The sequence below is a fragment of the Mus musculus genome, chromosome 11 (assembly GCF_000001635.26).
Source record: "Mus musculus strain C57BL/6J chromosome 11, GRCm38.p6 C57BL/6J".
NCBI classification, from domain to species: domain Eukaryota; kingdom Metazoa; phylum Chordata; class Mammalia; order Rodentia; family Muridae; genus Mus; species Mus musculus.
Genome location: NC_000077.6, coordinates 20137229 through 20199432, shown reverse-complemented (window position 1 = coordinate 20199432; position 62204 = coordinate 20137229). Strand labels below are relative to the sequence as shown.

Here is a 62204-nt window from a genome sequence, read left to right as displayed (position 1 = left end):
TCCTCAGCAAGAACAAAAAGTGTCCTTACCAGAGAAGCCATCTCTCCAGCCCTAGCTGGGGTTTTATTACTGATATTTTAATATAGACTTAAACATAAAGATTAAGGAAGAAAGCAGACACTCAGAAAGAAAAACACTATGGAGTGCACTACCCCCATACATACAGATACTACCACCAAAACTCCATTTTTTAAATCTCTGTCTCTTTGGAGATAAATTTGCTCCACTTTCATTGACTATTTCATTTCCCAACAAATTATCTTCTAGTAACCTTTAACCTAGCTGACAAACAGAACAATGTGAAGTATATGTAACAGTTCTTCCTTGACACCCCAAAGCCTGACTGTACCTGTGTATGTGGAGGACAGAAAAATTCATATCTTAGTTACTGTGCTACAGTAAGAAAATAAATGAGCGGCTGTCGTGACTGTGGAGTAATGAGTGCCCGCTTCCTACACCCCTACTGCATCAAGGGTGTTATTGAGATTAAGATTCCTTCTCGGGCTGGTGAGATGGCTCAGTGGTTAAGAGCGCCGACTGCTCTTCCAAAGGTCCTGAGTTCAAATCCCAGCAACCACATGGTGGCTCACAACCATCCATAACAAAAATCTGATGCCCTCTTCTGGAGTGTCTGAAGACAGCTACAGTGTGCTTACATATAATAAATAAATATTTAAAAAAAAAAAAAAAAAAAGATTCCTTCTCATGGGCAGTACATGTCAAGGGACACATTCCAGGGCAGAGATGTGTAGGTGTTGGGGGGTACGTGTCAGAGCATACATGTGAGGACAGAGAACAAGTTCCAGGACTTGATTGTCTCAGCAAATGGATCCTGAGATTTAGCTCAGAATACCAGGCAACAAGCACCTCTACCTTCTGATCTCTCTGCAGCCCTTCTGGGTTTTCCCTTCTTTTTTCTCTTTTTTCTCCCTCATTCCCACTCTTTTTCAGATATACATGACACAGTACTTAGTAACTGTATGTGGACCTTGATCTGGGTTTTCGGGGAGCAGGGTGGGTTTGTTTTGCTATTTTGAGATAGGTTCTCATGGAATGGAACTCAGGCTGGCCTCAAATTCACTGTGTAGTTGAGGATGGCTTTGAACTCCCCTCAGCTCCCTGTTCTGTGATTCCAAGCACACCCTACCATGCCTGGCTGCACTTGAAATGTATGCTTAAATAATATTAAATTGAAGATTGCAGCTCTTTGTCTTTAAGGAGATTACAATTCAGTTAGAAAGTCCTGAGAATACAGGTGAGGCCCTTAGGGGAAAGTGCAAAAAGACACTTAAAGGGTGTGGCCTTTAGAGACTGCTAGGAATGAAGGATAGGAGGGATTCTCTGAAAAGAGACACAAAGGATGCATGCTTTTGATTTGATGGAAATAGCCTGTATCTTCATTGTAATGATGGCTAGTTATATAACTATACACACTTGTCAAAGCCCAGGTCACTTGGGTTTGAGTCCCAACATCGCCAAAAGAACTCACAGTCCTATACATTTAAAAAAATAAATAAATAAATTAGGACCAGCAAGATGGCTCATGGCACTTGGCATGAAAGCCTGGCAAACTGAGTTTGTTCCCCAAACCATCTAAACGTGGAAAGAGAGATTTGGCTCCTCAGAGTTGACCTCTGGCTGCCACAGGTGTGCTGTGATATATACATATGCACACACACACCACCACAACAATAACCACAACAAGATTTCATTAAAAACTAAAGTTGTAATTTACTTATATATAAATTGTATGCTACTGCATAGCACTACCCTCAGAGCAAACCAGCAGCCATCTCTATGCTTCAGCTATGCCTGTTTGCAAAAGGTCATCCCAACTGGACTTCTCCATTGTCTGACCTTCCTTCATGAATGGAAGGGGTGGAAGGGCCATGGGACTCCAGCCTAAGTGTCCAGTATCCAGACACTCTCCACCTACTTGTATGAAATTTTGCCCTAATTGCATGTTGCCTGGTGATCTCAGGGAGGGCCTAAAGTGTATGTGAAGACTAAGGTAGGGGGCTCCATCCATGTGGCTAGTGGGGAGTCACCATCCCTGCTAGGTAAAGACTTTGCAGTGCAGCTTTGTATCTACCTTCCTGTCAGTAACCACCCCTATGCTCAGTGTGTACGTCCAGTATAGGATTGAGCTCCTTGTCCTTGGGATCTTAGCAAGGGAGCGGGGTGGACATTTCCCAACAGGAGAAAATTCTTGTAATATAGCTCAGTTGTCAATTATAAATCAGGCATTTAGAAAATGGTAAGAACTACGTGAAGTTATAGAGGAAAATGGTTTTGGTATTTTCAGCTAGATCACTGGTATGAACAAGGTCAGAAGAAAGAAAAAAGAGTGAAATTTTGATCAGCAGAAATTGGAGAGAAGAAGCCACTTAACTTGGAACGTGCCCATTGAGTTAAAGATTACTAGTCCAAGTTCTTGAGGAGCTAAGATAAGAGATGCCTGGGCTTAGGTGAGGTCATGAGGAGCCCCTGCCTACTGCGAAGCTTAGACTAGTCAGCGACAAGCAGAGCAGCACTCAGAGGAGTGTGAGGTGCAGAGCTAACTGTGGAACTGTTAAAGAGACGCCTATGGTAAGAGCATGTCTGTCCAGTCCAGAGGAATCTACCAGGAACAGAGAGGAGGAAAGATTCCTAAAGGAGATGAAATCTGCCAGTTTGCAGGGAAGGGTAGAGCTAAAAATAACAAAAATATCCAGCTCACCTGCCAACAGGGTGCAAGGCCCCAGCAAAGTGAGAGAACAGAACGAAATGGAGTAGAGAAGGAAGGCTCTGTGCTGTGAGGACAGACCGAGCTGGCTGCTGTGGATTCCACACATGCACACATGCACACACGCACACCCTGGGTGCTAGAGATGAGACTCAATGGGAGAGAAAGCTCTTACTAGCTTGTGCAAGGCCCTGCTCAATGCCCCTCACATACCCCCCAGAGAAAGCCTGCCAAAATAGAAATCTGTCAAAGGGGAACAAAGCTAGACTTGGGCTTTGGAACTCACCTTCCAGGCAACATGAGGCAGGAAATGCTTTAAAGCTAAGCGATGGTCTTGGGAAAGACTGTGGAACTAGAGTTGGCCCATTTAACTGGGCCAAATGAGTTTGTTCATCCAGCTTTATTTAGAGGAAAAACAAACACTACTACTACTACTACTACTACTACTACTACTACTACTACTACTGATAAATTATTTCTCTGTCAGTGAAATGAGCCAATACAAGCCAGATTAGATTATATTAAATGCAGGTTTATTGGAAAGCTGCTCTCAGGTGAGTTCTCAGCCCACCAAGGAAGCGGGCCAGGTAAGTCACCATGGGAAGAGAGAGAGGAAAGGGGAAAAAGAAAGAAAGAAAGAACACATGTGCAAAGAGAGAAGGAGGGATAGAGAAAGAGGAAGAGAGAAGAGACCAAAATATCTGTGTTATATAGGGATAGGGAGGAGCCTCTGAGGGAAGGGCAGCCCAGCCCTGGGCTGGAAAGTTCAAGGTTGAGGGCAGGTATGCTAGGTAGGGACTCAGGGATGCTGAGAGAACCTAGAGGCCAGGTCTGCTTTGGTATGTAAAAATATGTACCTCAGCCCCTTGTCCTGGGGTCTGAAACCAAGCAATTATTAATGTTTTTCTTTTTAATTTTCTGAATGTGTTTGTGAGTATATGATTCATGTGTGCAGGTGCTGCTGAGGCCAGAAGAGGGTGATGGCTCCCTGGAGCTAGAGTTATAAGCTGCCAACAATAGGTGTAGGGTAAAAGAACCAGGGTAGGGCTGGAGAGACACTCAGCGGTCAAGAGCACTGCTCTTCCAGAAGGCCCGAGTTCAAATCCCAGCAACCACATGGTGGCTCACAACCATCTGTAATGAGATCTGATGCCCTCTTCTGGAGTGTCTGAAGACAGCTACAGTGTAATAAATAAATATATCTTTTAAAAAAAAAAAAAAAAAAAAAAAAAAAGGACCAGGGTAATAGGAAAAACACCTTAACCCTGACTTGACACCAAGCCCAAGCCAGGGTCAAGACCCAGAATCTCACCAATCCCTGAGCACAAAAATCCCACCAATCCCTAAGCTTGATCCTAAAACCACAAAACTGTCCCCAGTTGCACACACAGCCCTCCCAAGGAGCCCTAGTGAGGCCCTGTCTTCTGCTCAGCTCCCTGCTGCTGCTTTTCTCCTCCCCTTCCCCAACAGAGGCAGCCACACTCCAGGGTTTGTCCCTCTCAACAAATGCATTATGTGAGCTTTGCTGTATGTTGTGACTTTGTAGTATTCCTTGGCTCCTGACTGCCAGGATACCTCTTGGAACAAAGCTGTCACCGTTACAATTGGTGCTAGGAATCTCTAGAAGAGCACCAAGAGCTCTTAACTGCTGTGCCACTTCTCCAGCCCCATAACAAACTCTTTGAATCTCCATGACCAAAGCCAGTGATAGAAGTTAAAAGCAAGGCACACACTGGGCTGGGAGTGAGAGCAAGAGTTAACTCCCTAAATGTCTCCTTGTGTTTTAGAGAGAAGCTTTCAAGCTGGGGGTGTAGCTCTGCAGAGGGCTGGCCTAGCTTGTCAGAGGCCCTTTAGTTCAGTCCTCAGCTTGGTAGGATTGATAGTTCAGTGAAAGGAGTTGAGAGTCTCCTCTTAAGCCTGTAAATCTCCCAACCTGAGAGGTGAGGCAGGAGGATCGGAAATTTAATGTCCTCTGCTTGCTTTGGCAGCACATAAATTAAAATTGGGAAGATACAGAGATTAGCAAGGCCCCTCAGAAGGACGGCATGCAAATCTGTAAAACATTCCATATATTTTTATCCGTTCAGTTTTGTTCACATAACTTTAGAACCTGGAAAAGCTGTTGCTGATCCTAGTTCAGAACATACTGTTGTTACTAGTCCAACATATATTTATATATACATACATAAATACATACATACAATTATATATTACATATATAATTTGAGATTTTGGAAACTTCTGCTATGCTGTCAATTTTGGTGGCTGGAGCCTACAGTGGCAGTAGTGGCCAACAGCAGGACTGGAGAGGCACAACAGTACACAGCCCCACCAGCTAAGTTATTTCTGCCATCCACAGACTGTGTATCCATGGGCTGGAGAGATGGCTCATTGGGTAAGAACACATGTTGGTCTTTGAGAGGACCTGGCTTGATTCCCAGCACCCACAAGGTAGTTCACAACCATCCAAAACTCCAGTTCTAGAGGATCTATGTCCTCTTCTAACACCCATGGGCATTAGGCACACACATGGTACACAGACATACATGCAGACAAAACCTTCTCACATAAAATATAAAAATCTAATTTAAAAAAAATTAACTATCTGTCTAGAAAAAAATTCTGTCTGTCTCTGTCTCTGTGTGTGTGTGTGTGTGTGTGTGTGTGTGTCTGTCTGTCTGTCTCTCTCTCTCTTTTCCATTTGTCTCCATCCCACCCCCACCCCCAAATAAATCTCTGCCACATGGGAAAAAAATCTTTGAGGAAGAGGCAGGCCCTTCTTTTTCTAGCTCACAATGATTGCATAGCCGGGCGTGGTGGCGCACGCCTTTAATCCCAGCACTCAGGAGGCAGAGGCAGGCGGATTTCTGAGTTCGAGGCCAGCCTGGTCAACAAAGTGAGCTCCAGGACAGCCAGGGCTACACAGAGAAACACTGTCTCGAAAAACCAAACCAAACCAAAACAAAACAATGATTGCATAATGAAGTCATTTTATTTCAGTAACTCTAAGATACAATGTTTGATTTGTGAATAGTAAATAATAGGGATGGAAAGTTTCAGGGCTATGAAGTCAAAAGATGTCCTCAGGACTCAAATGTCCTAGTCACCACCACCCAGTTTCTTCAGATAGCCCTCCCCATCCTCAGCCCTGCCTCAACCACCTTTAACTATGGCCCACTTCCTTTTCCGGTGCTTTCCACCACGGTGCAGCCTTTATCTCCTCTCCAAACTTGCGGACACTCTCCTATTGCCCTTCACCTCTGCTTCCTCCAGGATGGGAAGGTAGAACCCTTGTGGCTCTGGCATTCCTGTATTCCTTCAGCTGAGACCTTTTCTCAGGGAGCAGGGTGGGCTGCACCAGCCTGTATCCTTAAGTTCTCATGAGAGGACAGCACACTGGTGCAGCACAGGAACTTGGAGAGCATCCAGTTCAGAACCACTGATTCTTTTTAGACAGGAAGCCAAGCCCAGAGGGAAGTTAATGGTCTTGTCTCCTGACTCTCCCAAGCTCTTCCTACTGCTTTATAAAGGAAGTATCAGAGACCACTAAGGAGAGAGAATTTGGTAGATGTGGTGGCATGTGCCTGAAACCAATAACTGAGAGACCGAGGCAGGTGTACCACTGCAAGTTTGAGGCCAGCATGGACGATGTAGAGTTCTAGCCAGTGAAGGCTACTTCTTGAGACTTTGCCTCAAACAAAAGGCAATCAGGGGCTGAGTAGATATGTCAGTGGTTAAAAGAATGTGCTGAGCAAGTGTGAGTACTAAATGTACCAAAACCCATGTAAGGATGCGTGTAGTGGCTATTCCTGATTGTCAGATTGACTGTATTTGGAATGAACTACAATCCAGAATTGGAGGCTCACAAGTGATCCTAATCTGGAGGCTGGGAGATACAAGTTTCTGATCTGGATCTTGGCATGGAGATCTTGAGGCATAGCGGCTATGAATTCCATAAGATTAAGACACGGAGACCTCTGAGTTCAAGGTCATCTGGGACTAAAGTCATGGTGGCATATAACTTTAATCTAGGCTACACCTTCTGCTGGAGACCTACATAAGGACATTGAAATAAGGAAGATTGACACCCTTTCTCTCCTTCACCTGCTTGCCTTGGACTGGTAGATCCTTGGACTTCCATTCACAGCTGCTGCTGACCATTGTTGTTGGGAGTTGGACTGCAGACTGTAAGTCATCAACAAATTCCTTTACTATATAGAGACTACTGATAAGTTCTGTGACTCTAGAGAACCTTGACTAATACGCTGGGATCACATACCTGTAATCTCAGCACTGCTATGGGCAGTTGGGAGGCAGCAGGAAACTCTCGGAGCTTGTGGGTCAGATATCCTGGCATAATCAACAGCAACAACAGTCTGTCTCAAGGTAGAAGATAGGGACCAAGACCCAAGGTGGTTCTCCAAATTCCTCATGTGTGCCACAGCACATACATGCATTGCATCTCCCCAGCTCCAAGGCAGCTAAGAGCAACATTTAATTGGGGTTGGCTTACAGATTCAGAGGTTCAGTCCATTATCACCAAGGTGGGAGCATGGCAGCATCCAGGCAGGCATGATGCTAGAGGAGCTGAGAGTTCTACATCTTGTTCTAAAGGCAAACAGGAGAAGACTGTCTCATGGGCAGCGAGGAGGAGGGTCCCAAAGCCCACCCACCCAGTGACACACTTTCTCCAACAAGACCACAACTACTCCAACAAGGCCACACCTCCAAGTAGTACCACTCCCTGGGCCAAGCATATTCAAACCACCACGTCATCCTATAGAAACTCCTATAGTAAGTACCCTGGTGTGGTAGCTTATATAATTCTAGAATTTGGGGGATGGGGTGGGGGGGAAGGAAGAGAGTCAGGAGTTCCAGGTGAGCCTGAGCTATATCAAATTCTGTCTTCAAAAAAAAGAAAGAAAAAGGTAACTCTATAGAGGAATGGGAAGATGCAGCTTAGTGGTAGAAGTTTCTTAGCAAGCAGAAGCCTCAAGTTTGGTCCCCAGAATCACAAAAGGAAAACAAGGTAAAATAATTTTTTTTAATTTATTTTATTTTTATTTTTTATTTTTTGGTTTTTTCAAGACAGGGTTTCTCTGTCTCGCCCTGACTGTCCTGGAACTCACTCTGTAGATCAGGCTGGCCTCGAACTCAGAAATCCACCTGCCTCTGCCTCCCGAGTGCTGGCAAGGTAAAAATTTTGAAAACCCAGAACATCTTACACTGTTGTATCACGAGTGATTGACATCTAGACTGAATATTTCCAGGTTGTTGATCTTTTAGTCAAAGAATTGTAATAAAGGTGCAAAGAGACTGCTACATAGCAAGAAAATGTTACCAAGACTGGTGAGATGGCTCAGCGGGTAAGAGCACTGACTGCTCTTCTGAAGGTCCTGAGTTCAAATCCCAGCAACCACATGGTGGCTCACAACCACCCATAATGAGAGATCTGATGCCCTCTTCTGGTGCATCTGAAGACAGCTACAGTGTACTTATGTATAATAATAAATAAATCTTTGGGCCTGAGCTGAGCAGTGTTGACCAAAGGGAGCAGGGCTGACCAGATCTAGCAGAAGTTGTAAAAATTCAATTCCCAACAACCAAATGAAGGCTCACAACCATCTGTATAGCTACAGTGTACTCATATACATAAAATAATTTAAATAAAAAAAGAAAATATTACCAAAAACAAAGCCCTAATACCAATTATAATTATGCTATCAAAAGTGACAGCAGTCTACATGAACAAGAGTGTATGCTAGGCCCCAGGTTATTACATGGGGCTTCTTTTATGGGCTCTAAAGGAAGTGGGGGTTTGCTTGGGCAGGGCCACTGTTTTGGTTGACAGATGGGTTATATAACCTTTCTTTACCGTGCTTGTCCCATCCTGTGATGTCTCTAATTTTAATCATATGCATACCTAATTATATAGGCATAAGACAGCAAATCAGGATTTTTTTTTTCTTAAAAGTTCACTCAGGGGACACAGTCTGCTCTATTTTACATGTGCCCAAAACTAGTTCAGAACAGATCTGCCCCTCACTCCCCAAAGATTGAATGGAAACCATCTACAAATAAGGGTTGTCTTGAGAAGAGAAAACTCTGTGTTTGAAGTGTGTGTGTGTGTGTGTGTGTGTGTGTGTGTGTGTGTGGTGTGTGTGTGTGTGTGTGTGTCTGTGTGTCTGTGTGTGGTGTGTGTGTGTGTGTGTGTGTGTGTGTGTGTGTGTCTGTGTGTGTGTCTGTGTGTATGTGTGTGGTGTGTGTGTGTGTGTGTGTGTGTGTGTGTGTCTGTGTGTGTGTGTCTGTGTGTGTGTCTGTGTGTATGTGTGTGGTGTGTGTGTGTGTGTGTCTGTGTGTGTGTGTGTGTGTCTGTGTGTGTCTGTGTGTATGTGTGGTGTGTGTGTGTCTGTGTGTGTCTGTGTGTGTGTGTAGCTCCCTGAAGACTGAGTAACAGATTTCTAGGTACAGTGTGAGGAGGTGGGTATGTATATAGACCAAACAGGTTGCTAAGCGTATGTTTACCTGTCTCAGTGAGGAGGTATTCCTGGAACTGGGTCAAAGTAGAAGGGTAAGAAGGTGGGTTTGGTAGTGCTTGTCAGTAATTCTAACACTTGAGACACAGAGACAGGAGGATCAGAGTTCAGGGCCATTCTTTGCTACACGGTGTGTTCAAGGCCAGGCTCCACTGCATGAGAACTAACCAAAACAGACTGACAAAGTAGAATTTTTATCCACATGGGGTTTCTCTGTTTAACAGTTCTGGCTATCCTGGAACTTGCTCTGTAGATCAGGCTGGGCTCAAACTCACAGAGATCCACTTACCTCTGCCTCCAAGTGCTGGGATTAAAGGTATGTGCCACCATGACAAACTGGCCACAAGGTGAAAATTTTTTTTCTTGCTTTTATTTCCTTCTTAAGACAGGATCTTAGTATGGAGACCAAGCTACCCTCAAATTCACAGAGATCTACTTGCCTCTGGCTTTGTCTCTGCCTCCCAAACCCTGGGATTAATGATTTCCCCCACCCCCACCCCATCCCCACTTTGTTTTCATCAAGAGGCTCAACCTGAAAGTCTTATCTGGAAAAGTTGCTTCTGCACTCCTCAGGGACTTGGTTTTTATCTGTTCATTGAGCCATCCTACCCCATCAATTATAATCTAAGCATCTATTCTTTACAGCATTGTGATCAAAGCTGACCAGGTCTATGTTCTCATGGAGAACATAAATTGATGAGAGAGAACTGTCTATCAGTTTCAATTATTTCCTCAAATTTGTAGTATCACTGATAAATTCACCATGGCTTTAATTACAGCTTCCTACAAAGGGCAAAGAAGTAGAAGAGGGAGGAGAAGAAGAAAGTGGAAGAGGAGGAGGAGGAGGAAGAGGAAGAGGAAGAGGAGGAACAAACACTAATTATACATATTTGTTAGATGTTAATATTAAAATATCTCTCCATATGAGCTGGATGTGATAGTGCATTCCCTAATCCCAGCACTTGGGAAACAGGGGCAGGTTAATGTATGAGTTCAAGGTCAGCCTGGTGTACCTAGTGAGTTCCAGGCCTGTCAGGGCAACAAAGTAAGATCCTGCATCAAAATAGAAAGGAGAGAGAGAGAGAGAGAGAGAGAGAGAGAGAGAGAAGAGAAGAGAAGAGAAGAGAAGAGAAGAGAAGAGAAGAGAAGAGAAGAGAAGAGAAGAGAAGAGAAGAGAAGAGAAGAGAGGAGAGAAGGGGGAGGAGGAGGGGGAGGAGAAGAAATTTTCCTAGACTTCACCAAAGCAGCTTGTTGAATAGAATTCAGTTTATTGCTTATGTGGCAAGACAGAACATTTGTCTAGACAGTCTTTGCAGCAGCTCAGAGCAGGTAAGGGCAAGATTGAGCTCTGCTTCAGAACTAGACTTTAAGGTGAGTGTCATAATGAGGGTAGCAAAGACAGGCTTGTAGTCATGCTTCTAATCTCAGCACTTGGAGAGAGGGGGTATAGGAACTGTGGTGAGTTAGAGATCAGCCTGGCTTTACAGTCAGCATAAGGCTGGCCGGTGCTACAAGGGAAAGCATATGTCAAAAAACAAAACACACACACATACACACACACACACACACACACACACACACAAGAGGAGCCAGAGAACAGAGACGCCTCCGTTAGCATTGTATGAGGGTTGCTTATGGACTGGTAGGACTGTGCAGAAACTGAGTGAGAAGATTCCAAGAATCTTGGTAAATAAATTGTCATCCTGATGTTTTATTTTGAAGAGTTAGTCTTCCTGTAAGTCCCTGGAATCAACAATATAGTTATTCACAACTTTTATCTTTCTGGGTCAGAGTTTCCTAGAACAGTTTTATCTTGATAAAAGCATCAGATAATAGATCAACTCTGAAGATGGCCCTTGAGTGAGCATATAAAAAATGTTCTCCTTGAGAGAAACTGCCCAACTCAAGATATGTAGCTATGATTACAAAACAAGCTATGAAAAAAGAAAGTGCTATGGAAATATACAACGGGGGCATCTCATGTCCTCCCCTGAGGTCAACAAGAACAACCTGTGTTAGAACAGAGGCAAAAACAATGCTTGCTTAGATGAAGGAATGGAGAAGTGGGAGTGGGAGGAGCAGAGAGCATGGGCAAAGGTCCTGTGGCAGAAAAGAATCTTGTTAGTGTTTGAGAACTTGTTGACAGATAAGCAAGATAGGAAAGGGAACAGATACACTGTGAGGGTGAATGAAGGGGAGAGCCTATTGCTGGCTACCACTGTGCTTTCCAGTGACCGACTTCCCACCTGCCTTCCCTCCCTCCCTGTTTTTAATTTTTGTGTCAGGCTCTCATGTGGCTTAGACTGGCCTTGAACTCCTGACCCTCCTGACTCTGCCTCTGGAATGTCCACATTACAAGTGTGTATCACCTGCCTAAGGCAGGAGAAGCACTACAGGCTCAAGGCAAGCCAAGACTACAAAGCAAAACTTTGCCTCAAAACAAACAAAAACACCACACACACACACAGAGGCACATGTGCACACACAAAACCCTCTATGTTCTGCCCTGATATCTGAATATTTTATTCCCAGAAACATGACCAAAGCTCTAAAAACTGATAATAGTATTCTTGTATAAGCCTATTTTATTCTTAAATAAATACATTTTTAAAAAGCAGGACAAATGAACATCCATGCCCAGCTACCTTAACATCAGATTAAAATTCTTGCCCAACAACGGTAAAACCAGTTCCAGAATACCCTCCCATCTGAGCTCAGCTGTGGTCGAACGGGCTGTCTGGATTCTGGTTTGGAGAGGTGTCTGTGCCCAAGAGGAAACAAGGAAGCCACAGCAACTACGGAGTTTGAAAGAGCGAGGCAGGGTTTTAACTTTGGGTTGAAGGTGTGCTTTGCGGTGATTAGTTTGACAGACAGTCATTCTTTAGCTTCTACAAGGCCTTCCTCATGCCTCTGAGGTTCAAGTTGCCCTAATAAAACTGAGTAAAACTGTGTCAAAGGCCTTAATGACAACTGAGTTTAATCTTTGTTGGCTTTATGTTCTTTGGGAACAGGCACCCCTTCTTCCCATAAACTGTAAGAAGCAACCTGTCCTCTCGTAAGCAGACAGTTTGGTTTTTATGGACAGGAAGGGGTGAAGAAGACAGAAACAGGAGACAAAGAGCTGACTTTACCTGCATGCCAAGGGCAGGGGCAAAGGGCTGACTTCACTTCTTTTCAGGTGAGAGGTTTAGAGAGAGTTAGAGAGGAGGGTGTGATTCATTATCATGCCAATTAGAGTGAGTTTGGGAGATTCACTCCTGTGGTTGATTTCTCACAGAGCTTCAGCTGGCAGCAGGCTCTGCAGCTTGAAGGACACTATGATTTTCTGAATCAGTTTAGACAAACCTGTGGGTCGAATGGGGTTGCCTAAGACCAGAAAGCACAGATATTTACATTACCATTCATAATAGTAGCAAAATTACAGTTATGATGTACCAACAAAAATAATTTCATAATTGGGAGTCATTAAATCGTGAGTTACTGTGTTAAAGGTCACAGCTCTAGAAAGGCTGAGATCCTGGTGCATACAGGACTCAGCCATAACAGTAGCCTCCTGTAATCCTTTCCCAATATTCTCATTGATTCCTTGAGTATTTCACAACATACATCCCTATCACATTCAATTCCCAATCCTGTCCTGTCCACCACCACCCCACACCTTTCCCCAGAAAAATAATCACTGGGGCTTGGTCAAACTCTCAGTGGCCTGTCCCCTTAGATAGAGCTGGATCCTTCCCCTCTCCCATCCCGGCTGGAAGTAATCTGTTGGGGAGGGCTACATCCCAACATTCTATCACAGTTTTTAAGATTCCTCTCCAATGGCTTCCTGTCTAGGCCGTTCGTAATTGGGGGAGTGGAAAGGTAAAGGAAGAGGTTGTCACAGAAGTCTTCCATGTCCCTCTTTCTCAACAGTGCATCTGATGTCATTGATATCACTGCCAAAATAGTAATTTGCTCTTTATAGACCTTGGGGTATATATAGTTCATGGGCTTCCACAGGGTTTCTGTCATCAGCACAGACCACAAACAGGGCTCCCGATGGCAGCACTGCCTACAGACATCAGCATGGCTACAGGATGTGGCACAGTCACCCATGTGGTCTTCAGTAGAATAACAGTCCATAGACATCAACAAAGACCAGGCCACAGAGCCTCCTGTAACGTTTATTTAACATTTGTTTCCTGCCTTGAAATATCCTGGCTGTCCTGGATGGAACTCTATATATAGACAGACCAGGCTGGCTGGCCTTGAACTCAGAGATCTGCCTACCTCTGCTTTCTGAACAAAAATTAAGACATGACAGTTCCTAATCACCCTTAGCCCCTATGTCTCCCGTATTCCTATTAGGATGGTACATTAAGCCCCAGTTAAAGCATCCCACTGGCTCCCATAACCAAAGTCCCAAAATCTGCATTCCTCCAAACAAAAGCATAGTCAGTCCTATCCCAGCAATACCCAAGTCCCTGGTAACAACTTCTGTCTTAGTTAGGGTTTCCCAACTTCTGTCTTAGTTAGGGTTTCCATTGCTGTGAAGAAACACCATGATCAAGGCAACTCTTGGTTTTTTGAGACAGGGTTTTTCTGTATAGCCCTGGCTGTCCTGGAACTCACTCTGTAGACCAGGCTAGCCTTGAACTCAGAAATCTACCTGCCTCTGCCTCCCAAGTGCTGGGATTAAAGGCGTGTGCTACCAAAGGCAACTCTTTTTTTTTTTTTTTAAAGGCTTACAATTCTTTTTTTTTTAAAGATTTATTTATTATTTATTATATGTAAGTACACTGTAGCTGTCTTCTGACATTCCAGAAGAGGGAGTCAGATCTCGGTACGGATGGTTGTGAGCCACCATGTGGTTGCTGTGATTTGAACTCTGGACCTTCGGAAGAGCAGTCAGGTGCTCTTACCTGCTGAGCCATCTCACCGGCCCCCAAAGGCAACTCTTATAAGGACAACACTTAATTGGGGCTGGCTTAAAGTTTAGAGGTTCAGTCTAATAACATCAAGGCAAGAAGCAAGTGTGACAGCATCCAGGCAGGTATGGCCCTGGAGAAGGTGAGAGTTCTATGTCTTGTTTCAAAGGCAAACAGGAAAAGATTATCTCATGGGCAGCTAGGAGAAGGACCCCCACAGTGACACACTTCCTCCAACAAGGCCACACCTCCCTGGGCCAAGCATATTCAAACCACCACATTAGGTATGTGATAATTTATTTCTCCACCGGTGAAATGAGCTAATTCAAGGCAAATTTAAAAACATATACACGTGGTTTTATTAGGAAAGTGTTCTTTGGTGAGTTTACTTGCCCGAAGGACCAAGGTGAGGGAAGTCACCATGGAAAGGAGGAAGGGGTGTGGGGAGGGAAAGAGAGAAAGAACATGTGAGCACAGAAGAGGAGAGAGATGACAGACCAAAATGTCTGCATTGTATTCGGAGGAGCCTCTGTGGGAAGGACAGCCTACCCTCAGGGCTAGAAAAGTCAGGGTTGGGGACAGGGAATGCAGGTAGGGACTGAGGGATGCTGGGAGAACCTGGAGACCAGGTCTGCTTTGGTATGTGAAATATGCACCTCAGCCCTTGTTCTAAGTGGGGCATGAAACCAAACAGTATGGTTGAGGAGAAGGTTTTTATTGTGGATATGAGAATTCAGCCACAGGCATCTGTAGGAGTCCAGAGCAAAGAGAGAAAGGAGTGAATTGAACAAGGCCAAAAAGACCCGGCATGAGAAGAGGCAGGGCCATGAGAAGGGGCAGAGCCGGGAGAAAAGGCAGGGAGGGATTGGGGAAGCAAGGGAGGAAGAGAAGAGTGCAAGAGAGTACAAGGGGAAAAGTGCAGGATTAAATAGGAATGAGAAACTGGGGGAAGGGAAGCTGAGCCCGTGGGTTGAAGAGATTTAGTTGTAAGAGGCAAGTGTGAAAAGCCAGGACTGACCGAGTGAGCCTGGAGACAAAGCATGTGCTTTGGCATGCTTATAGACACCACGGTTGGCTTATAGACACCACGGTTGGCTTATAGACACCACGGTTGGCTTATAGACACCACGGTTGGCTTATAGACACCACGGTTGGCTTATAGACACCACGGTTGGCTTATAGACACCACGGTTGGCTTATAGACACCACGGTTGGCTTATAGACACCACGGTTGGCTTATAGACACCACGGTTGGCTTATAGACACCACGGTTGGCTTATAGACACCACGGTTGGCTTATAGACACCACGGTTGGCTTATAGACACCACGGTTAGCTAGTTGTCCTGGGTTTGAGACCTGACATTCCCTCCTTTCTGTTGATAAGGGATGACAGAATCTCTTCTGTAACTGCTTACAGAGGATGTGATCAAAGGCTAGGAAGGGAGAGAGGAGTGCCGGGTGGGGGACATGTTTCACTCGCTGCCCAGTTGTGTGGGACCAATTCAAACAGATTAGATTATATTAAAAAGTGGGCTTGTAGCCGGGTGTGGTGGCGCACACCTTTAATCCCAGCACTCGGGAGGCAGAGGCAGGCGGATTTCTGAGTTCGAGGCCACCCTGGTCTACAAAGTGAGTTCCAGGATAGCCAGGGCTGTACAGAGAAACCCTGTCTCGAAAAACAAAAACAAAAACAAAAAACAAAAAACAAACAACAAACAAAAAACAAAAACCAACAACAGCAAAAAAAGTGGGCTTGTTACTGGGAAGTCGTGGGCAAGTTCACTAGCCCCAAAGATTGAAGCCAGGGGAGTCACCATGGGGAGAGATGGAGAGAGGGATGGGGAGAGGGGGAAGACACAGAGAAGAGAACGGGAGCACTCACAGAGAGAGACAGAGACTGAGGCAGAGCACACAAAATGTAAGGATTATATAGGGAGGGGCCTCTGGGGGAAGGGCAGTCTAGCTCTTGGGCAGGAAGATTGGGGGCAGGGTATTCCAGGTAGGGACTGAGGGATGCTGAGAGAACCTGGGGACCAGGTCTGCTTTGGTATGTGAAATATGCGCCCCAGTCCCTTGTCCTCACTCTGAAATCAAACACTGGAGCATCTGGGAGCGTCTGAAAGAACACCTGAGGTTTGGAGAATTTGCACTCTTCAGTTGACTGAAAATCTGTTAGCATTCTGTCTAAGCTCCACCCCACAGTTACCTGGCAACAGCCAGGTAGTCCTGATCCCCTATAAAAGGGACCGCTTGCCCCCTCCTCTCTCTCTTGCTCCTCTCTTTTCTCTCTTTCTCTTGCTCTGCTTCCCTTCCCCTCTCTCTCCCCATTCCCTTCCCCGTGCTCTCTCTATGAGTTCATGGCTGGCCACTACTCTCATACTCTGATACTTCTCTTCTCCTCCTCCTCCTCTTCCTCCTCCTCCTCCTCCTCCTCCTCCTCCTCCTCCTCTTCTTCTTCTTCTTCTTCTTCTTCTTCTCTCTCTCTCTCTCTCTCTCTCTCTCTCTCCTATCCCCTTAACTCCCCTCCTCATGACTGGAGTTACAAGACCAGAGGGTCATGACTGGAGTTACAAGACCAGAGGGAGGTGGAGTCCAGCCTGAGGAGTAGGCAATAGTAGTAGGCTTGGGATATATATATGTGTGTGTGTGTGTGTGTGTGTGTGTGTGTGTGTGTATTCACAAAAATAGATAAGAGCTTTAGATATGTTAGCATCACCACTGTCTGGATTCTGCACTGAAATCCACACTGTAAAAGAGAAAAAAAAAAGCTGTAGGTTCCTGCAGTTGAGTCATAGCAAAAGTTATGGTCTGGGGTTTAAAGCATAAACACTCCTCTCTGTTCAGAGGACTGCATCAGAGATTGGACAGAGATGGTTTTGGCATTGCTAAGAAGCACTTTTAAGTCTGTACTTAGAAGACAACCAAAGGAAGTTTATACTTTTGAGTTTGTGACTATGATAGCAGCTGTCTGTTATCAGAAGTCCTTTGATTGATGGTCCAACTTAGACTTTTGAAATCTTAAAATTTTAAGAAGAGAGAAGGAAATCTGCAACATTTTTATTTTCACATACCTTACATCACTTTTAAGATCTTTACAACACACCTTAAATCACGTTTTAGACCCTCATAACTTACTTAAACTTTCACATCCTTAGACATTTACAACTTGTATTTACATACCTAAATTATTTTCTTAGACCCTCCCAACTTACATAAACTTCAACTTTTTCTTTTTCTATCTAATCTTTTACCATGAGACACTCTTACACGCGTTCTCGCGACCGGCCAGGAAGAACACAACAAACCGGAATGTTCTGCGGCAAAAGCTTTATTGCTTACATCTTCAGGAGCCAGAGAGCAAGAGAGCAAGAGTGCAAGAGTGCAAGAGCTCTATTGCTTACATCTTTAGGAGCCAGAGCGCAAGAGAGCAAGAGAGCAAGCAAGAGCGCAAGAGAGAGAATGGTGAAACCCCATCCCTTTTTAAGGAGAATTATCCTTCGCCTAGGACGTGTCACTCCCTGATTGGCTGCAGCCCATCGGCCGAGTTGTCGTCACGGGGAAGGCAGAGCACATGGAGTGGAGAACTACCCTTGGCACATGCGCAGATTATTTGTTTACCACTTAGAACACAGGATGTCAGCGCCATCTTGTAACGGCGAATGTGAGGGTGGCTCCCCACAAGACACAAGTGGTTGATTATTGAGAGCAGTCACTGCAAAACAAAACAAAACAACAACAACAACAACAACAACAAACAAACAAAAAAGTTCTTTTAAATAGAGGAATAGTAAAAAGTTAAATTGAAACCTCTTTTGTAAGTTTATCTGTTGGTGTGAAGTCTGTCAGCAAAATAAACTGTCTGTACCTGCATTTCTCAGCAGGAGACCTCCTCACTCTAGAAAAGTGAGGCCTAATTTAATACAGAAAAAGAACAGACCAGAAAGCTGCAGCCAGGGGAAGATTTTAAGCTGAATATGGTAGTGTACACCTTTAATCCCAGCACTCGGAAGACAGAGGCAGACCCCTCTGAGTTCAAGGGCAGGTCTACCAAGCAAGTCCTGGAGAGCCAGGGCTACACAGAGAAATGCTGTCTTGAAAAACAAACAACAAACAAACAGAAGTTTGGGATTTTACAGTTTAATCCCTGCTGAATTTGAGTTTTAAATTTTTGAATTGATTTAATTGAAGATTCTTTGCCATCAAAACAAAACATTAAACCATAAATATAGTCCATAGGGAGACTGGCACCTTCCCTTTCCTGATCCTTTCATAGCACACAATCACCAGATATCATATATATATATATAATTTGTTGAATATATGTTGTATTTTTAAAGAAAAGTCTGGTGTTGAATACAATTTGCAAAAAACATAACCAGTTAACATACAGCTTTAAGTCAGTTTCTGTTAAACTGAGTACACGTTTACAACCTTAGGAATTTTTTTTTTTAAAGATTTATTTATTTTTATTATATGTAAGTACACTGTAGCTGTCTTCAGACACTCCAGAAGAGGGAGTAAGATCTCGTTACAGATGGTTGTGAGCCACCATGTGGTTGCTGGGATTTGAACTTCAGACCTTCGGAAGAGCAGTCGGGTGCTCTTACCCACTGAGCCATCTCACCAGCCCCCACCTTAGGAATTTATAAACCTTTTTTATTGAACATACCTTATTTATCAAACATAAGTTGTTCCTTATTTAAGATTTCTAAAAGCCTTGTGTTGATCACATTTGGCAAAAGAAGGAAGCAATAGACAAAGTTCTAAATCAGTTTCTGTTACGCTGAGTATATTTTATAATCTTGGGGATTTATCATCATACAAAAATCCATTCTAATCCAACATACTTTGAAGACTGTTGTTGCCTCCTTAGTCTAAAAGGAACAAATAAGGATAAACCCAGGGCTCAGAGTGACTGAGAAGTCTTACAGGTCCTGCCTTAGTTCCTGTATGCCATATGGTCATCTTAACCAAGAAGGAGGTATAGTTACAAGGCATGCACCCTTTAACATAAATAAAATGGCTGCCAGCCATGTGGCTGCTTCCATCCTGATGAGGTCATCATCCAGGATAGAGGTAAGTCACATGGTTGCTGTTTTAAAACATCTATTTTTCTAAATAAGAGTTGAATCCAAGTTACATATACAGTAAAAAGATCTATTTTTAAACAAGAATTGAATCCAAGTAACATATATATGTATGTGTATATATACATACATATATATATATTATGATGTAGCAGATTAAAATTACCTATGAATAGATTTTAACTATAAGCCTTTTGTTATACATTTTAAGCTAAATTTTTGTTACAGATTTTCAAGCATTCTCAAAGAATTTACAGATCCTGAGACAGTTTACAGCAGTCTTAAGAGATTGGGGGTGGGAGCAGAGAGCAAAGAAATTATAGAGATAAAGGATTCTTTTTTATTTGTTTGTATGTTTGTTTTCTTTTTTCTGAGACAGGGTTTCTCTGTATAGCCCTGGCTGTCCTGGAACTCACTATGTAGACCAGGCTGGCCTCGAACTCAGAAATCTACTTGCCTCTGCCTCCCAAGTGCTGAGATTCAAGGCGTGCGCCACCACATCTGGCAAGATAAAGGATTCTTAAGAGTGAAAATAGCAGTGCTGGAGAGATGGCTCAGTGCTTAAGAGCACTGACTGCTCTTCCAGAGGTCTTGAGTTCAATTCCCAGTAACCACATAGTGGCTCATAATCATCTGAAATGAGAACTGATTCCCTCTTCTGGTGTGTTTGACGACAGGTACAGTGTATTTATTTACATAAAATAAATAAATCTTTAAAAATAGAAAGAGTGGAAAGTGACAAAATCTTAGGGTTAAGAGACTTTTGGAAGTGAGCAGAGAAACTTTAGAAATGATAGATTTGGGGATCATTTGTGCAGTGGCAGAAGTTGTTACCGTAGGAGAGTTGGAAATTGAGTGTGCATCTTTTGCCATTGATCTATACCGAGGCCACGCCTTTTGCAGTAAGACAGCAAGACTTAAATGAAATCTCTGAGTCCAGACAGAAAAGAGGAAGATCATATGCAATCTAGGAGGGCATGAGGAGGCAGTGAGACTTCCAGGAGAGAGCTGAGGGACAGAAGGGACATGGTCACAGATAAGAATTCCATCTTAGGAAGATGCCCAGGAGGAAGGAAGCTGTGGGATGTAGGAAGCAGCTACTAGGGAGAGTCCAGGAGGGAGAAGAGAACATGTGGAGAGGGAGAGAGAGAGAAGGGTAAATGTCCTGGTGACCAGAATTCCATCTAAGTGAATTGAGACATCTGTCAGAGAGAAATGTCCCAAATTACAGAGGAAAGGCATCCCTTTCCACATGATAAGAGCCCAGTGGGGGAAAAGGAGCTTTCTGACGCACCAGTGTGGTGTAGCTGTAACTATTACTTTTGTAATGTTAAAGCAGCTAGTTCTAGGCAAGAGCCTTATGGCTGAGCTGCACCCTAGCTCTAAGTATTCTTAACATAAAAACAAAGACAGGAAGAACTTCTGCTGCCAATTACAGGCAAGTAAAAGCACATGAGAAGTCTGACAGTGAAGACTGTTAAAGATGGTTTGGTTTGGTTTGGCTTTGGTACTGAAGATTGAACTTAGGGCCTCAAACATAATAGGCCCTTACTGCTGAGTTAAATTTTTAGCCTAAATGTCAACTCTTTACATTTTCACAGCTATCTGAGAAACAAGATAAAGCCAGCATTTGTAGATTTTGGCCTTGATGTTTTGTTTTTAGACAGGTTTTCAAGTTGTAGCCCAGGTTGACCTTGAACTCCTTATGTAGTCCAGGCTGGCCTCAGATGCTCTGCAGTCAATCTCCAGTCAATCTCCAAAGAGGTAGGATTAAAGGCCATAGGTATCATGTCTGGCCTGGGCTTGAAATTTTGAAAATATAACCCCAAAATAAACAAATATCTTTAAACAAAAGGACTCTATGCCAGTCATGGACTGTAGGGCAATCAGTGGTTCAGATCTACGCCTTTGGCAGGAGGAGCCCTAGACTAGCAAGAGGCACTCAAAGGTGCTGGTAGGGCCTAAGGGTGTCATCTGAGCGGTCAGGACAGCTCCTAGTTTAGTGCTGTGCCTTCCAGTGGAACAGGATGGTCAGCTCCTATCATATCTCAACCAACCTGACTCACCTCTGATGCAAGAATGATGATAATATAGCATATCCTGAAATGGGAGACAGGAATAGGAGACCAGAGAAGGAAGATGCTCTGTAGTCCCCTTCTAAATGCAGAGACCAGCATGAGCATGGCTGACACCTCACACAGTGCATAAGATACAAATGGAGGGCTGGCCAGATGACTCAGCGGGTAAGAGCACTGACTGCTCTTCCAAAGGTCCTGAGTTCAAATCCCAGCAACCACATGGTGGCTCACAACCATCCATAATGAAGTCTGATGCCCTCTTCTGGTGTGGCTGAAGATGGCTATAGTATATTTATTTATTTATTTTTACTTTGTATATTTTTTATTAGATATTTTATTTATTTATATTTCAAATGCTATTCGCTTTCCTAGTTTCCCCTCCAAAAACCCCTCCCCCTGCTCACCAACCCACCCACTCCTGCTTCCTGGCCCTGGCATTCCCCTATACTATATACAGGGGCATATAATCTTCACAGGACCAAGGGCCTCTCCTCACATTGATGACCGACTAGGCCATCCACTGCTACATATACAGCTAGAGCCATGAGTCCCATCAAGTGTTTTCTTTGATTGTCGATTTAGTCCCAGGGAGCTCTGGAGATACTGGTTAGCTCACATTGTTGTTCCTCCTATGGGGTTGCAGACCCCTTCAGTATCTTGGATACTTTCTCTAGCTCCTTCATTGGGGACTCTGTGTTCTATCCAATGGATGACTGTGAACATCCACTTCTGTATTTATTTATAATAATAAATAAATCTTTGGGTCTGAGTGAGCGGAGTTGACTGGAGCAAGCAGAGGTCCTAAATTCAATTCCCAACAACCACATGAAGGTGCACAACGATCTGTACAGCTAAGTGTACTCATATACATAAAATAAATAAATAAATCTTAAAAAAAAAGAGAGAGAGAGAGGTCCAAATGGAAAAGAGTCCTGTCTGAAACTAGCTGAGAACACTAGCAATGCAGAAGGAAATTGGGTCTAAAGGCAGAGGCCCTGGAACAGAACAGCATCACCATCTACTGCTAAAAAGAATTCACGTGGATCCCTTCGAAGGTGATCCATTTATTTAGATATTTTTCTTTTGAGTCATAATCTGCTCTTCATTGACTACAAAAATATTTAACTGCTCAAAGATAAAGATTCAAGGACATAATGGTCTTTGTTCCGAACCTTTCCTCCTCTCTGATTACCTGGGAACACAAAGATTTGGCTGTAGATTTAGAGCCAGGCATGGTGGTGCACAGGAAAGCAGAGGCACACAGACATCGGTGAGTTTGAGGTAGCCAGGCAGGGCTACAGAGTGAGACACTTTCAAAAAACAAAACAAAATGAATTTGACTTGGGCGCTAGCCAGTCCAAATGCAACAATCAGTAGTGAACTCCCAGTGAAGCCTGGGCAGTCAACAGAGAAAACTGCCCCTGTGGGGAAGAGGCCCGTGGTCAATACTCTCTACTCTCAAGATGGTAGAACTGGTTCCTGACTGCCTTACTTTTGCACACTTTAAAATATGGTGTAAAACAAACAAACAAACAAATAAATAAATTAAATTAAATATGGTGTATCTCCAGCCAAGCAGTGGTGGTAACACACTTGAGGGGCAGAGGCAGGCAGATCCCTGAGTTTGAGGCCAGCCTGGTCTACACAGTGAGTTCCAGGACAGCCAGGGTTATACAGAGAAACCCTGTCTGAAAAACAAACAAATGAACCAACAAACAAAAACCCAAACAAACAATAGGAATAACAACAACAACAAACCAAGCTGGGAAAAAAAGGAAGCTGTAACTCCAAAATGAGTGAAGAAGTTCCTTTTATATCAAAAGAAAAGGAGAAATGTAAGGAACAAAGAATAGGAGCAAGGCCCTTTGTCAGCATCTATGACATCAAACTTCCGGTTCTGGTTAGTCGGTGTTTATTTGCTCCAGGCAGGTTCTCAGTCTGTAGCCCAAGTTGGCCTTGAACTCATGATAATACTACCTTAGCCTCCTGCAGGATGGAATTAAAGGCATGTACCACCACCATACCTAGCCTTTTCTTTACAGAAAATTCAATGAATACAAATTTGATATTGTGAAGTTGACTGTTTATATTAGTACTAGTAAATAAAATCAAACATTTGCCTCTTTTAAAGTATATTGGATAAAAATGTAGTCTATACTATGCAACTAAATTCAAAGTTGACAAAGAGGGACTGGAGAGACCGCTCAGCAGTTAAGAGCGTTGACTTCTTGCTCTTCCAGAGGTCAAGTTTAATTCCCAGCAACCACATGATGACTGACAACCATCTGTAATGGGATCCAGTGCCCTCTTCTGGTGTGTCTGAAGAGAGCAACAGTGTACTCACATACATAAAATAAATAAATCTTTTTTTTTTTTAAAGTTGAAAAAGAATTGTTCTGTTTGAGATAAAATACAAGCTGTACAAATGACCAAGAGCATTTGCTGTCTGCTTTGGACAGTTCAGAAACCCTTCTGGCTCCATACAGGCTAAAACCAGATCAGAATGAACCCACAGAGACCTATCTATACATAAAGCAGCTTTTACATTACAAGATGGGAGAAAGAACATCTGGGGAAAGAAGTAGTTGGGATTGATGACTTGAAAAGCAGAAGAGGACAGAGGGAACTCAGCACTCTTCTTCACTGAACTCTTCAGAGCTCAGCAGCAGGACTTGGAAGCAGAACTGGTTGGATTGATGGAGCAAAGCTTTGAGAGACCCACAACCACAGCGCAGGAACCGAAGGCGCCTCTCTCCTGTTTTTGTTCTTCTAAGACCTGCAGTCGATGGGAGTACTCAGAGACCACAGCAGGACAGCTGGTGTGGGGGAAGGTTCAGCCACAGACAGCAGTTATGTTCCACGCGGAGTCAGTCTGGAGAAGATGCAGGTGGGGCATCATGATGGGCACTTGGGACACCTTGATGGCACTAGGGTCACAGGTCTGTTTGCTCCCAATAGTGAAGGGAGTGAGGGACTTTTCTTATGACTATAGTGGTTGACAAGACACAATCCACTAGCCGGGCATGGTGGCGCACGCCTTGAATCCCAGCACTCAGGAGTTAAAGGCAGGCGGATTTCTGAGTTCAAGGCCAGCCTGGTCTACACAGTGAGTTCCAGGACAGCCAGGGCTACACAGAGAAACCCTGTCTCGACACCTGACACCCTCCCCCCCCCCCAAAAAAAAAACCCACTATCCACATTGTATGCATGTACTGGCTGGTTTTGTGTCAACTTGACACAAGCTGGAGTTATCACAGAGAAAGGATCTTCAGTTGGGGAAATGCCTCCATGAGATCCAGCTGTAAGGCATTTTTTCAATAAGTGATCAAGTGGGAATGGCCCCTTGTGGGTGGTACCATATCTAGGCTGATAGTCTTGGGTTTTAGAAGAAAGCAAGCTGAGCAAGTCAGGGGAAGCAAGCCAGTAAGGAACATCCCACCATGGCCTCTGCATCAGCTCCTGCTTCCTGACCTGCTTGAGTTCCAGTCCTGGCTTCCTTTGGTGATGAACAGCAACATGGAAGTGTAAGCTGAATAAACCCTTTCCTCCCCAACTTGCTTCTTGGTCATGATGTTTATGCAGGAATAGAAACCCTGACTAAGACAATGCATTCCTTGATATGTTTTGTAAAACACCATATGATGCAGTGAGAGGGGGGTGCCTTAGCGGGTCCATAGTGCGGCACCCACCACCACCAAGGTATCAGCCACACGGAGGGCCTAGTATAAAATGAAGTTTATTTGGGGCATAGGAAGGGGGGTTGAGAAGGAAGGAGAGGCAGAGAAAAAGAGGGGACAGAGAAGGACAGTGAGACACACACGGGGGTCGGGGACAGAGAGAGAGAGAGAGAGAGAGAGAGAGAGAGAGAGAGAGAAGAGGCCATCCAGGAACACTTTGGGGAGTGGCCAGAGAAAAGTGTGTGTGTGTGTGTGTGTGTGTGTGTGTGTGTGTGTGTGTGTGTGTGAGAGAGAGAGAGAGAGAGAGAGAGAGAGAGAGAGAGAGAGATCAGAGAAAGCCTGAGAAAGGCCAAACAGTTCATACCTGGCTGTTGCTAGGTAACTATTGGGCAGAGCCTAGAAGAAAGGCTAACATGCTAACATTACTTATTTGTGGTTGACACCAAAAAACACAATATAAATAACTTGGGGAAGAAAACGCTTGTTTTGGCCCTGGTTTCAAAGGCTACTGGCAGCATGGAGTAAATTAATGGGGTGGGGGTGGGGCCAGGATGCAGAGGAGGAAACCTGCTCTCCAGTTCCTTTTATTGCCTTTCATTCCACCTAGACTGGTGCCACCAAGGCTCAGGGTCAGTCCTTCCAACGATGCCGAACCTCCTCCAATTTGTCCTTTGGTAAGTTCCACAGATACACCCAGAGACGTTTCCTTGGTCTCCTAGGTGATTCTAAATCTGGTCAAGTTAATAATAAAGATAAACCCTTGTGTGGGTTCCCAAGTCAGACAAAGGACTATAGAGCGCTGCCTATACCAGACAGCTCTCCGAACAGCCCTCAGAGAGCACCACAGGAGTGGGGTTGCTCCTACCCAAATCAGGCTTCGGCTTACTCGAGTCCATAGAGAAAAAGGCCACATTAAGGTAAGTCACCTTAGGCTTCTGTTTTCCCTTGCTAGAGAACTGGCTTCTCGGGCCTCACGTAACCGGCAGTCTGCTAATCTAGCTGATTGGCTTCTAAACTTCTAAGGCCTCTGCCTCCTCTACAGCACCTTTTCCCCCTGCAGCACCTTCTCCCTTGCCCTTTGTCCTTCCCTTTGCCTGTGACTCTGTTTCAATAAATGAGTTGTCTCCCCTCTGCACCCCGGCCCCCCATCTCCCCTGCACACAGTCTCTGGGGTCGATTATGACCGCCATACTCACACTTAAGACCCTGCACCCCAGCTCCTCACAGCAGCCGATCGGGTGGGAGACCAATACCCTTAAACTAAATGACTTGTTATTTTGACTCCTACAATAATCCCCATCACATTCGGCAACTGAGTTATCTCCCCAGGCCCTCGTTTCTTTTCTGCAGTGTTCCTTTCTTTCTTCCAGAAGTTAATAATCACATACCCCAGTGTTGGAATGAAAGATCCCAAACAATACTGTGTCTACATGGCTGCCTTGTTCTAGAATTACAAATACGATCTGAAAACAACGTTTGTTGTTATTTTGTCTTTTCATATCAAATTCTATGAATGGAAAGAGGTGTTCTGGACTGTCAGGGTTTTATTGATGTGAAGAGACAGCATGGCCGTAGCAAATCTTATAAAGAAAACAATTTAATTGGGACTGGCTTACAGTTCAGAGATTTAGTCCATTAGTCATGGCAAGAGGCATGGTGGTATGCAGTCAGACACAGTGCTGGAGAAAGAGCTGAGAGTTCTATAGCTTGATCTGAAGACAACAGGAGACTGTGCACCACACTGGGTGTAGCTTGAGCATATGAATCTTAAAGCATGTTCTCATAGTGACACACTTCTAATAATGTCACTCCCTATGAGTCTATGAGGGCCTTTTTCATTCAAACCACCACACACACACATACAAAAAGGAGTTAGAGACCCTACATAAGCCCTCTGGCAGTTATAGCTTCTGCCTTTGGGGTCTGGCCTGGACCTGATGCAGACCCCTGATCTCAGTAACCCAGCTAATCTCCAGGGTTTCCTAAGTCCTTCCACCTTGTGTTTTGAAACCTGACCTAGGGATGAGGTCTCTTTCATCAGAAACCACATGCCCACGGGAATTCTTCAGAGTGGCTGACAGGAGGATGGGTAGAAGCTGAAAGGAAGGCTTGCTGGGTGGCTGAGATGCTGGCTGGGTGGCGTGCTTTCAGTTGGCCTTCTAGAGTCATCCTGGACCACTAACACTGGCATCATGCCACTGAATCAGAATCTGTGTCCCTGCACAATACAGTTAGTTTCCTTGGGGAAACAGTAAGCATAGCAGACAATTATTCAAGGCCATTTTCCTCACCTTCTTCCAAGACATTGTCCTTGTTTCTGTATCAATGTTTTTGGCATGATAGCACAATCGTAAGGCTATTTTATTTATTTAAGTTTTAATTACATTTTTGTTTTCTTTTGTGTGAATATTCTGACTGCATGTATGTACATGCACCATGTGTGTGTTTAGGTTAGAAGAGGGTATAATTAGATCTCTAGGTGTGGAGTTGTCTATGGTATGAACCACCTTGTGGACACTGGGAACCTTGTGGTCTCCCGAAAGAGCAACAAGTGCTCTTAAGCACTGAGCCATCTCTCCAGCCGCCTCTTTAATAATAATAATAAATCTATTTTTATTTTGGAAATAGGGTTCTACTATGTAGCCCTGGGTGACCTGAAACTTGTTATATAGACCAGGCTAGCTTTGAACACACAGATATCTGACTGCCTCTGCCTCCCAAATGCTGAGATTAAAGGTATGCACCACCATACTTGGCAATTTTTTTTTCCTTTTTTTTCTTTTTTTTTTTGGTTTTTCAAGACAGGGTTTTTCTGTAGCCCTGGCTGTCCTGGAACTCACTCTGTCGACCAGGCTGGCCTCGAACTCAGAAATCCACCTGCCTCTGCCTCCCGAGTGCTGGGATTAAAGGCGTGCGCCACCACGCCCGGCTCCATACTTGGCAATTTTTAAAAGATTTATTTGTTTTATGCGTACAAATGTTTTGCTCCCATGTGCCTGTGCACCAAATGTACATCCTGGTGCCCATAGAGGCCAAGAGAAGGTGTCGGCTCCCCTGGAGCTGGAGTCAGGTAGCAGTGCGGTAGTTAAACCACTTTGGCTCCTGGCAGGGCAACTGCATGCTGCACCCTCCTAAAAGTTCTCTGGATTCATGAATGAAACACACACACACACACACACACACACCACCTAATTTTGATATGCCTTGATTAGCCCAATGGTTGAGCACTTCTAAGCCTCTCAGTGGCAAACACTCCCCTGTATTCCTGAATAACTTATTTTTTTAAAGATTTATTTATTATTTATATGTAAGTACACTGTAGCTGTCTTCAGACACTCCAGAAGAGGGCATCAGATTTCATTACGGATGGTTGTGAGCCACCATGTGGTTGCTGGGATTTGAACTCAGGACCTCTGGAAGAGCAGCCAGTGCTCTTAACTGCTGAGCCTTCTCTCCATCCTGAGATAACATCTTTTAAAATCTATATTTCATCTCTGCTACCCCAGACCCAGTTGGGGAAGTGGCCCCAAAGGCCAACTTTCCTGGATTCTTACATGTTGGTGGGCCTTTAAGTTTCATCTTTCTGCTTCCTTATCATGGCGATTCTTTCTTCTCTGCCTCACCCCCTCTCAGTCCCTTGCCTGCTCAATCTAAAAGTCCCACCCTGTCTCCTTGCCCAGCCATCGGCTGTACAGCAATTCTTTATTATCAATCGAAGGCTGCTAGAGGCAGAGACCCTCAGGTCTGGAAGCATGGCTTTTGGGAGCTGAAATAAGACAAAGCATTAAAGCCAATTCCCTACAGAGTAATGGTTGTGAGCTAACATGTGGGTGCTGGGAATACAATAGAATCCTCTATCAGGACAAATGTGTGTGTGCATGCATACGTGTATGTGTGCAAGACTGAGTGTGCAAGCCTCAAGTGTGCAGGTCTGTGAGAGTACAAGTGTGAAAGCGCATGAGTGTGCAGGCATGTGACTGAGCACTAAGAGGCCAGACATGCACATCTGGAATCCTCTAGTGTTCTCTCTTTACTCTGCTGCCTTGAGCCTGCCTGTTCCATGCTTTTTTCTCCTACACTATAATAAAACTGTCTTTGCCAGGCAGTGGTGGCACACGCCTTTAATCCCAGCACTTGGGAGGCAGAGGCAGGTAGATTTCTGAGTTCAAGGCTCGCCTGGTCTACAGAGTGAGTTCCAGGACAGCCAGGGCTATACAGAGAAACCCTGTCTCGAAAAACAAAACAAGAAAAAAAGCTGTCTTTAAGCTTTCTTTTGAGTCAGTTGTTAAATTATTTTATTAAAATTAATAATAAAAACTATGAGCCCTATTTTCCTCTGGTAACCTGGTTCATAATGTAGGGCTCCCCAGAGTTTCCAGTAACATCTCCTGTTGGTATTAGGACCTCTGAAACCCTTGAGGGACCTGCAGAACTGTTGCCAAGGCAACAGTGACCATATTCCCAGTATCCACTTGGCTCACCTCCTACCTTAATTCATCACCCATATATAAAGAAAGGGCCCTAGGCTGGTGAGATGGCTCAGTGGATAAGAGCACCAGACTGCTCTTCCAAAGGTCCTGAGTTCAAATCCCAGCAACCACATGGTGGCTCACAACCATCCATAATGAGATCTGACTCTCTCTACTAGAGTGTCTGAAGACAGCTACAGTGTACTTACATATAATAAATAAATAAATCTTATTAAAAAAAAAAAGAAAAGAAAAAAGAAAGGGCCCCAGATCTCTTTCTCTCTTTCCCCCTTCTCTTTCTGCCTCCACCTTGCCCCTCTCTCTCTTCCAATAAACCTCATGTGGAACTATTTGGCCTGGTGTTGTCCTTCTGAAGTCCTGTGATGTTCAAGATCACAACACCTCCACTTCCCAAGTACTGAGATTATAGGCCTTTAACACCAAAGCTGGCTGGATTAGGCCTTTAAAAAAATCTGTTGACAAGTTCAAAAATGTACACAATGCATCTTGATTATAACCACCTCCCATTCCCTCGGGGTCATCCAACATATTCCTTCCCAACTTTTAACGTTTTCTCTTTCAAGTCCAGTGCCCACATACACATTGGTGTGGGGTCACCCCTTGGAGTGTGAGCAACCTACAAATGGCCATCCCGACCCCTGCCGCTAGACAACGGAAAAGGAGAGGATTCTGACTTTAATCCATCCAGATTCTCGTAAATTCTACCGCATTCTTTCAAGTGCAGGAAGTGGCGAGTGAAATCGCAGAGTTGACATGAGGTCTGCAAATTGCAACATACAAGGAGAAAAAAAAAGAGAAGCGAGACACCATCCCTCGCAGAAGAGGCTCTTCACCAGCTAGTGAAAAACCAGAGCTGAGCTGGTCAGTGGTGTGAAGTCTTTATCCCAGCACTTGGGAGACAGCGGCAGGATCTCTGAGTTTCAGGCCAGCCTGGTCTATAGAGCGAGTACAGGACAGCCAGGGCTACACAGAGAAACCCTATCTTGGAAAACAACAACAACAACAAAAATACAAAAATTAATTTAAAAAAAAGAAGAAAGAAGCTGGAATGAAGAAAAAGTACAGTGTGGATTTACTAGGAATCCCATGTCTAATTTGTGGTTCACCTTTTCCTTTAGACTTAGCGAGCAGCTTCTACAGGGGCACAATAAGTATGTAAATCAGTAAACATCACTGACACACACAGCACTCCAGTATGAATTTTGTATTTTAAACAAGTTTTGGAGCCTGGTAGGGTGTCACATGCCAGTGTCTAGCACCCAGGAGGAGACATTCAGAGGCAGGAGGATTCCCACAAATTCAAGGCCACTGTAGTCTATGCAGTAGTATCTTTCTTCTTTGTTTTGTTTTGTTTTTGTTTGTGTTTTCAAGACAAGGTCTCACTATGTAGCCCTGGCTGTCCTAGAACTCACTGTGTAGACCAGACTGGCCTAGAACTCACAGAGATCCACCTGACTCAGCTTTCAGTGTGCTGGGATCAAAGGCATGTACCACTTTACCTGGCTGTGTGTGTAACAATTTCTAACTAAGTCACTCTGGGCTGCAAGGTGAGACCATGCCTCAAAAAAAGTATGTTTTGTTTTTTGATTAAGTTCAATTTATGGTCTGTCACATTCAAATCATAGGATTGGACTAGCAGTCAGCTGACAGAGTGCTTACCCTGCATGCATAAAGTCCTGACTTCCACTCCCAGCACTGCTTAAACCAAGCAAGGTAGTGCAGCCCTAGAATCCCAGCCTTCACAAAGGGGAGGCAGAGAAGTAAGAAGTCAAGGCCATCATCTGATATATAATGAGTTTAAAGCACTATGGGAGTCATGAGGCTGTCTTAAAACACTCCTGTATAAGGAAATTGGGTAGTGTGTTAGAAGCTGGTAGGGACATTCTGGAGAAAGAGAAAGGTTAGGAGGAGCAATACATGCAGAAAGTTGCAGTCTTAAGGGTAGGCTTTATTGAGTCCTAACTTGAGACTTGAAGCCAAGCACAGAGACACATACTGGTGTCTGTCTTTGCTGGAGGCAGGAGAATCACTTGAGCACAGGAGTTTAGGATCAGCTGAGGGAACCTAGCAAGCCCCCCATCTCAAAAATAAATAATAGGGCCCGAGAGATGGCTCAACGTTAGAGTGCTTGTTGCTCTTGCATTGAACCCAGGTTCAATTCCCAACAATAACATGGTGGCTCACAACCATCTGTAACTCCGGTTCCAAGGCATCTGATGATGTGTTTATAAAAAGATAAAGGGAAATAAGATATGTTCTATAGGTGTGGGGTGAGTTATAGGCCAAGGCATCCCTTCCCCCTGAGGGACCAGCCACACAATGGTATAGTATAGAATGGAGTTTATTCAGGGCATGGGGAGGGTAGTTAAGAGGGTAATAGAGGGAGAGAAAGGTGGAGAGAGTAGAGAAGTAGAGGCCAGGCATGACCACGTGGAGAGAAGGGGAAAGGGAGTGGGAAGAGAGACAAGAGTAAGAGGGTAAGAGAACAAGGAGGGGGCAAGCAGCCCCTTTTACAGTGGGTCAGGCCTACCTGACTGCTGCCAGGTAACTGTGGGGTAGAGTTTAGACAAAATGCTAACATTCTCCCATTTTGGTTTAATTAAAAAAGAAAAAAATTAAGCACTTGGGAGGCAGAGGCAAGCGGATTTCTGAGTTCAAGGCCAGCCTGGTCTACAAAGTGATTCTAGGACAGCCAGGGCTATACAGAGAAACCCTGTCTAGAGAAACCAAAAAAAAAAAAAAGAAAGAAAGAAAAAATTAGAAAGAGGTAAAGACGAAGCAGGAATAGGGTCGTCATGGTTACTGTCTGCTACGTTCTTCTAACTGCCATGAGCACCAGGCACATGAGGTGCACGTGTGTACATGCAGGCAAAACACTCACACACAAAATAGAAAAAAAATGAATCTAAAATTTTTTAAGAGTAAATAATTTTAAAAATTTTTAGAGAGAAAGAGACTGACAGAGTTTTTAAGTATGAATTATTTAGCCATACATGAAGGTGCTCATCTGTAAGGCCAGACCCTTGAGGTAGCAGGAGATTGAACAGTTCATGGTCTTTTCTGCCTACATACCAAGTTTGAGGCCAGCTGGGGCTACATGACAGCATCTTTAAAAAAAAAAAAAAAAAAAAAAGGCAAATGTATGGCAGAAAAGCATTCCAAGAAGAAGTAACGTGATACAGAGTCCCAAGAAAACAGGAACAGGTTCGCTTATTCCAGAAATCTAGGGAGGCCAGAGTGAATGGAGTAGAGAGCCAGGCCGGAAAGGAACAGGTTGGGGGAGGGGAAGAGGCGGCTGTAGAAAGGCTTCAGCTTCTTTCCTCTTTCTTTTTTTTTTTTTTTCGGTTTTTTGAGACAGGGTTTCTCTGTGTAGCCCTGTCTGTCCTGGAACTCACTCTGTAGACCAGGCTGGCCTTGAACTCAGAAATCTGCCTGCCTCTGCCTCCTGATTGCCGGGATTAAAGGCGTGCGCCACCACCGTCCGGCTTCAGCTTCTTTCTGCTTTCCCTCCTTACTTGAGGGTCTTGTTTAGGGAGAGAAAAGGAATTTATTTTACGTTTTTAGAATCTCTCTTGCTTCTTTACTGAAAGCAGACAGGGACAGCGCAGAAACGAAGCACAGGGAGGCTGTGAGGACAGATCACTGCCACACTCCGAGAGAGGAGCCAAGAAAACACTCAGCCAAAATGGAAGCTTTACTGGGTAATCAGTAGCTGGGGGAAGGAGAAGTTTAAGGACATGGTCAGTGGTAAGAGCTGGGAGGAGCCATGGGTACTTAGGTATGCTAATAGACACCACAGCTAGCCTTTAACCTGGTTTCCTTGGGACTTAAAAATAAAAATAGGAGCAAGATCTGGCAGCATAGCCTCTAAGCTATGTCAGGAAACTGAGGCACAAGAATTGTAAATTCAAAGTCTGTCTGAGGTACAGAGTGAGTTCAACAAGAGCCTAGATAATTTAGTCAGACCCTGTAGCTCCAAGTGGAGCAATGGCCTTAAACAATTAAAATAAGTAAATATTACCCAATATACTCAAAACTCCAAAACCATGTCTCCTGTCCCTTGGCCCATTTTCTTTTAATTATTTATTCATTTTTCATAAGTATTTGTTTTTATTTTATGCACATGAGTATATGAGTATTTTTGCCTGCATGTATGAACATGGCTGGCATCCACTAAAGCCAGAAGATCTCTTGGGACTTGAGTTTCAGATAGTTGTGAGCCACTAAGTATGCATGCTGGGACCAAGCCTAGATCCTCTGTAAGAGCAGCCAGAAAAAAAAAAAAAAATGCTGGGCAGTGGTGGCACAGACTTTTAGTCAAAGCATTTGGGAGGCAGAAGCAGGAGGATTTCTGAGTTCAAGGTCAGAGTGAGTTCCAGAATAGCTAGGACTACACGCAGAAACTCTGTCTTGGAAAAACCCAACCAACCAATCAACCAACCAACCAGACAAACAAACAAAGAGTAGCTGTAAGGGTCCATGATTCGCTGAAGAATGATACCCTAGACTCAAATTGTATGTAAACAGAAAGAGTGTTCTATTCTGCAAGAGTCCAGCATGCTGGGATCTCCCCATTACCAAGATAGACAACCAAAGGAGCTTAAAGGCTAGATTTAAAGCACACTAAAGATTCCGGGGTAGGCGACCTCTATCTTTCTTTATCTCTGAGAGCATTCCATTACCAGAGCAAGGAGTTGCTGGGTAGGTGGCCTTTATCTTAAGTCTTCTTTACAGACATTCCTTGGCCCTGGGGGCTAGAGTCTGTGGTAGGTCTGGAAACCTGCTGATCCATTGTCCTTGCTTCTGGCTAGGTGGCTGGCCACTTTCTAGTTTCTGACCAGCTTGACTGAAGCCTGGTTTTTTGTTTTTGTTTTTTAGCTGACTTGCCTGGACTTGCCCAGTTTTCTTTAGGCCTAGTCTTGTAGACTGGCAATTTGAAACCTGTCATGGAGTCAGCTTAGCCTTCTCATAGCAAACATTCTTAGCCATTATGGAGTTCAAGAACACTGGGAAAAGACCCCTACACTCAATTTAAAGATCATTAGCTAAATTTATTATAGCTACTAACAGGGCCACAGTCTCTAAACTGAATCAGAGACCAGTCACCCAGAGGTGGATAAAGGGAAGGGCTTTTTTTTAAAAAAAATATTTATTTATTTATATGTATATATACACTGTTGCTGTCTTCAGACACACCAGAAGAGGACATCAGATCCTATTACAGATAGCTATGAGCCACCATATGGTTGCTGGGAATTGAACTCAGGACCTCTGGAAAAGCAGTCAGTGTTCTTATCCTCTGAGCCATCTCTCCAGCTCTGAAGAGAAGAGCTTTTAAAGGCAAAAACCAAAAGAGCTGTTCTGCTCTGCCAAGATTAGATGGTCAAGGCAACCTCAAAATAGTCCTTGAATGTCTGCACAAGCGGGTTACAGAAGTCAGAATCAGCAGTTAGTCATTGCATAACAAGCAGATGCTCATAGCTGTACATTCTGGGGTGGGGAATCAAGGAGTCAGGGTTGCCAGAAACTTGAAGTCAGAGATAAAAGACTATTAGGTACTAAGATGGTTGCCTAGCACAAAATGAAGTTTCTTTCGCCATCACGCTAATCACCGAGCCATCTACAGTTCTCTTCTTTTTGTTTTTATTTTATTATTTCTGTTGGTATGTGTGTGGTGTGCATGTGACACAGTGTGGATGTGTGACTATCACAGAGGTCAGAGAACAGCTTTCAGGAATCTTGAGTTCCAAGGATCAAATATTTAGGCCACCAAACCTGGGTGGCAATCAATTTGCCCATTGAAGCATCTAAATGGGCCTTGAGAGTCATCATTCTTGAATACTCCAAAATTCCTGAATGGAATCTAAAGTGGCAAGACTAAATGACAAACAAGTGTTCAGTGGAGTGGGCATGGGCACGATGTTATTGTGTGCTATGTAAAGATTATCCTTGTGTTATTCAAATGCTGATTTCTCTGTCCCCTATATGTGTTTGCAGTCTTCATATGGCGCTGTAATGCTTATTCCAAGTATCTCCTTGTCTTAGTTAGGGTTTTACTGCTGTGAACAGACATCATGACCAAGGCAACTTTTTTTGTTTTGTGTTTTGTTTTGTTTTTTGAGTTTTTGTTTTTGGTTTTTGGTTTTTTGAGACAGTTTCTCTGTGTAGCCCTGGCTGTCCTGGAACTCACTCTGTTGACCAGGCTGACCTCAAACTCAGAAATCTGCCTGCCTCTGCCTCCCGAGTGCTAGGATTAAAGTTGTGCGCCACTTCTGCCCAGCAACCAAGGCAACTCTTATAAGGACAACATTAAATCTGGGCTGGCTTACAGGTTTAGAGGTTCAGTCTATTATCATCAAAGTGTGTACATGGCAGTATCCAGGCAGGCATGGTACAGGAGGAGCTGAGATTTCTACATCTCCATCTGAAGGCTGCTAGCAGACTACTGGCTTCCAGGAAGCTAAGATAATGGTCTAAAAGCTCACACCCACAGTGTCATACCCACTCCAAAAAGGCCACACCTACTCAAACAGGGCCACATCTTCTAATAGTGCCACTCCCTGGGCCACTCCTGTTTCATGTTTGTGTAAACATCATTCCACATTTTCTCTCCAACTTGTAAATAAAAGCTGATCATCCAATGGCTAGGCAGCGGAGAGAATAGGACAGAACTTCTGCTTCCCAGAGGAGAGGAGAGAGGGGGAAGAAAAGAAGGATTGGTTATGAGGAAACTGACAGAGAGATATCATGAAAAATACCTGAAGCCAAGAGAGGCAGACCAATGCTATAATGCAAGTATCTTAGGGATTTTAGCTGGGAGGTAGCTAGTCAGTTTAGAGGATTAGAATAGATCAATGACTACCGAGGCATTGTGTGGTAAAGCTTGATAAAATAAATCTAGTAGTCTCAGTCTTATTTGTTTGTAAGCTAGCCGGGGATAAAGAAAAATAGCCACTTATAAAAATGCGCTGGTGAGATGGCTCAGCAGTTAAGAGCACTGGCTACTTTTCTAAAGGTCCTGAGTTCAATTCCCAGCAACTAACATGGTGGCTCCCAACCATCTGTAATTGGATCTAATGCCCTCTTCTGGTGTGTCTGAAGACAGTGACGGTGTATTCATATATACATAAAATAAATAAATACATCTTTTTTAAAAATGCTATTACAGGTGGGCCAGACCAAGAAAACAGGTTTAGTAATGTCAATCTGATGAACCAACAGATACAAGATATTTATTCAAACTGTCCCTCCAACTTAAAACTTTCCCCTTCATACTTACTGGATTAGTTTTTTCTTTGTTCTTGAGGCTATGTTAGAAAGGCTAGAACAGTAGCTTAGCAGAGAATGCTTGCCTAGAATGTTCAAGGGCTGGATTTAAACTCTGGATCACAAGGGAAGGGAAGGAAGGGAAGGGAAGGGAAGGGAAGGGAAGGGAAGGGAAGGGAAGGGAAGGGAAGGGAAGGGAAGGGAAGGGAAGGAAAGGGAAAAGAAGATAAGAGAAGATGGGTAATTTATGAAAGAAGCCTACCTCCTTTGATTGCTCTGTTGCTGTTGTTGTTGCTGCTGCTGTTGCTGTTTGTTTGTTTGTTTGTTCATTTCTGAGACAAGATCTCACTGTGTAGCCCTGACTGGCCCAGAACTGTCCATGTTGACCAGGCTGGCCTTGAACTCAGAGATACTCCTGATTCTGCCCCCAAGTGCTGGGATTGAAGGAATGTGCCACTGTGGTAGTTTGAATAAAAATGACCCTATAGACTAGTAGGGACCAGTGCTATTAGGAGGTGTGGCCTTGTTGGAGTAGGTGTGGCCTTATAGAGAAAATATGTAAGTGGGGCTGGACTTTGAGGTTTCAGTTGCTCAGACAAGGCCCGGTGTCGCTCTCTTTCCCTGTTGCCTACTCATTCACATGTGGAACTCTCAGCTCCTTCTCCACTACTGTGTCTCCCTACATGCCACCATGCTTCCTGCCATGACCAGGATGAACTAAATCTCTGAACGTAAGCTACTACCCATAAAATGTTTTCCTTCAGAAGAGTTATCATGGTCATAGTGTCTCATCACAGCAATAGAAACCCTAAGACAGTTACCATTCCTAGATTGGTGTTTTGTTATTTATTTATTTATTTATTGCTTTTTCGAGACTGGGTTTCTCTGTGTAGCCCTGGCTGTCCTGGAACTCACTTTGTAGACCAGGCTGGCCTCGAACTCAGAAATCTGCCTGCCTCTGCCTCCCAAGTGCTGGGATTAAAGCCCGGCTGTTCTGTTTTTTAAAACAGGGTCTCATCCTATATCCCAGGGTAGCCTATAATTTACTATGCAGCATAGCTGGCAGTTTTCCTGTATTCTGGTATTACAAGTGTGTTAGGGTTTTATTGCTGTGAAAAGATACCATGGCCATGGCAACCCCACCCCACCCCCACCTCAGGCAACTTTTATAAAAGAAATCATTCAATTGGGGCTGGCTTACAGTTTCACAGGTTTAGTCCATTATCATCATGATGGGAAGCATGGGCACTGTGCTGGCAGACTTGGAGGAGCCTAGAGTTCTAGATCTTGATCCACAGGTAGTAAAACAAGACTATACTAGGTATAGCTTGAACAACCTGAAAGCCTGCTCACAGTGACACACTTCCTCCAACAAGACCACACCTCCTAATAGTGCCACTTCCTATGGACCAAGTGTTCAAGCACAGGAGTCTATGGGGCCGTTCCTATTCAAACAACCAAATAACTCCTACCCACAACTTTTTGTTCAGTTTGGTTTAGTTAGTGTGTGTGTGTGTGTGTGTGTGTGTGTGTGTGTGTGTGTGTGTGTGTGTGGTCAGCTCAGATGTTGTTCCTTAGGCACTATTTACCTTCTGTTTTGAAGCAAGGTTTCTCACTTGGCCTCACACTGACTTGTTTGGCATTCTGGCCACTGATTACCCAGAGATCAGCCTATCTCTACTTTCCATTTCCTCAGTGCTGGGATTAAAGATATATTTTTATATGATTCTGGGGATTGAACTCAGATTTAATCCTTTATTTTTTATCCCCTCTCTTCATCTCTGTTCTTTGTTTTAGCGGTGTCCATGCTAGACACATATTTTATCACTGTGTGCATTCACTGCCACTGCCTCCCTCCTCTCCTCTGCTCCCACCTCTGCAGTGCTGAGGTTACATACATGCACCGCCATACCTGGCCTTTTTTTTTTTTTTAAGACTTAAAAATGTATACGAGTACACTGTAACTACCTTTATACACACCAGAAGAGGGCATCAGGCCCCATTATATACATGGTTTTGAGCCACCATGTGGTTGCTGGGAATTGAACTCAGGACCTCTGGAAGAGCAGTCAGTGCTCTTAACCTCTGAGCCATCTATCCAGCCCCATACCTGGCCTTTCTAATGTTTAAGATGATCAACCTTGTGAGCCAGAGTCACGAACAACATAATGTACAAGGGACTGAGTCACAGCATTAGTGTCTGAATTAGGAAAGAATAAAATTTATTCCATTTTTCAAACTCACAGTCAAACTCCCAGGCTAATTTAGGAAATCAAGAAGCTGGATAATGATTGTGATTTATTTTCAATTGCAAAGCAGACCCCTTTTTAAAAAGTGATACTCATATCTGCCTACATAAAAGAAACTGTGGTTAAAAACCAAAAATGCTCCTTGCTTCAAGAAATATACTTTGTAGTCCAACAGCTAAGCTGGCTATCCATAGCATCTGAGCAAGTTCCCACCATGTATCTGGTACTTGGTCCAAACTCTGAAAGAGTAATTGTTGAAAAAGAATCTAGCCGGGCGTGGTGGCGCACACCTTTAATCCCAGCACTCAGGAGGCAGAGGCAGGTGGATTTCTGAATTTGAGGCCAGCCTGGTCTACAAAGTGAGTTCCAGGACAGCCAGGGCTACACAGAGAAACCCCCGTCTCAAAAAACAAACAAAGAAAAGAAAAGAAAAGAAAAGAAAAGAAAAGAACAGAACAGAACAGAACAGAAAAGAAAAGAAAAGAAAAGAAAAGAAAAGAAAAGAAAAGAAGACTCTAACTGGGTAAGCCTAGCTTCTCTTGAGCTTGATATCCTTCTGCCCCAACATGAAAAGTGCTGGGATATACTACACCATAACCAGTTTGGAATTAATTTTTAAACTTGAGGTTGTTAGACAATCAAGCCAATCTCGTCCATTCTTGGGCTTTCTGAACATTGGAACATCTCCCTACGTGACTCAGGAAATAAGACACAGAGCAAAACATGCGGAACCAATCCAGGCAAGCACTCTGCACTAAATTATGAAACAGTTGATGCTGGCTCCATCCAGATACCCAACGATGAGAAACTCTAGGTAGAAGGCTAGGGAGAGATCTGGCTATTGCAGTATGCATTTTTTGTTCTGAGCATGAGAGAAACTGAGTCTGAACATCACATAGAGATGGCTCAGAGAAAGAACCCTAGTTCTTTCTTAGGTACACACCTGTGATCTCACTGCTGGGAGGCAGAGACAATGAGACTCTTGTCTGCAAAATCAAGGAAATCCAAATAGGACAAGAGACATCATTAGCTTGAGGAATGTGTGAAAGCCTTCCCCACAGGAAGCTTGCTCTTTGCTTCTCTCTCACTTTGCAGTCAAACATGGAGATCCAAGCTGAAACTACAGGGTCAGCTCCAGTTTGAGCCATAGGGAAGGAGGGATCTTAAAAATGACCAGGAAAAGATGACAAAGAGAGAGTAGAGGGGAAGTGAGTGACTAATGGCATAATGCACTCAGTACAGTGTTCCCTAAGTGTAACAGGACAGAAGAAAGAAGGGCTGATTTCAAAATGAGCTGCTTCCTCTATTCCAAGAGGGAGGGCTGCCAAGGGATACATCTTGCTGGAGGGACACCAAATGGGCTAGGATATGCAGGGTGGGTCTGCAGTCTGTGCAGAAGTAAGGAGAGGAGGTGAAGCATGACCTCAGAGGCAGGGGCAAACCTTTTGAGATTTGCTTCTTTTGACACCAGCTTCCTTTTGCTGCCTGTTTTGGGAAACTACATATGTTGTATTCTGTCTATTACCACCAGGGACAAAGCTGCAAAAGGGCCCTACCTTGTCTACCAAAAATCCTTGCTTTTTCCATCCTGCAGCCTGCCTGGTCAGTTGAACCCAATGTAGATACCGGACTCATTCGTAATCCTCCTGCACCAGTGCCTCTACCTACTAGGATTAGAGGCGTTTACCACCATCTCTGGAGATGGAAAATCATCCTTGCAGTTGGGAGGAAGGTGTGGTGATAGAAGATGAGAAAGGCAACTGGGAGAAGTTGGGAGCAGAAGGCAGAGAGGGTAGTGATGCTGAGAAATGAAAGGGACAGAGAGAGTCCAAGTCAGGGCAGAGCTGGACTTGATGCTTCAGGCCTATAGTCCAGCTTCCAGGAGACTGAGGTAGGAAAATCAAACACTCAAGACTACCAAGGGCTACAGAGACAGTGCAAGGCTAATCTATGAAACTTAATAAAAGCCTGTCTCAGAAGAGTGAGCAAAGGATATAGGCCAAAGGCAGAACAGTGCCTTAGCCTGTGCAAGGGCTGTTCAGTCCGAAGCACATAGACAGACAGTTAGACTGAGCCCATGGCCCACATGGAAATAGGAGCTCCAGAGTGTGAATCTCCAGAAACCACAAAATAATGAGCCAAGACAAAGTTCTCTGATCAAGGCTCAATCCTGAATTGTAGGGTCTTGAATTTAAAGGGGGGAGACTCACCCCCCACTTTGCCAGGGTCTCTCATAGGTTTGTCAGGGTCTCCTCAGGAAAGCAAGCTCAGCTGCTCAGCAGGTAGCTTCTTGCAGGAAGCTGCAGATGTGGCACACAATAGACTTTACCTAAGTCTGCCTCTCAAGGCTGGGGGGAAAGGCCACAATTCCTTCCTTTGTATAATCCCAGCACTCCAGAGGCAGAGGCAGGTGGAGTTCTGAGTTCAAGGCCAGCCTGGTCTACAGAGTGAGTTCCAGGATAGCCAGAGCTACACAGAGAAACCCTGTCTCAAAAAACCAAAAAAAAAAAAAAAAAAAAAAAATTTAGCTGGACTGGGACATAAGATTTACTTATACCCCATGGTCCTGCCTGGGAATTATGGTGGCTGATGGCTGTGCCTAGCTTGGGTCTGACTGTCTATACTCCTGCTGACCTGTCCCAGAGAACACATGCAGCTTGTTTGTGTTTATTTGCACAAACATGGCCTTCTAGTGTTTATTATGAACAAACACGGCCTTTTGGCATATGCTTCTGTCTTAGGTTGATAAGAGCCATAGATCAGGTGCCTGTCTTTGCCTGCCGACCCTCATAGCACACCTTTTTCCCATTCAGACCAAAGCCACAATATGCACTCAATGCATCTCTTCATAGCGATGAATAACAAAAACCATATCTGAGCTTTGCTGAAGGTGAGCCTGTATGGAAGTAACCGAACCACTTGAAATACAAAATCAAAGGTTAAAAGCAATAGGATTAAGGTTGTCTGTGGGGATGTCCCAGGCTCTCAATTCTGCTGCAAATGAACAATGATCAGACCCAGGGTCTGGCCTCCCGGTGTGGGGGGAGGTGGCTTTGAGAATCAACAGAAAAAAACTGTTACTTCTCAGTAAATAGTGGTAACAGACAGGTAAGCTGGCTGATAAAGATTTTTAGCTATCTTCATAATTGGAATCTCCAATATTGGATTGATTTCTGGACCAGTCCATGATTGTGTCAGAATAACTGGTCACATTAAAGGAAAGAGAAGACTCATTATAACTCCTCCTCTTGATTAATTTTTCTAAGTCAGTTTCCACAGTCTTTATGTTCCCTGTCCCACAAGGTCTAAAAGCCTGAATCAAGGAAGCTTGTGTAATCTAGGACATAGACAAGCAAAGGTGGGTCAAGAACATATACCCAATACAACTTTCCTGTCACCTATGTCAGGGCACTCAGCAAGCTCACAGGTCACCACTATCCTTCTGTGACAATATGTTACACCAGTCACTCTGGCAGCTAGCATGCTGTCTTAGTCAGGGTTTCTATTCCTGCACAAACATCATGACCAAGAAGCAAGTTGGGGAGGAAAGGGTTTATTCAGCTTACACTTCCATACTGCTGTTCATCACCAAGGAAGTCAGGACTGGAACTCAAGCAGGTCAGGAAGCAGGAGCTGATGCAGAGGCCATGGAGGGATGTTCCTTACGGGCTTGCTTCCCCTGGCTTGCTCAGCCTGCTCTCTTATAGAACCCAAGACTACCAGCCCAGAGATGGTCCCACCCACAAGGGGCCTTTCTTCCTTGATCACTAATTGAGAAAATGCCTTACAGTTGTATCTCATGGAGGCATTTCCTCAACTGAACCTTTCTCTGTGATAACTCCAGCCTGTGTCAAGTTGGCACAAAACCAGCCAGTACACATGCTCCTGCAGTATTCTGCGGAAAAAACACAAACATACCCTCTTTCCCATATTAAATACCTAATCAGGATCATGCCGTATGCCAATAAGTGGGTCCTTTCATCCCACCTAGGCAGGAGTATAGACACTCAGTTCCTTGACACCCAAATTTTTAAAATTTTAACAATAAAAAGCTTTATTTAAATAATATGCTTTAATATATAATTCCTCTTTGTTGTTGTTGTTGTTGTTGTTTGAGACAGGGTTTCTCTGTGTAGCCTTGGCTGTCCTGGAACTCATTCTGTAGACCAGGCTGGCCTTCAAGTCAGAAGTCTGCCTACCTCTGCCTCCCAAGTGCTGGGATTAAAGGCATGTGCCACCACACCCAGCTTTCATTTTTGTTTTTTATGCAAATATTGTTTTAAAGTTCCACAATACCTTGTCCTTGAGAAATATAAAATAATCCCAGGAACATGGGTAACATGGACAAAACATCTCAATGCTTGACTGTAATATCCAGTTCCATTATCTGTTTTAATCTGATTTGGAACAACAAGCATAAAAAAATTAATGCAGGTAATGACTAATTATATTTTTAGTTAAAATGGAACTTCTCTTGTTAAAGCAGTTGCAACCAGAAAGCTGAAAAGGTGTCAATAGTCACATGTACATATTTTATTTTTCTAAGATCAGAAATATGAGTATCCATTTGCAATAATTGATTAAGTGTAAATCCTCGAGAATGAACACCATTATCTAGAACAGGTAGAAATTGAGGACACTGAGAATAAGTCGTTACAATTTGACATGCACATTGTCTAAAAATACCAAACTATTATCTCAAACCATTACTATTTTGAGGATGTAAAGAATGAGATTATATGGCCAATTATTCTTGTGTAAGGCCTATAATCTGCCTGGGATACAAATTTGCCTTGGCCTTAAGGGGTCTTGTCCAGGCAGTCCAGGATTAGTTCTTAAATGTCTAAGGGCAGTCCTTTAAAGGAACAGTATTTTCTCTTAACTTAGGCTGTATATGCATAAACAATTACAAAATTTGAGAATTAGCAATATCTAAAAAAGGAATATTTTGGCTATCAGTATAGAAATTAAAGCTTGATTTTTTTTAACATTTCAAAACACTGGCTACAGCATGCAATTCAATTATCTATGCTGAAGCAGGAGAAAATTCAAAAGAATAAACATGTGATCCAATCACATATACTTCTTTCCCATAGAAGGGATGTTTATAAATACAGTAGATGTATTTTTTATGGGATGCATACATAAATTTACAGGAAGCACAAAAGCATGTGTTGAAGCAAATTTTAACAACTTATATTTTGGATAATGAGTATCAATTTTGCCTAAAAGGTTTACTATGCCATAAGCCAAATATCAATATTCTGCAATAACCAATTTAATTGCTGTTTGAAACCAGGTTTTTAAGACATTTTTTTCTAAAATACCTTCATGATTCTATCCTACAATTTTTTATTAACATCACAACAACTTCCTAACTGGATGTTAAAACTTTACTTGGAGATGAAGAAAGATGAATCCACATTAATTCTCCCTTTACCAAAGAATTGGTGTGGGTGCACTGAGTAATAATAACTAAAATAAGCAGCCAACATTTGACTACCATTGATTACAATTGATAACAATTGATTACAGAAGCGTATTCTACTTTCTGCAAAGCTATTTGTCTCTCACCAGTTAATTTTCATCTCCCTTGATAACATCCAACAATCCATTCTCTTTAAAATCAATATCAAAACCATCACTTTCATGTTACAAAGTTTGGCTGCCAATTCTTATATATGAATGCATGACAGTGCAACTTTTTTTTTTTTTCCAAGACAGGGTTTCTCTGTGTAGTCCTGGTCCTGGCTGTCCTGGAACTCACTCTGTAGACCAAGCTGGACTCGAATTTAGAAATCCGCCTGCTGTCTCGAAAAATCAAAAAAAAAAAAAAAAAAAGAAAAGAAAAGAAAAGAAAAAGAAATCCGCCTGCCTCTGCCTCCCAAGTGCTGGGATTAAAGGCATGTGCCACCACGCCCAGCTGACAGTGCAACTTTTAATGTTTCATTAAAGAGACATTGTTTTAAATCTTATCCCTTTTAAGTCTAGTTTCTAGGATAAGAATTACATTTAATATTATCCCAATTCCAATTTAGAAGTATCTTTAGAGGCCTGGTTTCCTGGGCTGGTTCACACATGTTGTTTAAAATGACTCCAACCCTAAATTAACAGTTTTAAACTAACTTTCTTGTTACCAATGTTACACATTTTTAATCATACCCAATAACTTATAAGCTAATACTCTATGACCAAGACATGCAAAGCATATTTATACCTTTAAGACCAGTCAGAAATCAAATGAAGCGGCTACACAAATCTTATAAATTTAGACCAGTCAAAGAATTTTTACTTTTCTAGGTATAATTTCAAGAGAAAAAGCATTTTGTCATTTGCTGAGCCCAATAATCACAATTGCAGAGATTTTTCTAGGAAAAAACAACTATCAGCTTATTTGCCTTAGAACTAAGAAACTGCTGGCCCCTTTTTTGTTGTTGTTGTGTTTCTTTTTTATGGTTTTTTGAGACAGGGTTTCTCCGTATAGCCCTGGCTCTCCTGGAGCTCACTTTGTAGACCAGGCTGGCCTTGAACTCAGAAATCCTCCTGCCTCTGCCTCCCGAGTGCTGGGATTAAAGGAGTGTGCCACCACGCCCAGCACTGCTGGCCCCCTTTAAAAGTGGCTTTTCAGCAGTCCTCTCCTGCTGTGCTTGATTCCTGGTTAAGGGTGCTGGGCAATTTAACAATCTCAGCTGTGCAAACTGAGACTAAATCAAGAGAAGGATAACCAGCCAGCTGTGGTGGCCCACACCTTCAATCCCAGCACTTGGGAGGCAGAGGCAGTCGGATTTCTGAGTTCGAGGCCAAGAGAAGGACAACCAGCAGGTAAAGTTTTAACCATTTTTTCTTCTCTTTTTCTTTTCTGTTTTGGTTTTTTCGAGGCAGGGTTTCTCTGTGTAGCCCTGGCTGTCCTGGAACTCACTTTTTAGACCAGACTGTCTTCGAACTCAGAAATCTGCCTGCCTCTGCCTCCCAAGTGCTGGGATTAAAGGCGTGAGCCACAACTGCCCAGCCTCTCATTTGCTCTTTTCAACATAAAACATAGAACAATAGTCATTTAAACAAAAACACACAAATTGACATGTGGACAGATTGGTGCACCAAGGACAGACAATACAGAGAGGGTAGAGACCCAAGGATGTCTCCTGTAGGGGCCAGAAAGAAAGCAGGATGTCTCCTGATTTCCTGGGAGAGCTCTGAAATCCATTTTCATTCTCTCTCTCTCTCTCTCTCTCTCTCTCTCTCTTTCACCCTTGCAATCAACATCCTTCAAAAGATGAAATTTATAGCTGTAACATTAATGCTGTATGTTGCTTACTGTGCAGGATACCATCTTCTTCCTTTTCCTGTGGACCCCCTACAAGACATTGTCCCTCAGTTGATCTTTCCATATTTAGGTCACTCGTTCAGGAGTCACCTGTAGCCGCCCGGGTTACTGGGTTCCTGAAAGGAAAGCTGGGGAATGGATGGGAAGGACAGCGAGAGAAATAATGAGCCAAGACAAAGTTCTATGATCAAGGCTCAATCCTTAATTGTAGGGTCTTGAATTTAAAGGGGGGAGACCCACTCCCCACTTTGCCAGGGTCTCTCATTGGTTTGTCAGGATCTCCTCAGGAAAGCAAGCTCAGCTGCTCAGCAGGTAGCTTCTTGCAGGAAGCTGCAGACCTGGCAGACAATAGATTTTACCTAGGTCTGAAGACTCCACCCTAGGTGGACTAGCGGACTGTAGCAGAAACAGGTCTGATTCAGTCCGCTCAAGGCTGGGGGAGGGGGGTGAAGGGCACAGAAAAGCAGTTCACAGGGCCCACCCACCACCACAGATGCCCACTGCATGCCCCTTGGTGGGGATGAGGGTCAAAAGACACCCAGAGGTCCACCAGCCACATGGCCACAGTACAGTGGGAGTCACTATGATGTGCAAGCATGTTGTAGAAAGGTGGGAGAGAAGGGAGATGTAGAATGGTTTGAGCATTATGAGCTTAGGTGATGGGACTGGAGATGTGGAAGTAAGATGTGGGTGAGAGGAACAGCCTGATGTGAGCTACCGCCTGCAGCTATGTTGATGTCCAAGGGCTGTGCAGAGGCAGCCTTGCCCTTACTGGCTGCAGTACTTTGGACAGTGGACCTTGTACCTTGTCTGGGTAAGACAGTGGTGGCAAAGACACAGGTGAGCCAGCCCCAAGAGCATGAGAGTGGGAGAGCTCGTCTGCCCTTCCATGTTGCAGCATGGGGTGAGGTAGCCAGGACAGTGCTACAGAGCTCACCTTGCTGGCATGGTTGTGGGAGAGTAGGTGGGCTGACCAGCTCAGCTTCTACCCAGGCCCAGATCCAGACCCAGAGCTTTGAGTTTGCCCGTCCCAACATCTACTCCATCTATTAACTGCTGGAGTGTATGAAGGGGCCAGTCATGCAGATCCGAAGCTGCAGGATCCCCATGACCCAGGAAAACAAACAGGATATCAGAGAGGAGTCCCAGTGAGGTTCCAGTATCGATAGTATAGAAACCAGATGCCTTGAACCAGACCAATGACTCATTGCAATAAATATTTGCAAGTAAAGCTGTTTGAACATAAGGGAATACTTGTGTGACACACTGTGGCTCCCTTGGAGATATATTTTTGTTTGTTTGTTTTTATTTTCTTTTACAGGGGAGATTGCAAGTGCAGAGGGGAGATACAAATGAATGGGGAGATATGAGTGTGATTGGGGTGACGATGTAAAGTTCACAAAGAATCAATGAAAGGGTTAAAAATGAAAGCAGATCACATATTTCCAACACACAATGGCATAGAAGACTTATTACCATTTCAAAATGGAGGAAAGAGAGCACAGTGAGGAAGCACTGGACCAACGCGAGATGAAAACCTAAATGGGCAATGTTCAAACTCTGCCTGATGACAAAGCCTCTTCAGATCTCCCGCGACTTTCAGTTTTGTTGACTGCAGCACTTCCTGTTCTTGAGTTTGTTCCACTCCCCGTGAACAGTTTCCTCAGCAGGTATCCTATGGCTCTGGCATCCCCAACTTCTTAGGGTCTCCAGGGAAATTTTACCTTCACAGCTCTATACAGTAGCTCCTGAGGGCCTTTATGCAGGAATACTAAAAGATTATTTTAATGCAGGGCCTGACACAAGCCTGGCCTCAGTGGTTTTCCTTAGCTGTGGAGGGAGATTCCATAACCTCTTTCTTGTATTCTTGACTCTAAAGCCAGAACTACATGGCTGCCAAGTTCTACTGCTTACTAGGGCTGGAACATGACCCCTTCATTCAAACACATTTTCACCAGCTTTCTGTTGTTGATGGTTTCCTTCATTGCCTAAGATCTTCCTTAATTCCTTTTCACAAGCTGAAAACTTAGCTGGGCGAGGCCTTGCTCTGAGGTCACCACTCCCTTTATTTTATTTAACATCAGGCTTTTCTTTATGAGACTTTTTTTCCCCCAAATATTTATTTATTTATACGTAAGTACACTGTAACTATCTTCAGACACACAAGAAGAGTGCATCAGATCTCACTACAGATGGTTGTGAGCCACCATGTAGTTGTTGGGATTTGAACTCAGGACCTTCAAAAAAGCAGTCAGTGCTCTTAACCACTGAGCTATCTCTCCAACCCCTCTTTATAGATTTGTATCTCCTTAAGCACAGGACTTAGTTCCATTACACTTCCTGGTGTCCCCTTTTCACCTCGAACTCTACATTTTGTGTTTGTCCTTGCTCATCTTGTTCCTTTTCATCATAGATCTCCATTAGAGTGAGTACTAGTAACCACAGGACAGAGTCATCACTAGGCTGTCTCGAAATCTCCTCTGCCAATGCCATTAATCAAAAACTCTTCAATTTAGCTTCAGACAGATTTTTTTTTGCATGAGGACCAAAAACAACCATTTTTATCTAAATATCAGAAGAACTGTCTCTAGGCCACTTATGCATACTTTTCTTCTTTTAAATGTTTTGAACAAAACATGATCACAATCTCCATTGCTCTTAGCACCACTATCTTCCATGCTCCTACTAGTTTGCCCCACTTAAAGTGTTCACTTGACTTCCTAATCCAAAATCCACATTCTGTCAACAAGAAGCATGGTCAGGCCTTGTTGGTTATAGTAATATCCCACTCCTGGTACCTACTTCTTATTGAGTGTTCTATTGTTGTGAAGGGATACCATGACCACTGGAACTTCCATGAAAGAAAGCATTTAATTGGGACTTGCTTACAATTTCAGAGGTTTAGTCCATTATTGTCTGTGGAGAGCCTTTTGGGGTGCTGGCATTGGCCAAGGCCAAGGAAATGGTCTTCGGGCAGGAATCTGACATTGGCCATAACAAGAAAGTAAGCTTTGGCAAGAATCTAACTTTAGGCTGTAATAGGGAAGTAGGTTAAGGCAGGAGTTTTAATCTTAGGGTGGAACAAAAGAAGTTGGTTTCAGCCTGGCGATGGTGGCACACGCCTTTAATCCCAGCACTTGGGAGGCAGAGGCAGGTGGATTTCTGAGTTCGAGGCCAGCCTAGTCTACAGAGTGAGTTCCAGGACAGCCAGGGCTATACAGAGAAACCCTGTCTCGAAAAAACAATTAAAAAAAAAAAAAAGAAGAAGAAGAAGTAGGCTTCAGGCAAGATTTTGAGCTTGGACAAGGAAGTGGGCTCAAAATATTTTGGTCATTATGACAAACCCTTTTAAACAACTGTCATGGGAGTAATCACAGGACTTTGCTTACTTCCTTGCTAGTTCCTTATTGTACTGCTCGCCCTTAATACTTGCATTTAATTAAAATGGTATAAAAAGCAGATTGGGAAAATTAAATTTGCTTTCAGTCTTAGAATTGACTGGGGTCATGCTACAATGTTGTCTGTCTTTTATCTTTTTAATTCTCACTCTGGAGCTGAAGAACCTGTTGACTGACTGAGTGGGCTTGGTCAATTGTCATAGCAGAGAGTGTGGTGACATGCAGGAAGACATGGGTCTGGAGATCTACATCCAGATCCAAAGGTAGCAGGGAAAGAGAACCACTTGAGCTGTTTGAAACCTCAAAGCCCACCCACCATGAGTGACACACTTCCTCCAACAAGGTCACACCTACTCCAAGGCTATACCTCCCAATCCTCTCAAGTTCTGTCACTTCTTTTTTTTTTAAAGATTTATTTATTTATTATATGTAAGTACACTGTAGCTGTCTTCAGACACTCCAGAAAAGGGCGTCAGATCATGTTACAGATGGTTGTGAGCCACCATGTGGTTGCTGGGATTTGAACTCCAGACCTTCGGAAGAGCAGTTGGATGCTCTTACCCACTAGCCATTTCACCAGCCCTCTGTCACTTCTAATGACTAAATAATCAAACACATGAGCCTAATGGGGCCATTCTTATTCAAACCACCACATGTTGTATGGTGTTCTGCTTGCATGTATGTCTGTACACTATGTGTATGCCTGGGACCCCTGGAGATCAGAAGAGGGAATTGGATCTCCTGGAACTAGAGTTACAAATTGTTGTGAGTGACCGTGTAAGTGTTAGAACCTAACCTTCCTCTAGAAGGGCAGTCAGTGCTCTTGACAGCTAAGCTATCTCTTCGGCCCTGCTCCCTATGTATTAATAAAAGAAATAATGCATTTCAATTAAACTTAAAGCTCTTTTTGGCTTCCTATCCCCATCTTTTTAGCTACTCTCACATATTCACACCCTGTTCCCCTCAGCCACCCATAAACTGTGTTTTCCTTCCCTTCCCTTCCCTTCCCTTCCCTTCCCTTCCCTTCCCTTCCCTTCCCTTCCCTTCCCTTCCCTTCCCCCCCCCCTCTCTCTCTCTCTCTTTCTGTTTTTGGAGACAGGGTCTTTGTAACCCAGGCTGGCATTGAGCTTCTGATCTCCCTACCTGTGCCTCCAAAGTACTAGAATTCCAGGCATGTGCCACCATATTTGGCTTTTACTGTGACTTTCACTTTAAAAACAAAAGAAAGAAAGAAGAAAGAAAGAAAGAAAGACTTTCCATGCACCTAACATTATAGTCATGGCTGTCCTGGAACTCACTTTGTAGACAAGGCTGGCCTTGAACTCAGAAATCAGCCTGCCTCTACCTCCCAAGTGCTGGGATTAAAGGTGTGTGCCACCACGCCCGACTCTTTCAATGTTTTATTCATATTTAGATGAGATTGGAAAATAAGTTGGAAGCCATTTTGACTTCAAAATTTTTCTATACAGTTGATGAAGAAGAAACGTAAAGACGTGTCATATAGCTTTCCTCTAGATGAGAAGATTTCTTTCTTGGGCTGAAGGGAGGTTCACAGACTCAAAACCCTAACAAACCTGTCAGCTCTGGAAGTCCAGAAATTTACAGAACTCACAAGGCCAGTGGAAAGGGTTGGTGAGCAGGAAGCAGCTGCTGGGGATGAGCGAGCCTCATGGTGGAGCTGGCCGCAGGCTGTGTGGCCACCTTCAGGGGACCACTTCTGTGAGTCTTCATTCTTGCTGGGGTAGGCTTTCTAGAGGCATTGGGCTCACTCAGCCTTCTGTAAGGAACTTCAGGGAACTGACTGTGTCCATTCAGCTTTGCCATGGGTGACATCCTTTCTTGGTTCTTATCTGGAGTGAATGGATGTTTATGTCTCCCCAAGAACACAACTAACAAAAGTTAGCTCAGGGCTGGAGAGATGGCTCAGCAGTTAAGAGCACTGACTGCTCTTCTGAAGGTCCTGAGTTCAAATCCCAGCAACCACATGGTGGCTCACAACCATCCTTAATGAGATCTGATGCCCTCTTCTGGTGCATCTGAAGATAGCTACAGTGTACTTAGATATAATCACAAATAGATATTAAAAACAAAAATCTTTTGAAAACAAAAAATCCTTTCAAAGTTAGCTCAGCAGCGCCGAACCAGTTGCTTGCTATCTTGTTGGCAAGAAGTGGACATTAAAAAAAAAAAAAAAACTATTTAAAAATATAAAATAGGGTGAGGATCCCCCCCCCCCCCCAGACCTGGGAATATAGTACTTGCCTAAGTATACATGAGGTCCTAGGTTTGATCCCCAGCCCAACGTGAGCAAAGGCTGGTGTGGTGGTACAGGCCTGCAATCCGGAATAAGAAGACAGATTGTAAATTCAAGAACATCCTTGCTACATAGCAAGGTTGAAGCCAGCCTGAACTACATGAGACCCTGTCTCAAAACAAAATTTTCTACTTTTTTAAAATCTATCGTTTGTTTTATTCTAATACTACTTTAAAAATGTAGTCCTCAGGGCTGCTGAGATGGCTCAGTAGGTAAGAGCACTGACTGCTCTTCCAAAGGTCCTGAGCTCAAATCCCAGCAACCGCATGGTGGCTCACAACCATCTGTAATGAGATCTGACACTCTCTTCTGGTGTGTCTGAAGACAGCTACAGTGTACTTATATATAATAATAAATAAATCTTTAAAAAGATTTATTTTAAAAACAAAAGGTTTGGGGCTGAGCAATCTCTCCAGCCCCAAACCTTTTGTTTCTTTCCACATAATGATATGACTTAGAAATTAGTGAGACAGCCGGGCGTGGTAGTGCACACCTTTAATCCCAGCACTTGGAAGGCAGAGGCAGGTGGATTTCTGAGTTCGAGGCCTACAGAGTGAGTTCCAGGACAGCCAGGGCTATACAGAGAAATCCTGTCTCAGAAAAAACAAACAAACAAACAAAAAAAAAAAACTTTTATTTGGTTGGTTGGTTGGTTTGGTTTGTGTGTGTGGCACATGTGAGAAGTAAGAAGAAAACTTGTAAGTGTTGGTTTTCCCCTATGTTTTGGTGCCTGAAACAGACGCAGGCTAGACAGCAAGCATGGTTACTCACTGACATCATCTCACAGGCCCTGAATTTAAATCCTTGAGCAGAGTTTGCACTTAAGCTGGAAGTCATAGCCACAAACAGACTAGAAGCAAGACAAAGCTTGTGTTTCTGGTTCTGCTTGCCTCTTTCCAGTTGAGAGCACTTATCACCAAATTACACCTCTAATTACAGCTGCTAAAAAGACAGACTAAGGCCGGGCCATGCGTGGTGGCACATGCCTTTAAACCCAGCACTTGGGTATTGTAGACCAGGCTGGCCTTAAATTCAGAGATCTGCCTGCCTCTGCCGCTGAAGGGCTGAGAGGTCCATACCCACCCCTGGCCCAGACTGAACTTTCATTTGACTATTTTTCAGTTTTTGGCAGATGAGCCAATTGCCCATATTAACCTCCCTGAGACATGGCTATGGGTTTATAAGGAAGAGAGGGAAGTCCTTCCTTCCTTCTTTTCTTTCTTTTTTTTTTAAAAGAATTATTTTATTTTATTCATATGAGTAGACTGTTGCTGTCTTCAGACACACCAGAAGAGGAAATTGGATGGCATTACAGATGGTTGTGAGCCACCATGTGGTTGCTGGGAATTGAACTCAGGACCTTTGGAAGAGCAGTTGGTGCTCTTAACCACTGAGCCATTTCTCCAGCCCCTTCTTCCTTCTTTCTATGAATGTTTTTAATCTGTGTTTAGTGCATGTCTGTATGGGGGTTGTACAGCTGTGTTTGTTCACAGAAGACAGAGGAGGCTTCATGTCCCCTGGGATTGGAGTTACAGGTGTTTGTGAGCATCCTGGCGTGGAGGTGGGGGGGCTGGGAACTGAACTCAGGACCTCTGGAACAGTTAAGCAACTGTTCTTAATTCATGAGCCATTTTTTCCAGCCCTTAAAATCCTTTCCTAAAGGTGTTTTGTTTTTGTTTGTTGTAGCCTCCCCCAGCCCTGAAGCAGGTTGATTCAGACTTGACCTCGCTGCCGCTGAGCATGAGACCACCTGGGGTGGAGCCTTCCGACCTAGCCGGCTCTATTGTTCTGTCACCTGCTGCTGCTCGTCTCCAAGACACTGCTACCTGCTGAAAGGCCCTTGAGATAATCTGGAGACAGCATCCAGCCGATCACCTACTGGCTGGCGAAGGGCACCAAGAATGGATTGTTTGGGGGGGGCGGGGGAGGAATGGTGGGATGGGGATGGGCGGCCCCTCTTTATAAGTACAGACTCTTAGTAAACTTTGGGGCCTTGAACAGAAACATGTCTTGGCCTCCATTATTTCTCTCACAGTTCTTTCCCATACAACTCCGGCCTCCCACTCAGGAACCCAGTTAGTGTGGCCACAGGCGGCTACAGTTTGTTTTTATGCAGATTATTTAGTGACTAGAACCAAAATCTGAACAGGGAACCCAGGGCAAGTAGAACTCCCCACCAAATAATTTCTCTCTTCTCCTCTTTCGGAGAGAGTAAGAGCCACAGTCTCTTTGCTTTGTAGCTTTGCCTATAAGGTTAGTGAAATACTTTGCACAACACAGTCCCTAGGTTAATAATTGATCTAACTGGGGTAAAAGCCATGTGCCTTTGCCACGATGCATTTTTTTTCCTTTTTGCAAAAGACTTAATTATTGCACTGATAATGTCACTCAATGCTGTGTCAGCAGATCATTCTAGAACGTAAGCATATTGCTCACAGTACTTGAGGCAGCAAAGGATAATCTTCTCTGCGCTGATAATAGTATAACCTCTCTGATAGAACTTTTAAGAAAAAAGAAAAGGGACCAAAGAGACAAGATCACACTTGGACACTGTTTGAAACAGATTGTATACATCTCAAAACTGAGACCATTCATGTGGGCTCCCCTGCACCCCTCCCAGGGCTGGAGATTGAATCCAGGCCCTGGAGAATGCTAGGCAAGACCTGGAGAGAAGGTTCCGCAGTTAAAAACACTGACTGCTCTTCCAGACAGAGTACCTGGAATTCAAGTCCCAGCATCTACATAGCAGCTCACAACTGTCTGTTAACTCCAGTTCTAGATCAGGCAGCAATAGATTCACACACACACACACACACACACACACACACACACGCACGCGCGCACACACATTCCCAAAGACACACACAAGTAAAACACTCAATGCACATAAAAATAAATAAATCATTAAAAAATGGGAAAAAATAAAATAAATCTTTTAAAAAATGAGAGAAAAGAAAAGTGAATGCTAGGCATACACTGGTGATAGGAGCATTTTTAAGTGAGTTTTTAATCAAACTATAGAGACACTCAAAAGAGCACAGTATAGGCTGGACATGCTGGCACAAGCATTTAGTCCCAGCACATAGGAGGGAGAGGCAGGTGAAAGTCAGTGAGTTTGAGGCCAGCCTGGTCTTCAGAGTGAATTTCAGGACAGTCAGGACTATACAGAGAAACCCTGTCTCTAAAAGCCAAAAAAAAAAAAAAAAAAAAAAAAAAAAAAAGGATAAAAAAATAAATTGAGTAAATGAACAAGCAAATAAATAAGTAAGTAAATAAATACATAATAAAATACTGAGCGAATTAAAGGTCAAACCCAGCCAGGGCTACAGAAAAAGATTGAATCTTAATAAACAAAAAAACAAAACTCAGGGGGTGGAGAGACTGCTCTACAGTTAAGAGCACTGATTGCTCTTCCAGAGGTTCTGAGTTCAATTCCCAGAAACCACATGGTGGCTCTCAACCATCTGTAATGGGATCTGATGCCCTCTTCTGGTGTACTTGAGGACAGCGGCAGTGTACTCACATACATAAAGTAAACAAAATCTTAAAAAATAAGCCAGGCACAGTGGCACACACCTTTAATCCCAGCACTCGGGAGGCAGAGACAGGCAGATTTCTGAGTTCGAGGCCAGTCTGGTCTACAGAGTAAGTTCCAGGACAGCCAGGGCTATACAGAGAAACCCTGTCTCAAAAAAACCAAAACAAAACAAAGAAGCCAAACAAAACTCAGATCATTCTTAAGAAACAAAACAAAACTCAGATCATTCTTACTCAACTTGCTGAATTCATAATTATGAATTATGAATTCATAAAGTTCAGAGACATGAAGCAGAATGCCACCTCTAGCCTGCTGATCCCCACATATCCCAGTCACACACTCCTAAGCAGCCTTCTTCCTCCTCTTCCTTCTCATGGAGTATGCTCTGGAGGCCCTTTGCCCTGAGCTACAGTGTGTGTGTGTGTGTGTGTGTGTGTGTGTGTGTGTGTGTGTGTGTGTTTGAGACTGGGTCTCTCTACATAGCTCTGGCTGTACTGAAAATTATTATGTAGGTCAGGCTAGACTTGAACACACAGAGATCTGCCTGCCTCTGTCTCCCAAGTGTTGGGATGAAGGTGTGTGCCACCATGCCTTGCCTTTTTTATTATTTTATGTGCACCCCTCTTCCTACACACACAGTGAACCTGAGACCTCTATAAGAACAAGTGCTCTTAACCACTGAGCCAATTCACCAGTCCTATGTTTTTTGTTTTGTTTTATTTTTATTTTATTTATTTATTTATTTTTTTGGTTTGGTTTTTCGAGACAGGGTTTCTCTGTATAGCCCTGGCTGTCCTGGAACTCACTCTGTAGACTAGGCTGGCCTGAACTCAGAAATCTGCCCGCCTCTGCCTCCCGAGGGCTGGGATGAAAGGCGTGCACCACCGCGCCCGGCTTATTTTTTTTTAATCTATTTTTTTTTAAGATTTTTTTTTGAGTATCAAAAAAGTTTATTTAGCAAACAGTATTATATGAGAATGTCCATGACCTAATTCTAGATCACAATCAAACAGGCCTTTGGGGAGGGATGTGTACACACTGCTGAACACTGGTCAGACTCTTTCCAAGGATTCTAACATGATACTGTTTCCTCGGATGACCACCATCCCGATGTTGTGCTGCTGCCCACTGGCTGCCATCTCCACACACTCATCAATCACAGACTCATAACTGGATCAAAGCCCCGAAGCATTCCTTAGATATGTCTGCCATTGTTGTTTAACTTCAACGAAAGCTTCTTGTCCATGAACTTCTTCAGTTTCGGAGGGTGGCCTTGGTACAATAGCAAAGGACTGAGCTTAAAGATGTTATTAAGTCTCTCTCTCTCTCTCTCTCTGTGCTGTTTTGGAGGTCAGAGGGGACCAGATCCCTTGCCACACGTGTGTTCATTCTCATTATTTTATCATCTCACTAACATGTTTTTTCCTGTCTCTACTCACTCTGGTCAGTGTGGAATGTATTACATCCTTATTTTCTAATGTATCATATGTAATTTAAATGTGCTTTCTCCTGATAACTGGGGAAACTGAAATAGAGTACCTTTCCTTGAATTTATGAGCATCTTGGATACCTACCACCCATCCATTCATCTGTCTGTCTGTCTACTTGTTTTTAAGATAGGTTTTTTCTATGTAGCCCTGGATGACCTGGAACTTGGCATGTATACCAGGCTGGCTTCAACATCACAGAGATCTGCATGCACCACCATGCTGGGTCATGTTGGTTTTGACTGACCTGGTCTTTGTGCTTGTCTTGAGCAGGGGATTGGAAGTGCTGTGAGTTCAAAAGTGCAGCAGCCACTCTGTATCCAGATGACAGTATCTGGTGGCACTCCTACCCATCTTCCAGATGGAGAAGGTGTCAGATGCCTCCGATGTCTATATTTATATGCACAGATTAGTGCTGCTCTCAACTGTGGTTGGAGAACCTTCTTTGGCTGTGGACAACAATTAGTGCAGAGACCTCTAACTGGTCAAAGAACTTAACTGAACCTTTGTGTGTTCAGCCCTAAATGGGGTGTCTGTATCCATTCTCCTGAGACCCAGAGAAGACTGCTGAAGGGGAAACAAAAACTCTGCTTAAAATAAATCTTAGCCGGGCATGGTGGTGCACACCTTTAATCCCAGCACTTGGGAGGCAGAGGCAGGCAGATTTCTGAGTTCGAGGCCAGCCTGGTCTACAGAGTGAGTTCCAGGACATCCAGGGCTACACAGAGAAACCCTGTCTCCAAAAACCAAAAAAAAAAAGGCATGGTACAGTGGTAGAGCACTTGTGTAGCATTCTTATGGCCAGGATTTGATATCCAGCACCCAATTTGAATAAAGGAAAATACATCTAAATTGGCTAGAACTTACTGGTACCATAACTTTTTTTTTTGGTTGTTTGTGTGTTATTTGTGGGGGTGTTGTGAGAACTTTCTCCATTGAGACTTAAACATCTACCCCTCCTTGTGAGATACCAAGAATGAACAAAAGCAGGAGTCTAGCAAAGTCCAATGTGGGGAACTTACAGAGCACAGGTTGGGGGTTACTTATAGAAGAACTATTGACTCCAAACAGCCATACCACCAAAACAATCATACCAAACAGCCATACCACCAGAACAATCATACCAAACAGCCATACCACCAGAACAATCCTACCCTAGTAATGATGATGGCTTTCTCATAATCCTTCTGTGAGCTATGTTCATGGGGTCCTGTGCGATGGAGGTATAATTATATACAGATGGCCAGGCGGTGCAGGGCTGTGTGACTGAGACCAAGTGAGGGTCTCATTACCCTCCCTATGCCCCTACTTCTGTGAGAGAATGGCAACAGTCAACAGGCCCAAATGAAGTGTTTCTTATAAGTAATCACGGCTGCTTTGCTGAAGATGATGGCTCAGAGAATAGCACTTCAGCTCATATGTGTGCATATCTGTGTATGCGTGTGTGCACACTCTGTGTTGTGGAAATATATTAAAAAAGAACCGGCATGTTCCCACACTTGTGCCGACAACTCTTTCCCAGCGGCTTTGGCTGGCCGTGCACTGGAGAGCAATGGCTGAACTGTTTTTATCTTGCAGAGACTCTCCGGCCCAGAGTTCCTGAGATGTCTCTACGGAGCTTGCTAAAGTTCCCACTGGCAAGTTGTTACCATATCAGCCCCATGCTTCAAAGCCAAGCCCCCATGGCCTTTGTGGTGCACATCAGGCAAACCCTGATGAATCCTGACGGATCCGCCATTGAAACCAGGAGACACCTTGACCTCGTGCTATGCCTGTCCAAAAGGACTTAACTCTTTCTTGCTTTCTCTCTTCCTCTGTCCAAACTGGAAGTCCCTCCTACTCGCCCTGTGATTGGCTCCTTTATTCATTAGGGGATTGGTTCACAAGAGGTCACCTGAGTATGTCTGACTCATTCCCTGTCTGAAACCCCTCCCAGGAGAGCAGAATTAGCATCAAAATACAAATAGCACCAGGCCCCCATCCACAACAATTTTGCATGCAAATGGTGAAGGTTATCATCAAGATATCTCTTCCAATCTCTACGGTGGCAAACTAGGTTGTATCCCTCCTGTTCCAGTCTCTCTCTCTCTCTCTCTCTCTCTCTCTCTCTCTCTCTCTCTCCATGTTCCTCGGCCCTAGTGAGCAACAGGAACATATAAAAAGCAAAGTTCTTTTTGAAGAAATATTTAATTACACTTATTTATTTGAGTGTATGATGCACATGGGCATGTGCATGCATGCACACCACAGCCCATGTACAGATGTTGGAAGATAGAAGACAACTTCCAGGAGTCAGTCTTCTCTTTCCACTCTTGGGTTCCAGGGATCCGACTCTGACAGTTAGGCTTAGCAGCAACCTCCTCCTCCCTGAGACAAGTTCTCTCTGTGTGGTCCTGGAACTCACTATATAGACCAGGCTGCCCTCAAATTCAAAGACACCCCCTTGCCTTCCTTTAGCCATGAAAGTTCTAGTGATGGGAGTTGGGTCATGAAGCTTTCTGTCAGAACCATTTCTCTGGCCCTTATTTTAGCACGATCTTCAGAGCCTGCCAGGCAATGGCAAACTTCTTTGCTCACTGAGTCATCTTGTCAGACTAAGAGCCTTAGTTCTAGCTGAGTGGTGGTGGCCATGATGTACACCTTTAATCCCAGCATTGGGAGCAGATCTCTGAGTTTGAGGCCAACCTAGTCTATGAAAGGAAATAAAACTTGAGACCTGTGATTCATGTAATTTATGTCAAATAGCCCAAAGAGTTGTTTGTGAGCTTTAAAACCTGGGGCTAAGAACATAGCAGAACAGGCCAGGACATGCCCGGGCAGGCCCGTCATTATGTGTCCTGACTGTCCTGGTACCTCCCTATCTCCCGCCCTTCTGACAGTCTGTTGATGTTTAAATGGACCAATCATGTGAAACCGCGCCAATTCCTCCCCCAGCCCCACCCCTTTTCTATAAAAGTCCCTAGCTTCCAAGCCTCGGGGTCGAAACCACTGTCTCCTGTGTGAGATACGTTTCGAACTGGAGCTCTGCCATTATGGCTCCACCATGTGGTCGACACCTCTGTCTCCTGCGAGAGATACGTGTCGGCCCGGAGCTCCGTCATTAAACTACCTCAAGCTTTTACATCAAGATGGTCGTCTGTTCGTGACTCTTGGGTGCACGCTAAATCGAGAATTGAGTGGGGGTTTCCCCACTAGGTTCTTTCAGTCTACAGAGTGAGTTCCAGTACAGCCAGGGCTACACTGTCTCAGAAACTGAAGCAAAACAACCTAGTTCTGAACAGTACACTCTGTGTGCCACCTTCTTAATAGCTGCTGTGCACTTAAAACCAAGCAGCAGAAGTGCAAGGCAACTGCTGCTCTAACCCCAGGCGCTAAAACGATGCCTGCAGAGTCTCCTGAGGTCTTAACATCTATTTTGCTTTATGTGGCTCCCTCCATTTTTTGTAATGTAATTTATTTGTGAAAAGAACAATAAGATCGGTGAAAATAAGCTCACAGATAAACAAGGGGGTGTGCCCTATCCACCCTGCTTGTTTTAAAAGACCAATCTATTTCCCCATGCATCTGTTGCTTTTCTCATCACTGTGACCAAATACTTGGTAAGGAAGGAAGCCCTGAGAGAATGAAATACTTTCTGAATGTGTGCCTTTGACATGTCCTTGACCCATGAGACAATGGCACACACAATCTAACAGGTGGGTGAGGCTCAAAGAGGCAGGAGAGTCTTCCTCTTGTTCTGGTGAAAATGTTGATAGTCCGGGAAGTGTCCACTAAAGCTTTCTTTTCCCAGGTATTTACAGCCTGAAGACTACTCCCATACAGAGACTGCTCCTACTGAGATCAGCTAAACCTGCCTTCTTCATCCAGGTCTGTGCAATAACCCTGCCTTTGTTTATGTGTGTTTCATAAATAACTCCTTGATCATCTTTGTTCATCTAATATAGAGATGAACATCCTTGTTCACCTCTAGAATAACAGCTTGAGCTGCCAGGGTCCTGCAGTCTGTCCATCAGAGTCCAATCAACCTGATCCCACCCTTCCTGTCTGTGTGTTTGTGTGTTTATCTTTTCTTCATTTCCATCACCATCCTAGCCCTGTCCATCCCTGGATATCTGCTGGGTGCAGCAGCAACCTGGCAAGAGGAATGTGAGAAAAGAAGACTTCATCTCTGTGTTAGTTTCAGGGGAAGGCATGGCAGCAGGAATGGAGGCAGCTGGTCTTGCTGCACCCACACTCAGGAAGCATCAAGGCAGGACTGATGGGGTTCATCTTTGTTGCAAGATTTTCCCTGTCCAATTTCATTAGTGTAGAGGAGGCCTGTGATTGGACAGGCAAAAGGGAGGCAGAGCTAAGTGATGCAGAGACAGCATATCAGGAGAGAGGAGGGGAGAGGGAGAATGGAGGCAGATGTGAACCAGCGTGGCTTGAACCAGCCACGGGTAGTTATGATATCATAATGTTAGAATAATTGGGATAAAGCTTTTATCATTATCAATTGACTCTGATACATAAATCTGATTGGTTAACTGTAAGCTTTAAGAGTTTTTATTTTACCGGGTTGCTGGAAGTTGTGATATCTAACCACAAGGCTGACAGTTCAATTTGGTTACTGGGATATGGGACAGAGTCAGCGGGACCCCATGGGGCACAGTGTTGTGGCCAGCCAGTGCTAGCACTAGAGTGGGAATGTGCCTGCTCTTTTTATTTTTATTTTTTTTAAAGATGTATTTATTTATTATATGAAAGTACACTGTAGCTGTTTTCAGACAGACACCCTAGAAGAGGACATCAGATCTCATTACAGATGGTTGTGAGCCAACATGTGGTTGCTGGGATTTGAACTCAGGATCTTTAGAAGAACAGTCAGTGCTCTTAACCACTGAGCTATCTCTCCAGCCCCGTCTGCTCTTTTTAAATATTTACCGCAACACCTTTTTCTCTATTCTGTTTCCATCCAGGACCCCAAGCTCATGAAGCAGTGCCACCTACATTCAGAGAAGGTCTTCCTGCCTCAACTCATTCTAGAACCTTCCTCACAGACATTCCCTGGGCTTTGTCTTTGGGTGATTCTGGATCCAGTCACGTTAATAGTCAATATTAACCACTACAGTGTATAAAATAAAATGT

At 43.9% G+C, this 62204-nt stretch overlaps 1 long non-coding RNA gene and 2 pseudogenes across 3 annotated transcripts; 2 read left to right on the top strand and 1 right to left on the bottom strand.

The window, feature by feature from the left end:
- Positions 1-4701: 4701 nt before the first annotated feature.
- Positions 4702-4800, top strand: Gm26253 (annotated as a pseudogene).
- Positions 4801-6590: 1790 nt separating this feature from the next.
- On the top strand, positions 6591-54036 carry Gm12031. 3 transcript variants are annotated; one of them, XR_872276.2, is made up of 4 exons: positions 6591-6912; positions 7340-7519; positions 25619-25685; positions 53739-54036. It is a non-coding gene; the product is annotated as a predicted gene 12031 (long non-coding RNA). The 3 variants fall into 3 exon arrangements; XR_872278.2 differs by lacking the exons at positions 25619-25685; positions 53739-54036 and adding an exon at positions 17427-18223; XR_872277.1 differs by lacking the exons at positions 25619-25685; positions 53739-54036 and adding an exon at positions 10041-10316.
- Positions 54037-56642: 2606 nt separating this feature from the next.
- Gm12030 lies at positions 56643-56866 on the bottom strand (annotated as a pseudogene).
- Positions 56867-62204: the final 5338 nt, after the last annotated feature.